The sequence below is a fragment of the Pteropus medius genome, unplaced genomic scaffold (assembly GCF_902729225.1).
Source record: "Pteropus medius unplaced genomic scaffold, Ma_sr-lr_union100, whole genome shotgun sequence".
NCBI classification, from domain to species: domain Eukaryota; kingdom Metazoa; phylum Chordata; class Mammalia; order Chiroptera; family Pteropodidae; genus Pteropus; species Pteropus medius.
Window position 1 is genome coordinate 12,611,245 of NW_024350926.1, and position 69,684 is coordinate 12,680,928.

Genomic DNA, 69,684 nt, shown 5'->3' on the forward strand with positions numbered 1-69,684 from the left:
TGTGTGTGTGTGTGTGTGTGTGTGTGTGCACGCGCATGCGTGCACGCGTGCGCTGTGCAGGCCACGGTGACATGGAGCGTGGATGGGAAGTGTGGCAGCACCCCACGGCACACCCTCCTCTCGCACCTGACCTGAGAGAGCCCACCACAAACAGCATCCAGCCCCTGAGGTGGCCTTTGCCCTCATAACTCACCCAAGGTCATTTGAAGGACACAAAGCACAGGTGTCCCACGACCACACTAGAATGTGCCTGCTGGGAGTATCGCTCGAAAGGTGGGGGACCGTCATCACTGCTGAAAGGCGCACGCGTGTGCTCCAGCTCCCTGGCCACTGACAGGGGTGGGTCCCCTTCCCCGAAGCGCTGGCTTAGGAGAGAAGCATCTCCCACTTGAAGCTGACGTGACCCAGTGGCTTTCACACTGAGCCGGGGAGCGGAGACCTGACAGCCGAGGAGAGAAAATGACCGACTGCCTCTGGTCACCCTTATCAGGACCCTTCCTTGCTGAGCATGTCCTGCCTGGTCTTTTCCTGTTTTAATTTTTAGCTCCTGAATCATTTATTCTCTCCACTGTCATGGTATTTCAGTGAGCAAAGAGAACTCTGTCAGTGGGCAGAGACCGAAGCTGGCATTCCAATCTCCCTTGGATCACAGGGCAGCCTTTCTTACCAGCAAGAGTGTCACAGTATATTGGTCAGTGATAGATTAGATGGATAGATGATGATGATAGATAGATAGGTAGATAGATAGGTAGATAGATAGATAGATAGATAGATAGGTAGATAGATAGATAGATAGATAGATAGATAGATAGATAGATAGATAGATAGATAGATGGATAGATGGATAGATGGATAGATGGATGGCAGATGATACACAGGTAGATGTGACACGCACTGAAAGATGGGAACTATGCCAGGATCCCCTCCCTGCGCATTTCAAGGTTGGAATCGTCCGAAAGAGGAGCCTGGGCCAGTTCCGGGAGGCCGGAGCGAGGTCTCCGCGGCCCTCGCAGCTGCAGACAGGCCCAGCAGGCCCCATTTTAGCCTTCACTGCACACCCAGTCCTGCTGGGTCCCTTTATTTTTCACTCACAGACATAGCCATTTATCTACATTACATCTGCGCCATGCAGCATGAGGTGAATTCTTAGAAGTCCCATTACTGGGCCAAAGCCCGAGCTCTTTACACCGGCCAGGTACTGCCCCATCGGCCCATGAAAAGCCCTCCCACCGCCTGCCAAGCAGCATCAGGTGCCGTGGTGGCTGCACGGTGGCCCCAGGACACCCAGGCACTGTTGTTCCCTGGAACCCTCGGGACTGCGTGTGCTGAGCACTGCAGGGCTGCAAAACCCACGGGCGAATACATCGCCCAGCTAAAGCCAACGGCGTCCTCAGGCCTCGGCCAGCCCTCTGCCTATAGAGAAGTCATGTGATGTTTTCAGGTTCTAGCTTCTTGGCAGAGACCCACACAGACCTCTATGACAAGCTGGGAACAGAGACAGCCCTGCCTCCCCCGTGTGAGACACGGGCCGAAATGACAGAGGGTGAGTTACGGCTCTCCCGTCTCACTTAACGGAGAGTGACAATTACTAAAACGCTTCTCTCTTGTCTGCCCTTCTTCTTCTAAGTGTGAGGGTTCCCGGGCCACCTCCTCCCGCCTTCTCCAGCTTCGATGCTGTGCTTCTGGGAAGTCCGCGGTCACGGAACCAGTGCTCTTGGGTGGAGTGAGAAAGTCGTGTTTGAGAACATCATGGGGACCCTCTTACCCGGACCATAAGCCAACTGACATCCAGAAACATCAGCTACGCAGAGACAGCACCTTCCTGTGATTAAACACAATTTAGAACATGAAAATTCAGTGTTCCGGTCAAATAAAAAATACGCGCACATAACACTTTTCCTACATAATTTTTTTAAAATCCTGGAACCATTTCTTTTCATTGGAAGAAAAAAATATTCTATTATCCTCCCTTCCACTTTCCAAGACGGTTTACTGAAAAGAATTGATCCAGGGCCGTCGCTAAGAATTTTCTGTGGATATTTAAAGCTCTTTGAGAAATGCTGTCATTTCAGAGCTTCTTCCCATTGTCAAGGTCAAGGCTGGCTCGGCGAACACGTTGAGACCGAACACCAGCTCCAAACCACGGGCTGCGAACGCTGAGGCTCTTTCTGGAGATCTGAAAGGTCAAAAATATTTTCATAAAACTACTCAGACATTATCGATCTTTTTCTCCGTGTTGACGTGTTGCCAGTTGCCTTCTGTGGGTGCAAAAAGCAGTGAGAATTCTGGTGCTTTGGCCTGAATCACAGCCGTGGCACAGGCTGGGCAAGTAACCAACCTTTTCCTCACCTCCATACAGTCTCGGTTAAAAAAAAAAAAAAAAAAAAGCTAGTTTCACAAAGCAGTAAAACAACTAATTTTATTAAATATCGAGAATTTGAGGAAACTTCGTCTGCCACCACGTGGCTCTCCCATAATGACTTTTCTGATGAACTCAGTTTCCATGGTGATATTAACGAAAGTGATTTTATATATATATATATATATTGTACGATGAAATGTGTCACCATTTGGAAGAGCTGCATAACTCAGGGAACCACTATGTTTCAAATGACCAAAAGATGATGTTACAAAATCACACGTGGGTAAAATATCACGAAGTATGACATAGTCTGTGGAACATGGTGTGAGAACAGGAGAGCTCACTAATACGGGTTTAAATTCTACTCTGCAGTAACCTTTAAGAACCTACCACGTGCTGAATTTTGGTGTAAAATCAAAAAATAGTCACAGTGATCCAAAATGACTATAAAAATACAGTCAGTTCTACGTTAACGCTTGTTTTAAGAAATCCAAATTGATTCCAGCGAGAACCACTCGTCGAATGAGGATGACTGTACCCAGCTGAAGGGAGCTGTGCAGGCTGCATACGACATCTCACAGGGACACCGAGACACCCTGCCCATGTCCGGTGTCACACGTTCCATCCCACGTGACATCACCGTCACACTACACACTGACCCGCAAGGGCCGATCCTTCCAACAGCCAAGGACACGTGGCTGCCAGCCGCCCCTCGCTTGAGTTTTCGCCACTTTTAATTCTTACATCTATTACGTAAGATACAGTTTGACTTAAGTAAAGGTGATAGATAGATGTATTCATAACAGCAAGCACTGGCTTGTGGGCAGACATTGTTCTTCTTTCTGCCTGAAGAAATCTTTTGCATGCTATTGGATTTATGCGATATCTAAAATTCAAGCTGAACCCTTCTCATAGCTGTTCAAAAGTTTCCTTGGTGCAGAATTGAGGAAAATATTTATAAAAATCAGTTTTACAAAGCCGCTTTCGTAAGCTAAGTTTTTGTTCCTTTGTTTTTTAAGCACCAAGGAGGTCCTGACCTAGCCAGCCTTTCTATGAAACTTAAACTACTAGAAGGCACATGAATTCCATCTTTATTCACCATACGTATGCTATCTTCATTATAAGCTCCTGTATGAGGCAGAGGAGGATCAGGTAATCTTTTCATACTATTAGCCCCCCTAGGTGGATACCAGAGTTTTCCATTTATCCACTAGGCCACGAAAGGAGGCCCTTCCATAGTAGGCACAGGCTTATGAGTAAATTTCTTATCCTTTACTAATTTTCCTACTAACTGCGTGGGAACAGGAGTATAAGATGGTTCTAGTAATTCAGCTTGTTGTAATTTATTCATAACATCTTTAAGAGGCGCGTCAAAAGGAATTTCTCTTAATAATTGTTCAAATAAAGGGTTTACGCATTCTGGACACGGCAGGGTGACTGGAGCTGATTCTATACGCGGGGAATTTACTATGTTTTCCTCAGAGCCAATTTTGAGGAAATCCACTTGTACAGCGTTTACGCTTACTAGAATTTGTGCTACCCAAATTCCCCCGATTAATAGGATCGTTCCTAAGAAACCAATTATCCCTAAACACATGCCACATCCTCGTTCTTGACGATGCATTCCTCGAAGCCTCTGTCCCCATCTCCGGACCTTGTCACGCAGTAGGGTGGAAAGAGGACGTGGCAAGCAAAAAATGCTTCTTCCATAAATACACCTGCAAAACCAAAACAGAAAAAAGGAAGAATAACATGTTGAAAGAATGTGTTGCATCTGTCTTATTAACGTGGAGTGGTCACATTTCTTACGGTGTAGATGTCACACTAGTGTGACTGTCTTTTTTAAAATATCAGAACTTGTATTTCCAAACAAGTGCTCGCCTTTCTCAAACCTTTTGGAAACGATGTCAGCTCGCCACACCATCCTGTCACCCTCCGCCGCTCGAGCTGCCTCTGTGCCCTTCAGAGCGGATTTCACGGTCTGTGGCACGTTGCTTTACGTGAATGTGGTGACAGCAAGCTCTCATCCTTTAGGCAGTCTTTCATATCTGGAACAATGAAAAAGTCATTTTTTATTAGTAAGTATGGGACATCTATCGAGTTATATTTAGAAGTCTATTTCTCAGAATAAAGGAATCTTAACTCGAGAGTTGAGAAAACTGTTTAAGTCTTCAACAGAATGCCAGTCCAGGCCTGACAGGCATGGGGGGAGGTTTTCTTGGGGGGGGCGTCTTTTTTGGAGGCATGAGAGGGGGAACGGGGAGGGGCGGGCGTGTTAGCAGTATGTCCTTCCCATCATCTTCTGTCCAGAGAGCAAATCCATTCAGATGTGCGGGCTTGTCGTGTCTTGAGTTTTGTTGTCAGGCTTGTAGGTTACAGCACAGGTATCATAGTGAACTCTGAGAGGCACCAGAGGACCTTCCTGGGACCGGTCACAGCGTTTCTCAGATAACAGTTCCAGAATTCACACACCTAAAAGCAGTACCACAATTTTCTGGTGACTCTTCCCTAAGACGCACCGGCGATAATTTAAAGTCATTTTGAATAATGTGATAGCCCAAGGTGAGCAAAACAGACAAAGAAAGAAACGAGCATCTCTGTGTACAACTTCATTTCACTTGGAAGTAAATCACCCGTTGGCTGTGTTAGCAGCAGGCGGAGAACGCCTCGTCTTGGCTCCTCAAACGGAAACTCTAGGTAAGACGGTCCTAATGAACCAAGATGCTTTTTTCTTTCTAAAAATGATGGTACTCTCTTGGTTGTTCATTCTCCATGGAAAGCTTCCAGGGCCTCATATGAGATTAGGTGAAGACTCTTCGCTCATTTCCAACTAGACCTCTGTACTACAGGCGGGGCCGAGAGCCGCCCCCAGCCTCGGTGGCCGGCCGGCCTCCAGCGGATCCTGGACACGGCTTTTCGTTCCACAGTGTTGGCCGGTGGCCCAGGATGCTGTATCTGTCATCTGAAGGGTAATTCCACGGAGTTGAGAAGAATAAAAATTTTAATCACGAAGGATGAAAATGAATGTCAATATATGAGAAAGAGCAAGATTTTAGTGAACAAGACAGAGACACTCAAGGTCAACGTTCCTCCAGACTAACAGACCCAGTGCCCATCTGGAACTTGCCACAGACAAAAGCGATACCCTGTTTCCAAGCACACAGACTTCAGCTTGCGCTGGGCGGCCGCACGCCCACCCGTAGCCCTGAACGATAATTTGAATGTACAAATGCGCATCAAGGAAGTATACTGTTTAGAGGTCGAAGGATTAAGTACTTAAACAGAATTAATTAGAACACAAGGGAAAGAATCATCTTTACTGGCAGGAACCGAATAAATACATTAGTTGAAAACAATGGAGGGATCACTGCCTGCCTTCTAATTAACTGAAACTCAGAAACAAAGCCTTGTGGGCCTTGATTATGCTCATTTCTTAGAATTGTTAAATGATTCTCATTGACCGCATGTAACTCACTACTCTGTACCATTCGAACGATTACAGAACTCCTAATACTAACAATTTCCCACTTATTGCGGTTAAAGTTGCATTATGAGATTTGAGCTGCGTCGATCAAGTGCCCGAAAGGGATCCAAGTTATTGAAAATATTACATGGCAGGTGGTATCGTCCAATCACTTTGAGCGGTGTTATGCCGAGTGTTGTAGTTCTTTTATACAGCTCAATGTCTAGATTTTTATTTCAGAAATAGTTACACTGAGGTTATGTAGAAATGACCCAGTCAACATAAAGCGATGAATGAATGATTTCAGAGCCTAGATTATTAACTGCCACTTTCTGGACAAAGTTTTGGGTTTCGGTAAGAGGAAGATCACCCAAAGCGGAGGTACTTAGGGACCAGGGCAGGTGGCAAGGAGACCGCGGGCGGTCGGGACAGCAAGCGTTGGCGAGAACACAGGAAGCCGGGTCACCAAATACGAGGGACAAGCATCCGAGGATCGTCCACACGCAGACGCCGCCTGCAGTGCCGATGCGTCTTGTGACTGCACGTTCTCTCTCGTCGGTAACTAGTCAAGAACTTCGCTTTCAAACGGCGCTGGCTGGGGAGAGCAGTCGCATGGCCGCACCGCGAACTGAGTGTGACGCCACCCTCGTCTGAGAAGGAGCGTATGCCGCGGGGTTGCTCTGTCTTACGCTAAGGTCTCCGGTTCTTGCTCTCATTAGGTAATCTTGGAGCCTTATGCATAAAATTCAAAAGTCGTATTGGTTTTTGAGGAGAAACAAAAGAAAGTTTTAAAAATATTCTTTTCATTTCTACGCTTTTTTAAAGTTTTGATTTTTCCATGACAGCAACTCCGTTTCTACCTTCTTTATGGAACTTATGTGAAGCATATAATCCTTAGCTATAATTGTTAAAAAAAAAAAAACCCTAATTTTTTTTTTTTTAGGGAAAATATATTTGAGTATGGTAAATAATTTTGCAAAAATAGAGATGAGTGGGCACAGAATGATATGCAAAGTAAGGTTTAATGCTGTTTTTGCCATTTAGAGAACGTAGTTTCAAGTGAAACAGATTTTGCCCCCTTTGAAGCCATTAATCATAAGACAAGCAGGAGAGGGGCAGAGCGGGGAAAGGTGTGGCAGGTTAATTTCTGTGTCCCAGGAAGCCACAGGGAGTTGCAGAGTACTTGTGAACCCAGCACGTTAAACAAAAGGCCCTTTTACACGAGTCTTCATTCTAAAATTTCTTCGGCAGTTTTGGAAACTTCACTGTCACTGACTAATTGAATGTCAGCATCGAAGGGCGCGTTTCGTAGAGAGTTCCTTTTACATACGATTTACGCCGTGGTTCCACGCAGCAAATCCTCACAAGCGCATATAGCAAATGGGTGGAAATCTGCTTCTCTCTCTTCTGAGTTCCCGTGGCTGCGTTCGACTTCCTCCGGGCTCCGCACAGACTCGCAGGCGAGGGGCCATCAGTGTGACTCCAGCTGGCGTCGGAGCTTGAAAGGGCTCGTTATCTCCCGCAGACAATGCCTGGAGGTGAAGGAGGCAGGGGTGCCACGGTGAAGACAGCGTGACAGAAGGCACAGGACGAGTTCAGGAAGGGGGAAGCGTGCTGCCTTGGTGTCCCCAGCGTGCTGATTTGTTAGCTATCTTAACCATTTCGCATGTCCACAAGGGCAAAGCAAATGTGCCTACATGCTGACACTCATTCGGGAAGGTGTGTGTGTGTGTGTGTGTGTGTGTGTGTGTAAAGGCGCCTTAAAATATATACATGTGTAACGGTATAAATGTGGACATCCTCAAGATACACACACACGTGCACAACACACACATATAATAGTGTGTGTGCAGGTCTCCGGTTCCCCACAAGGACACATTCATGGCGATGCCACATCCACAGACATCTTCCCAAGACGCAGGGAGCTGTGTGAGGCACAATCTGTTCCGGCTCAGCAGCCTCCTTCCCAAACTTCTCGACAATTTACTGCTCCATTCTGCGAATCTCCTCTTTCCAGTCCCAGATCCCCAGGACACATTCACTTATCCCTAATGCGCACCCAGAGCTTTACGCAGCCCTTTGAATGTCACGTGAAACTCCATTCCATGCTCGGTCTGCGTGGACATCCACATGAGACGTGGCCCGTGGATCATGGAGGAAGACAGCTTACCGCCGCACCTTTGAACAACGTCTTGGGCTCGGAGCCATATACTCAGTGACGAATATTTTTTTAAAGAAATAGAGGCTATAGAGTACCATGAAAATCCACCAGAATGACAAAAGGACCCAGAATCATGTTACATAAGGAGAAAATGGGGAAGGAAAAAAGTAATTGGAGCCAGAAAAATAAAAGATCCGGGCTGTCATTCGGAAAAGGAAAGAGAGGGGTGCAATGGGGTGGAAATCGCAGATACGGATCGGGACTCGCTGAGAGGAAGAAGTAACGAGGGCTGTGGAAACGAAACGTGATGTCTCGGGAGACAGCCACGGACCATCACCGCAGGGATGTGGGCGCAGAGGGACGAGCGTGTCCCTGGAAAGCCAGCAGCTATTCGTCTGGATGGCTCCTCCCGAGTCCCCGCCAGGTGCAAAGGCCCTGCCTCTCTCTTCCACTCTGAAGTCAAGCCAGAGCTCTCGACGGCCAGCAGTTCCGGCCAGGGCTTCCTTACCTCCGAACATGTCCTTGTGGCCGTAACCCCTCAAACGTAGGCCTGGCTTAATTCTTCTTTGTTAAAATCTCAAAAACATCTTTCATTCAAAGTTGTTGAATGCTTATTGTTTTCCTACATTTGTGGGATCGTCAGTAAAAGGCACTTCTGACACCTTAAAAGGTACACAGCTCCAACTCCCAAGTGTGTGTTCCATCCCAAGGATGTGCCACTCCTCCCCCAGGCCACTGCCGCCCCGGTGACGAGCGGGAAGGCTGGAAATGCTACCTCTGGCACTGAACAGACTCAGGTCCTCCCGAGGCCCCTGATGTAGCTACGTGTGACAGACGACCATCCTGGCTGAGCTGCCATTTATTCACCTGTAAATACAGGTAACATCCCTGCCTGGCTTGTATTATTATTGTAAATTAAATAAGATAATACACAATAAGCACCTGTCGTGCTCTGTGACATACGGTGACTATTCAATAATCTAGTCAATGACATAGCTATTATTGCTGCTGTCTTGTTGTCAGAGATTATTATGCCTGAGAACACGAAGTAAGTTGGGATTTTGGGGGGTGCTTTATTTTGGCTTTGGGATTTGGGGGGTTTCTTTTGGCTTTTGGGGATTTGTTTTTGGGGTGTTTTTTTGTGTGTTTGTTGTTTTATGTTTTCGGTGCATGAGTCTAACAATAAATACCTGCAAAAGAAAATTCAAATAATAGCCCGAGTTTAATGAACTTCTGACCACATATTTTATCTAATAGCTCATTCGCTTTTCTTATAATATGAATACTTCTTACAGAAGCTGAAATTGTCTAGGCTTTTGATCGAAACCAAAAAAAAAAAAAAATCTAAATTAACTCATTAAGTGTTATGCTTACAGTATTATTTTTCAATTCGGTAACTATTTTCCTGTTCAATGAGTCACGGACAAACATAAAAGAAATATTCATGGAAGACGAAGCACTCAAGCCAAAAACACAGCATGTAAAAGCTCAAACGAAATATTTGTAAAAACCCTAAAATTAACTCTGAATACGAAAATCTCACGTCGGGGAGAGAGAGAGAGAAAAGGTGCCCCTGAGGAAACAGCTTCATCTCTTCAAGCAAAAATGTAAGAAGGAGTCAGAGAAAAAGTCAAATTACTCTTGCAAGTCTCAGGAAGACAGACTGGGGTTCAACAGAACTGTGAGCGACGCAGGCTCACAGCCCTGGGTGACGGCAGAGCCCAGACACCAAGAGCCTGGACCTTGGACGTGGAAAGGCCTGGGTCGAACTTCAGCCCCATCGCGTTCTCGCTGCATGAAATCGGGTGACCCCTCACCATCCCTGACTCCTCGGTTCCTTTTCTACAAAATGAGGTTGACAATGTCCCTGCCTCATCGGGCCGTGATAATGCACGATAAATGCTTAGCCGAGTACCTGCCCATAGCGATTATTAGCAAAAAGATGATCAAAATGAAGATCTCAGTAGATGACCACCTTCCTTGCTTACTCAAGGATAAGCAAGAAACAATTCCTGCTTCAAAAGAGCTGGTCTCTGAGGGTGATTTGACAGTGCATAAAGCAAAGCAGAGGGAAGGGAAACCTCTGAGAAAGATTGCCTCGAGCTCAAAATGCCGAGTTCCAGCTCTGCCTTTTATTAACACGTTGGGAGAAATTTTAAAGAAATCTGGCAACATCGCTCTCAAATGGGATTTTTCCCACATCATTTCAACAGTACCTTTCAACACTCAAGTAAACATATCCACTTGGAACCTAGTCGACCACAAATGTAAAAATTATCGTTTTAGAGACAGTTATTCGAACAGTTTCACGCTGTTTGTCAGAATCAGGAATGAAGCGATTCTTCCAGAAAATCAGAGAATAAAATAAATGAGCTCGCTTCGCAGTTGGTGTGGAAGGGGGGAAGAGAGGTGATTCGTCCATAAGGTTCAGAGAACATCTAAAACTGCAAAATATCTTATAAATAAATGTCTCAGAGGCAGGAAGTGGTTTTTATCAAAAAGGCATTCTGTAAGCCAAGCACTTGATCTTTAGTTCGACCTTAGAGCCTGTCAACGCAGTAGCTTATGAGTTCGAGCGTGCGGAGGAAGGGAAGCCTCATCGGAAGCAGACGCCTGTCCCCCGAGACGCCCAGGCCAACTCGCGCGGATCCACGCTGGCCCTGGATCTGCCTTCCTCAGACAACACCCGTGATGCCACCAAATCTTTCCGCCTCTCTCGCGGGACGGCAGGAATTCGTGCAGCTGTAGGGAGCTCCGCTGACTGCTCATTTTCCTAAAAGACGTAAATGAGAACTCGGATCATCTTATCCACCGTTTCCGTTACCCCCTCGCCCCGCCTGGGGTCAACGCCCAGCCGCTCCTCGGTCCAGGGGGGTGTGCATTAGCCTGCTTCACCCTCTAAACGCCCATCCTTCATCCCGCCCCATCCTGCAGCCGCTGCTCGTGAGGAACACGCTGCACACAAGTCGCGACTTGGCCGCCTCCTCCGGCTACGCCTTCGGGGCAGCTCTCCGCAGGAGCCTGGCTAGAAGGAGTCTGTCTTCCAGAATGGCTCCTGGTAAAAAGATCAGTAGTTAACCAAGGAATAGAATGCAAATTTTCAAACTTACCACTTTGAGATAAAAAACAAGGCTCTGAGGTTGTGTCTCCAGGGACCCCCTCAAATCATTTAAAGATCCGGCACCCGGCACCGGTGCCCCATCCTTCGAGTCTGGGTTCGGTTTTGCATTAGGCCCCATGCTTCTCCTCTTTAAAGTTCAGTGGAATTTAACCAAATGCAGGCTGTGTTTTTAATAGGATTACATCAATATTTGGGGAAAAAAAATGTTTCGATTCTATCCGCTAAGCTCAGATGTGACAAATGAAAGCCAGACACACAGGATTCTCAAAGGTCAGTGTGGGGGGTGGGTGCGGGGGGGAGATGGATGGTTCGAGTCGATTCGCTACATCACGAAGCTGCACCCTCAGTCTTCGCCCCCAGGAGAATGCCTGTCGATGAGTCACCGATGGTCGCATCACGACTCTACAGACAGGGAACCATTACCCCAGGCCTACCTGCAAATATGTTGCCCGATGATGACTCCTCCGTAATGACGATGTGGCTGGTCGATTTTGGGTTCAAGGGACAGCAGAGAAGCCAGTGCTACTGGAGAAGCGGGGTGGGGTAAAGCAGGACACACGGAGCGAGGGATGACCAAGCAAGCTCCGGGGCCTCGCGACACCATGAGGAGCCTGACTCCGGCCCTGAGCGAGCTGGGAAGCCAGGCACAGGGGTGCACGGAGGGCTGAAGCGAACAACTCATAATTTTTAAGAGTTACTCTGTTGAGAGTGAACTGTGGCTACAAGAGCAAGAATGATGGCCTCTCTTTGAGTTAAGGGTATAAGACAATATTATTATAAAGCTGGCAGCAGATTTCCTCTTACGGAGAAAATACGTGGTTAGAAAAATAAAGCCCTCAGGATCATGGCCAAAATGGCCCAGACGGACTGAGAGAACAGAATGTCTGTGCCTGAGAGAGCTGCAGAAGCGCTGGGCTCTGTGGCCTGTGTGACAGGGGCCCGGTGAATAGGGAGCATCTGGAGAGGGTGGGCAGCCAAATCTGGGGAGATGCGGGGACACAGTCCACTTCCTGGAGCAAGAAGAGGGCACTCAGGAAAAAATGTGAAATGTTCGATTTCGGATCATCCAACACACGATCCCGGGACACAGGAAATCCTTCAGCATGTCGTCCAGCAGGCAAATGAAGAAAAAGGGTGGCGACTGTTTAGGGTTGACCGGAGTGGAGAGAAAAGGCCAGGGGTCCCGGACAAGATGTGAGGACGGACAACAGCTTGAGAAGTAAAAGCAGAAGAGAGAGAAGCCCTCGGGAATTGTTCCTGGGGGAGGTGCTGGGCGTCTCATCATTGTCGGAAGGATTCAAGACATTATTGTTAAAACAATAAAGGGAGGGGTCACTCCGACACCCACCTGGACAGAGGGGGCCGTCATCAGACGTAACACCGGGGTTACCTGAGCATGGCGATGAGAAATCAAGCAATGTCAAGGAAGGTCATTTCCTTAAGAAATGAATTTCGAAATAGCTAACTATATTTTTGGCTGCATAGTATGAATAGTATGCCTAATATGTATCCACATGAGCTTTACTGATCCATTCTGTGTTTACTTTGCAAGCTAACATTTATTTTGAGCTTACTGGGGCCCAAATCCTGTGCTAAGTGCTTCATAAGAACTCTGGGCCCCGGTATCATACTTCGCTTCAAGGACCAGAACCCTGACTCTCAGACAAAGGAAGCTGCTGAGGAGTAAAACCAGCGGGTTGGGGGTGGAGCCAGGATCGAGTTCGGGCTGGGATTCCAGAGCCCACACTCTTAATGTCGTCCCTGCATATTTCTGTTTCACTTGTCACACGTCCATTATCACGTTGCAGCCCACAAACATGCCATTAACTCAAAACACGGAAGACTCGAATCTATTTAGAGAAAAGTCTGTAATAGTTACCACATGTACAACTGGAAGATATTCAGATCCCGTTTAGAAATTCACAGGTGTTTACTTCCGAGGAAATCTAACTATCATAATACAGAAGAGAAATGGACAAAGTGACATTCTGTAGCATTAAAAACGAGGGAGGGAAAAACTACATGGAGTCATTAGAGCTTCGAAGAGTCATTTTCTAAGCATTGTGTGGAGCTCTGGGTCTTCAGTACAGCTGTTTGCCAGTCTCATCCAGGGGGCTCTGGGGACAAAGCAACCAGAGATTGTACAATTCATGGTACAAGTAAGAGGAGTTTAAACCAACATGTCTTGGCCGAGGATGTTTTTTTTTTCTTTTTCCTTCTTACAGCTGCTTCCGAGATAAATTCAAAATGATGGCTCAGCCGTCCTGGGCTGTGGAAGGTGCACAGTCGCTGTGTAACATGATTAGATAATCAGGGAAGGGACAAGCTCAGGAGAGATTAAGGAAGGAGAGTGACACATTGATAAGACTTAAACCTACACTGGCATTTTTCTTTTTTTACTGTAACTGGAAAAATGCGACAGCTTATAAAGTGAGTTTGGAGAAGTAATGAGTTTTTTGCCCTTGAAATACTTTTCTTGATGAAAAAAAGATAGAAATTTAAGTAGCTCAAGCGTCGTGATGTAACTGACTCTATAAGGCTGGACCATGGGTCACTGGAGATGAACACGTGCCCAGTGTCACAGGCACTTCTGTGACTTCTCGTGCCCAGGGTTGGAGCTTCCTTCCAAAAGCTAGGCTATGTGGGTATCTCTTCTCTCATTACGAGCTCATGCGACATGGCTACATGCACTGAGCCCCTGTGCCTGTCAAACACCGCGGAGGCTTACGCGCTCTGTGACACTCTCTCCAAACATACCATGGTGGTGTTTATGAAGAAACGCAGACTTTAAAGGACCCTAGAAATAAGCAAGACCAACCTCCTCGCCGTAAGACAGCAATGAAATCACGGAATACTTCGGTGACTTCTCACACTCACTCACCCAGTTACAGCCAGACATGCTTTTTAATCGACTAGGGTAGTTGATTGATTTCACTAGGCACTATGGCTGCTCTTCGGTCTGCGATCCCAGTGGAAAAGTGATGTGAGAGAAACTGAGGCCTTCGTTCCTGTTCTTGTGATGGATAAAAAGGATGTGGATAGCAGGTTGTTTGCTGGTGGTTTTTAAAAGAGGGTATAATTATGAATGTCACAGAAATATTAAATGAACATGTCTCAAAGGTATTATTGGCTCATTCATTCTTGAAGAAAACGGAGATGTTAAACCCTTTTAAAGGGTCATCTAAGAGCAGAGATAGATGGATGATTGACAGATAAATGATAGGTAGATAGAAGACAGATAGATGATAGATCATGGATAGATGGATACATGCATACGTGCAAACATACATACATACATACATAGATGTGTTAAAATAAGAGACTTCCTTAAAACATGAAAAATTGGCCAATATCAATAGGACAATAACCAATGGCATCTCCAGGGGATAAAATTTGCCTTCCTACGGGACAGAACTGTTCACATTGTTACCAGCATTCCACCATTTGTAAAGTCGTAAAATAGCATTAAATCTACAACATATAACCTGGCAGTGTGTGTTGGATGATGCCTAACTTTCCACTGAGCATATCTAATAATCGTTTTTGTCCATTTCTAAGCCTTTTACAATTATTTCCTAAAATATCACCCTAATGCATTGATATGTCAAAGTACTAGTGCATTTTCTATAGAAATATCGCTTCTATAGATTTAGCAACACATACTTTTCCTGGGTATCCTACTAAACATTCTGATTGTCCTTTAATACCGCCTTATAATGACATGCTCTGAAAAGCAGAACAGAGTCTCCCACATCTGTTCATAAGATTTAGTCAGGGGTGCTTCTTAACATTCGCACTTCTAGGTCTTTCCCTGGAAATTCTCATTCAGTACATATGAGAAGGGACCTGGATATAAATTTTTTTAATAAGCGCCGTACATGATTTTTCTGATTAGGCAAGTTGGAAAGTGTTTAATTAAAGTAAGACTGAAAATAATATAATAAGTAAATGTAGTTTTGAGTATTCTTAAATTAATTAAACAATTCTTAATTAACCTTTTATTTAACCAAAAAGTTTATCGTCTTTTTTTTTTGAGAATGTCTAAATTTATGCCCTCACATTGTCTCCCAGATTATCTATGTATTTTCCAGAGTTTAAATATTAATCGCATCTGAAGCCTCCTCCATTTAACTTCCTAAGGTCCCTGTGCAATCTCTATATTTTCTTCACCTTATGTCGTATAGTGTGATAGCATCCTTTGAGCCACCAAAATTATAGCAAAGTGATAACAAGCCACAAATTGAGGTCAGTCACCAGTAATAGCAGAGACAGCTGATCCACCAAAGCCTAAAATATTAGTAGATGTGGGGAGAGACAAAGATAAGATCATAAGTCATGTTAATATCTGAATCTGAAGAGCAAATCCAAGATCAGATTTGCACGAGTGCACAAATGGGCAAGAGGAGAGGGTTAAGAAACAAATACAGTAGATCCAGATACATTTTGAGCACAGCATTCTTCACAGAGACACTGTTCCCATAACAAAGGCTAAATCTTGGCCAGCACACACCAGTCCGTCGTAATATTTCTATACTACTCTGTGAATGGTTGCTATCCTAAGTCCCCCACCCCGTCCTCCTTGCCAGCCAGGCATCCAGTGACGGAAGGGATAATATCTGACACAGCAGAGGACCCCCAAATTCTGCTCCAGACCCGATGTCAGTTCTGACTGCTCCAAGCCCACTTCCTACCTGTGGTTACACACCGTGATTGATACTTATGCCCACGGGATGTCTACCCTGAGTCTTCACAGTGCTCTCGACCAGACTCTCGAGACTACCAAAAAGAAATCCACTCTCTCTTAGAAAAAAATGAGCATTTGTCCTGTTATCCCAAAATTTGAGCCTTTATGTCTCATTATCCTGAAAACGGCAGCCATGTCCTTATATTTGCATTGTGACTTTAAAATGAGATAGTGCACTAAATGGGGGTTGTAATTTTTTTTGTCAATTCTTAACTGAAAAATGTTTTACTACTTCTTTTCTATTAATTCCTTCTAAATACTTCTAAAAACAGCCGTAAAAAAAATTTTATTGGACATCTATTTATCTGTAAGAGCCTATGGTAAACGCTATTACATTTAAACATAGAGCTAAACAAAGCATAACTAAAATCAGAAAACTATCTTCTCACAAATAGGTATGATATTTTATCTTCCATGGGCCTTTTGTCAACTCATAACTAGTTTTCTCTGAGAACTCTGTTTCTTATTGAAGTGGCAGGGCTTTCACATGAAAACAACTCAGGCGAATTCATGTCACATCAGCACATCTGTGGGGCATGGAATTATGGGGGTGCTAACAGTAGGCATCTAGATGTCTACAGGTAAGTCTTGTTTCTTTCACGGGAACTTGGAAGAGCCCTTCACAACCGTGTCTCAGTGTCCTCCCTGAAAATGGGCGTACAGACAAGACAGGAGCTTCAACTGTGTAGCAGCATAAAGCTCTCTTCAAAGAAAATTTTGCACAAAAGGTCAACGGATAAGCAGGACTCTCTAGGGAAGGGGAGGGGAGGTAGAGCACCACCCGCTTGAACCATCATCTGCATCCCAGTCGACTTGGAGACACCTCAAGGAACGACTTAACAGTGTGCAATCTACAAAAAAATATGGTCGCCAGGATCTAGAAATCTAAAACTCTAAAAATCCTATGAAAATTCTGCAACGCGTTTCTACTGGTGGGTTGTTCTATTAGACCAAGAGAAGGCTCAAACAATAACAGCTAAACTAGTACAAAGTCATAGCAGAGGACAGTATTATGTTATCCACAATATAAGAGAAATGAGAAAAAGTAGGCAAAGCTATGCCGTTGTAACTCATTCTCAATCCCTTCACATCTCGTGATATAATCCAAACCAAATACCAACTGAATATGAAGGATTATCAGAAAAAAAATAAAATTATAATATAGGTCACATCGACCTTGAACATGTAGCTGTGATGCTTGAGATGTATATAAAAATGTGTACTCGTGCATTCAAACATTATGTGTTCACACATTCATACATACTCACGTATACAGTACATATTCACATATTCATATATATTATTCTTCCAAGATTTCCTTTGATTGTTTCATTTTGGGGCATCTCTGTCCCTCACTAGGTCTTAGACCCTCAAAGCCACTATTCCTATACACTGATTTCAATTATTCCTTGGTGACCATTATTAATCCAGGGATTTCGACAACTTGAGAAAAGGTGGAAACTTTAAAAAATCTAGTCCACACTGCAAGGGTGATATTTGAAACTGTTCGATTAGTCGTTCCTAATTATTGTTTCGTTTATGAATTCTTGTTGCCAGTGAATTGCTTGTGGACAGAGCCACATCTCTCTTGCTTATCCCGATGGCCCCAGCTCCGCTCACAGTACCTGGCACCTACCAGATATTCCGTACATATTTACTGACAACAAAGGACACTTGGAAAATTTACAAATTTCTGAATTCATTCCTTAATGACTCGTAGTGGTTTTAAACTCACTTTCTCATAACTAAACAAATATATAAAGTTTCTTTTGTTATAAAAGACATTATGATGCCTTCACATTCTTGAACTAAATGGAACATTCTGAATATAGATGCTTTCACAGAGCCACCTAGTGTCCACCTGTTTAGCGAGGCTAAAAAATGAAGTGGGGCCCACAAAATCCATAATATGCTTAACAGTGAGGAATGCATAATCTCCACATGGCAGTAGCAAATTAGTGCATCGACTGGTCACATGACTTTTTTTTTTCCTGAGCTTCCTCTGCCCTTCATCATATATACACTATATTAGTCATTCTAGAATTCTGTTAATGAAACATTTGACAAGAGCTAGCCGATTGATGTAGTATGCTGAATAAATGTGCTACCTGCTTCCTCCTGAAACCCCACTAACATGACTTGAAAAAAATCCAATAAGCATAGTGATCAAGAGAAACACTAGCGGATGAGATGTAATGAAATTTTGGAACTTAGAAATGAGAACCAATGGTAACTGAAATTGCCATGAGGAGTGGAAAGCCAAGGAAAGCTGTGGGGGAACCAGGAAGACGCACCTCAAACAAAACCTACAATTTTTGAACTCCACTGACTATAGGCAGGATTTTGATTATAGTGCCCATGATTTTGGAGGAAAGATCCGGTACATTTAATATCATTACATCAGTTACTTGTCTAAGGTAAGACTCTAATACTGATCCCCACTGAAAATCTCTATTTTAATTGACGTTCCGTTATAGTTAAGCCTACATAACACATCCCCTGCAGAATGTACTGGTTTAAAACAAAATCCTTTATTTAGTTCTTTCTGTTATTTGACAGTTTGGGCTGGGTTCGGCTAAGCACTTCTGGGCTCATGTGGGCATCTGTGTCCTGAGGTGGGTGATTTGCTCCTGCTCCATGTGATCTCATCCTCCAGTAGGCTAGCCCTTGCTTGTTCAAATAGCAGCTTAGATAGTCTCCCAAGCATAAACATGCAAGAAGATGTCTTGAGGCTCAGCACTAGACGTCTTGGGACTAGCACTAGAATTTCAATTCCATTGGTTAAAAAAAAAAAAAATCACCAGCAAGCCCAGAATCAAGAAGCCGGTTTCTAAGTTCATCTCTTGTTTGGAAGGCGCTGAAGACACATGGCAAAGCATGTGCTATAGGAAACAGTACTGTGGCTACAAGTTTTAGAACACGATATGCAGAGCTAAACACTAGACCGATGACAGGTAAGCCTGGAAATACCTCCGATATTCGATTAGAAAGTTAGGCCTTTATTTGATTACTGATGGGAGGGCACATTAGATTTTAGCTCAATAGTGACAGGTTCAGAGTTGAGCTATACATTTTGTCTCCATTTTTAAATATTCCCGTAACTCAAAGAGCAATCTAATCAGGAGGTTCTTTGACTTCATGCGGTGGCGTTTTCCTTCTGGGTGCCATTCATGCCCCGAGCGCCCCTGGACCCAGCGAGGCTGCTCAGCCGCCACTAACTTCCCGACAGGACCCGTCCCCGACGGGACACAGCGGGCTCAGATGCCCCGGCGCCGGAAGCGGGCTCCGCACTGCAGGATGCGCGCGGGCGGGGCGAGGCCGGGCCCAGGTGAGGCTCCGGGCGCGGCCGAACAGTCGCCGAGGCGGCGAGGGAGCGGCTGCGCGAGTGCGCGTGCGCGCGACCTGCCGCCTCCAATGCGAGCACGCACGGCGCGGCCCGCCACGGCCCGGCACCTCGCGCCGGAAACGGCTTCGCTTTACGGCCAGCGCCCAGGGCGCCGGGGCTGCCGCGAAAGGGGGCGGGGCCTGCCGCCGAGCGCCCAGCTTCCGGTTTGGCGGCGCGGCCGGGCGGGAAGCGGCCGCCGGCGGTTGGAGGAGCCGGGCCCCGCCCCCCGGCCGCACTTCCGCCCGCCGGGAGGCGTGTTCCGGGCCCTCGGATCCAGCGCCGGGCGCCGGTTGGGACCCCCGCTTCCGGCCGCCGGTGCCATGGAGGCGCCGGTGGAGGCGGAAGGCGAGAATGAAGACGGCGACAGCAGCTGCGGGGACCTGTGCTTCATGGACAAAGGCTTGCGGAGGTGCCGGCGCTTCGCGGCTGGGGCCCGCGCATCCCGGGAGGGGCGGGGCGCGGGGGTCCCGGGGAGGGCGCGCCCCCTGGCCTCCGCCCGCCGGGCCGCGACAGTGCCCGCCGAGGTGGCAGCGCCGGCCCCGCGCTCCCTCCCCCCCGCGCGTCCGGGAGCCTGCGGGCTGGTCCTCCCTGCTCTCCTTTCCCGCCTGCGAGTCCTTTGCTTGCCCCCGCCGCGCGTCCCTCCTGTCCCCGCTCCCGCCCTGGCACGACGCGGCGGCCGTGCAGGAGGGTTTGCCGCACCCGTGGGTTCTGCCTCGGCGCTCTCTGCCCCCGTCCTCATTCCTCCTCCGCGGGGCGCTGCGATGCACGTATTCGTAGACTTTTTGAAAGTTTTAAACGTAACCCTATTTAGTTCGTGCAACCCAAGCTTACGCATGGCACAGGGGGCCCTGGGTTCCGCGTCCCCCATCGGCCCCTGCCCGCCCTCATCGGCGCTTCTCCACCTGTGCCGGGCTCCGGGTGGGCCATCCTAGGCTTCTCCGTGCCTTTACACGCGCTGTTCCCTTGTGGCGCGCCTTCCTCTACGCGAACCTTGCTGCTGGTTATTAAAGCATCGTGTTCTAGATCCTGCTGTAAAATCTGTCAGGAGACCCCAGGGGGATGTTTTCAAAGGAATATGTACAGTTTAACTTAGTCGTAGCTGTCATTTACAGAGCAGTCTGTGTGTGTACATCACATATGTCATCACTTATCCTCACAGCAGTTCTGCAGGGTAGTAATTTTACAGATTACAAGTCTGAGGCTCAGCATCTAAATAATTTACCAACTTCAGGCACCTGATGAAAGACTGTTGAAATTCAAACCCATTTCGGTCTAAATTCGCTGTCTACTTTTTCTACTGTGCCACGTTATCTGCACCATATTAATTTCTGTAAGCCAGAATATATCAGAAAATGAATGTCATGAAGAGCAGTTGTTAATAGCATAAGGTGTGGACTAAATAATGGTTCAGGAAATGACAGAAGCTAGATAGTAGGAAAGTATTGCAGACAGTCACATTTAGAGATTGCTCGTTTGAAGTTTAGAAATGCGTTATCTTTTTCTGTCAGAAGTACACAGAACGTGGAACAGATGCTGGGGACACTGTGTCCCGGTTCCTGACTGTGCCTCCATCCAGCTCCTCTGAACTCTGTGTGCTGTGAGGCGTTTTCCTGGAGCTTCTGTCTTCAGAAGAGGTTCAGTTTAAGTGGCAGCAATTGAGAGAATGAAGATGGGAGTGCTTTTCAGAGGCGGTGCATTCTAGATTTCGAGGAGGGAGGGCAGGCAGGCACTGTTGCACTAGAAATACCAATGCCCAGTGCTTTGTTTTGAAATCAGCAGACGGTGAAGGAAGTAAGGTTATAAACTCCAGTGCCAGATCCAGATTTATACCAGCTCAGTCAGGTAATAACTATAAGAACCTGGGCAAGTAATTTAATTCTGATAATCTTCAGTATCTGTGATACCTACAGCTTAGAGAGGTGAGGATTAAATGAGAAGAAACTGGGCCTCAGAAACGTTAACCCATTTACTCAGCACAGCAAAAACGTGGAAGAGTGCGGACTTGAACCCGCGTCTTAGGGTTCCAGGCCCGTCTCAGTACTGCCTTCACTGTGTGCTGATGGCCGTTTGCATATAGCAGCTGGAAACACCCAGAGTAGGGTCACTTGCCTGTCTCGAGTGAGTTCCTTGTTTGTACAAATGGTCCAAAATGCTGGTCAGTGGTAAGGAGCACTGTTCCCTACGAGACATTTCCAGGCCACCGAGTGGGCATGGCGTTGTAATGGAATGAGTAGGGCCCATACTCGTTATCTGCGTGCTGTTGGGGTACTGTTAACTGTCTGGTCATGATTTCAAAGTCCATCTTTTACTTGTTTGTGATAATATATATTTTATTTTATAGCATATCAGAGTTATCCTTAGATTCAACCCTTCATGCCATCAACCTTCATTGCAATAACATCTCGAAGATCGAAGCCATTGGTCACGTTTGGAATTTACAACATTTAGATCTGTCATCTAATCAAATAAGTCAAATCGAAGGGCTTAGCACACTCACAAAACTATGCACTTTAAATTTGTCCTGCAATTTGATCACAAGAGTAGAAGGTTTGTAAGTGATTTTTGTGTAATACTTGGACAAGGAAGATGATTTAAATCCATCTTTCTTCTTCCCGAAAGAATGGAATAAATAGTATAAACTTTTGAAAACTGACCTAAAATTTATCATGTAAAATTTTTTCTAGAAAAGTTATCAGTCTTTTTAAAGTATTTTGCAAAATGCCAATAAAATTGATTTTACAGTTACCAGACTGTAGATTTGCTTCCAAACAGTCTGAATTAGTAGTATAATACTATATGACCAATTAATTGTTTATTCGAATCCTATAAAAGCTTTATTTTATTTTATCTTATTTTATTTTAGGACTCGATGCACTAATTAATTTGACTAGACTGAATTTATCTTATAACCACATAAACGATCTTAGTGGTAAGTAGATGTGCTTAATTCTTCTGTAATGCTGAATATTTGCCACGTGTGATGAGTTAGACTGAGCTCAACATGTTGAAAAACAGTTTTAATTTTTTAAAGCTTTTTGGAAGATGCGAAAGGGTTAGAATTGAGTGTTAACTGTAGGTCTGTCACTGCCGGATGCTGTTGAGCAAAGTATATGCTTTTGTGGATGAAGTTTATCTGAAAAATGTGTGTCTTGGATAAGATAGATCATTTATTTACTCAAGTGTTTACTGAAGATCGCTGTATCAAACACTTCTATAGTTATGACAAGGAACAACAAACAGGTAAGGTTCATGTTGTCACAGGGCTTACATTGTCGGGGCGGGGAACAGATGAGATCAGGTCACCCTCCAAAAAATAAGCAAAGATTTGAGCAGACACTGCCCGAGAACATACCCAGATGGCAAACAAACACATGAAAAAGAGACGTCTGTCATCCTTAGTGACTAAGCCAATGCCCAGGAAAAACCACAGAGAGACCTACATCACACCTGCTGGAACAGACAGCTTTAGAGACTACAGCACACAGTGCAGGTGAGGCTGTGGAGCAGGTAGGGCTTGCAGACATTGCTGGTAGAATGCAAAATGGTACACCTGCTGCGGACATAGCTCTTCGCTGCTGGTCTCTTGAACGCTGCTCCGTCGCCTCTCAAAACAGAGCTATAAAAACCTTTATTACGCTGTTGGAGAAATTGCCATGGCATCAAAAAGGATTTTTTCGTTTTGCAGGTTTTATACCCCTTCACGGCATCAGACATAAGCTTCGGTATGTCGACCTGCACAGCAACTGCATAGACAGCATCCATCACCTGCTCCAGTGCGTGGTGGGCCTGCACTTCCTGACCAACCTTATTTTGGAGAAGGATGGAGAGGACAATCCCGTCTGTCGGGTACCAGGTAGGAACAGTTAGTGCTTTTTGTAACAGCTCATGTTTAGATCTTTATTTCCTTTGACTGGCTGGCGTTTATTTGTCTTAAACTTTGTAACTTTTTATTATGTATCTGAAAAAACGTAATTGCAAATTATTTTATCAGACAAACTGAATTGTTAAAAGAACACAGAGTGAACAGATAAACAATTCTCTTTACACAGTTTTACATTTGATAAGTGAATGCCTCAAAATTAAATTACGTCGCGATAGTCTCATAGCATAACACTATGCAGCCACGATGGAAGAATAGAATCTCTTAGCTGCGTGATCTCTAAGATACACTGTTAAGAGAAGAAAAGCAACCAAATTGCAAAACCATTTCATATAACAGGCTACCGCTTCTGTGCAAAGGGCAATGTGTGTGTGTGTGTGTTTGCTGGGTATACACACGCAACAGCAAGAATGCCCAAAACGGATAATAATGGCTACCTCCAGTGCCAGCTAGCCGGGGATCAGGAAATGCCCTGGGGGCGGAAAGGGAGCCGGCCATTAGGAAATGTTAGCGAAACTGTTCACTGTGCACTCTTCAAATTTACAGCACGTGCCTGTATTGTTATTTTTTAATAAATGAATTTTTCAAGAAAACTTAATACGATACATAGGAGATGCTGCTGACATGTCACTGGACTTAGTCCAGCATCATCGAGGTTGGCAGGGCCAAGGCCGACCAGCCCGCCCTCCCTGGAACCCACTCCATGAGCTGACAGCTCGCACGGCGGCGAGGCACAGTGGGCCGAGCGCGGTGCCGGCCGCAGACCTGCGCGGGCTCCTCGCGGCCCCGAGACGGCTCGCCCCAAGTGGAGACCCGTCCGTCCAACCGCTAGGTCCGCGGAGCCCCGTGGGCCTGACAGTGAGAGTCGCCCTCAGAGTCAGCGCAGATTTCAGTCTTCCGGGCTAACCCTTTTCTTGGAAGAAGATCTTGTTTCTAAAACAGCTTAATGTTTTCTCTACGATCCCACAGTTGGATTTTTTTCCTAACAATCTTGTCTCGAGAGCCTCTGCTTCCTGCCGTCTGGTCCTTTGTCCTCCACTTTTCCCCAGCGCAGTCCCCCTCCGCCCAGAACTGGAGGGCCGCTTACTACCAAAATGATGCTTCTCTCCTCGACATTTCCAATGTTAATTTGCCAGACCTTCTTTCTGTTGGAGTTCTTCATTGGTCTTTTTATTTCTAACTACTTGGTCTTAAAACTAAAGTTAAACAAAAAATGTTTCAAGCCTAAATACCAAATTAACGTTAACTTGCCAGATTTGTCATATTTAGTTGCACTTACGGAAAATAAAGACATCCTTGAACGCTCGGTGGGCTGCCTGTCAAAATCGCAGTCTCCTGTGATTTAGGGAAATGGGGATCTATCTCCTCAGCAGCAGAATGCTCTGGCCCCCACCCGTCGCGTGGCACGTGACGATGGCATGTCAGGCTTCCTGGCCATAGTGCACACACGTTTACTCTAAAGCACTTTCACGAAAGCTGAATCCCACGGCGATGACTTTAAGTAGCTGGCCTTCCTCAGGAGGGTTTGGAGTGGAGCTTGTGTTCGTTTTCTAGTTACCGACTACCTACTGGGAGAGGCCTGGTAGCTTTCATGTCATACCACTTAGCCGTGTTCCAGGACATTTGTCATTCAGGCGATATATCCGTTAGCCGATAAATTTAGTTTACTTAAGAAATAATTAACCTTATTTTTTTTTAAATGTGCATATTCATCTGAAATGATTTGTTTCCCAGGGTACAGAGCAGTTATGCTCCAGACTTTGCCACAGCTTCGAATCCTAGATTGCAAGAACATATTTGGTGAGCCAGTGAATCTGTCAGAAGTAAATTCATCGCGTCTACAGTGCTTTGAAGGCCTCTTGGATAATTTAGTTTCTTCTGATTCTCCCCTAAACATAAGTGAAGATGAGGTACAGTAATGTGTTTTTTTCTAGTCTGTTAAGTTTTTGCTTCGAATTTAATTAGTAAGTACATTGTAAGGATTTTGGTTTGTGTCTGTGTCACAGGTCATTGACAATATTCCAGTAGTGACACCACCCATCAGTGACATGGTACCCTTGGAACAGTTTGCAAACACACCAGCAGATAATGATTTGACGTCCTTTACATCTGTGTGTCCGTCTGCTCAGCAAGAGAAAGTTAATCATGAAACCGATTTTGAGAATGAGATGAAACTTCAGAAATTAGATGATCAATTTATACAGCTTCTAAATGAAGTAACTATTTTTTCCATTTTTCTAAGTAATTTGTTTGTTGAAGAAAAAGTAGTTAAGAAAATTTCAAGTAAAAATCGCACACAGACTGACCAACCAGAAACCACCCGTATCTAACGCGCCGGCGGGCTGTGCGTGTGCTTCCATCTTCCAGACGTCGGCTTCTGCTGTAGGAGCAGCGGTAGAGAAGGGAACGTGCCTGTCACTCATTTTCCTTGTTCTTCAGATCCGTATAGTGTGACTTCTTCCGTTGTGCTTCATACTCCTGCTTTGGGCTTCTCTGAGCGACTGAAATCCGTAAATGTGCGTCCTTACCCACCTGGGGACGTTTTGGGCATCATTTCTTCAAACGTGTTTCTGCCCCGTTCTCTCTCCTTTCTCTTCAGGCTCCACTTGGACCTTCTGATCTTGTCCCGCAGTTCTCTGAGGCTCTGTGCATCTTACCGGCTTTTTCCTCTGTCTTCTACACATCGAATCATTTCTACTCAATTGTCTTCGCGTTCACTTATTCTTTCTTTTATCACTCACTCTTCTGTTAAGCCCAGCCAATCAGTTTTTACTTCAGATGTGTTGTTCAGTTGTAAAAATTTTTTTTTTAATAAGTTCTATTTTTCAGCTGAGTTTTCTTGTCTCTATTCACGCTAAGCATATCTTTTTATGTCATGGAGCACAGCTGCGATCGCTGTTTTGAAGTTCTTGCCTTTTTGCTTGAACACTTGGCCCCTGTCAGGTTGGTTCCCATGGACCCCCTTTTCTCTTGAGAGTTGGTCATATTTTCCTGGCTCTTCCTGTCGTGAGCATTTTATATTTTATTCTGGACATTGTGACTGTCGTGGAGACTCAAGGTGCTGTTATGGGCCTCCTAGGAGTGTTGACGTTTCTGTTGTATCAAGCACTGAACTTGCTCTGACTTTCCCTGTCACTTTGTCCCTTGGGCAGCGCTCCATTCTTTTGTTCTTTACTGGGCTTCTTCATCTACCCTGTGCTGTCCTCTGATTCCTCGGGCCCAAAAGCCCAGGTTCTCTTCGTGAGTTCTGAGGCTCCCTGCACAGTGCTCAGTGTGATAGCTCTCAGGCTGGGACTGTAATTACCAGATCACCCACCTGGTTCTCTTCCCAGGTGTCAGCGCCCCTCTGCAACAAGCCTCCTTTTCTCTTGTCAGGCCCTCCAAATAGTGTTTGTCATTTTGTTTGTATTTTGTCCAGAGTTTATAATTGTTATCTTGAGAGAGTCAGCCACATAGGAGCTTAATTCCAAACATACCTGGTTTATAAACCCTTAATCTTGTAAAAGTTACAGTACTTTGAGAAATTTCAAATTTTAATCTTATATACTGAATCGAACTTTTAACAAACTTTGTTCGTTTTTTTTATTCTAGACTTCTAGTTCTTTAATAGATACTGTTCCCGAGAAAGATCTCAGACCTAAAAGAGACACAGATGTGACTTCTGAAAGTGACTATGGACACAGAAAAGAGTGTAATAGAAAAATTCCTCGAAGATCAAAAATCCCATATTATTCCAAAACTATTCAGACTATTAAGCACCACAATAAGAACAGCAATCCCTTTATAAGGTACTTGTTTCCGTTTTGGAAGTTCAGATGAGGCACCAGACAAGCCAGCAGTGCTGGCTTCCTGCTCAGAGCTAGCTCGTGGTGGCGGTGTCCTCCTAACGTCAGCATGTGACTTCTCAGCCTCGGTCAGCGCGGTCAGCCAAGTGCATGCAGGAGGGGCCCTGTCTCTGTGACAGATTGTGAGTGCCTGAGCGCGAGAATTAGAGACGCTGTGCATCTCTGGGTGATTTCCTGTGTTTTATTCTTTGCAGTGGTAACCGTAAAATGAAACAACCTATTTTTAAAGAATTATACGTACGGTCATCGTTAGCGAACTATGATGTGTCAGAAGAACCGGAAGAGCAGAAGACAGAACTAATTAAAGTGGACAAAAGTAGCTCAGAAGACAACACCTACCGGGTAGGATGGACGAGATTAAGGAAAAAATGATTGCAATAGTCTTAGTTTTTACACACGTAGTGAGTTTCAGAAAAATAATGCATATTTTTATGCATATTTTTATATTGTGTGTATTTTTATTGGAGTGACGAGATAGTTCATTTTTCCCTTCCTGGCTTCTAGATGTTTTGGAATGTTATAATTTTTGTACTTTTTAGAGGAATGGAAATTATACATTTATTTGAGATCAGATTTCTGTGAAATCACGTGTGACGTGCTTTTGGAGGAGGAAACAGGTCTAAATTTTCAAACTTACTCTCTAAAGCAGTGGCTCCTCACGTCTCAGACCCTTTCAGATGTGTAAGGAGGTCTGTGCCCTCAGAAGAGTAATCGTGACATGCACACACGCACGCACGCACGCCGTGGACTGTCCTGAAACCGGTGTGGGCCCCTGGATTTCAGAGTAGGAGGCGTTCGAGAGTTTAAGAGTTCCTCGCCATTTGCCATAACCGTCCCACGTCAGTAAGAATTTGTGATGCGCGTTGTTTGATGTGTGCGTTTTGTGACGCCCCATGCGCTTCGTGGGGACGGGTTTCGATCGCAGTGTGCGCTGCTCTTCCAGGGCCGCGACTGCTTTTTAAACATTTCGCACTGGTGGTTTCCTCCTCGCATTCTCAAGCAGAGGCTTTCATCTTGAACAGGTAGTGGCGATGGTCACTGACAGTCGTGACAGCTAACCCTTACCGAGCAGTGGTCACGTGCCCGCGCGGCGGCGTGCTCCGCGTCCGGCATTTCGTTTGCTTCTCACGTGGCCTTTGGCGTGAGAGACTGTCGTCTCCCTGCTCTGAGTGAGAAGTCGGGGCAGCGAGAGGACGTGTCCAAGGCCGCCTGACGCCGTTGTCGTCTCGTAGGTACTAGTTGAACAGCTGGACCAGGAGAGAGAGAAGAGGTGGAAAGCCGAGCAGGCTGAAAAGAAGCTCATGGACTATGTCGACGAGCTGCACAAACAGGCGAACGAGAAGAACGACATCCAGTGCCTGGCCCTGCTCACCACGGACAGGTGAGGGGCCAGTCTCCTGGAGCTGCCGCCGCATGCGGGGTGCCGGCCTAGGAGGCCTCCTCCTGAACCGGCTGGCGTGGGGTCACAGTGCGTGCGGCTGTCGTTCAGCTTGAAGTGATCTCATCTCAAGATGAGCTTGCTGCGTGAGCAGAGCTCCTGCTGCGTCGGCGTGGGCCGTCAGGCCGGGCACGGTCAGCCGGGTGCGCAGGGGGGGCCCGGGCTGTGCCTGAGCCAGGGCCCTGTTGCATAGTGAAGGTCACGTGGAGTGACACTTCGGCGATCTAGGTAGATCCTTCTTGCTCCTCACCATCAGTGTCAGGGATGGGGAGGCACGTCCTGTGTCTCAGCCATTTCTTAATCCAATGCGCGTTTGAAACATACTTCAGATCTTCCTCTCGACTGTAACCTTGGATGTTGACTACAGTTTTTATCCTTTTTGGTGGGTAATGTGCTTTAAAGCCACATTTGCTTTCTGCTTTAGGCTGAAGGACATTATTTTTAAAGAGAGAAGTTCCAAAGTACAGCTGGAAGTTATGGTTCACAAACTTCAAAGTGAAATTAAAAAGCTAACGATTGAGTTGATTAAAGCAAGAGATCAGCAAGAGGACCACATTCGGCACCTGCGAACCCTGGAAAAGGCGCTGGAGAAAGTGGAGAGGCAGAAGGGGCAGCAGCAGGCGGCACAGGTACCTCCGCTCTCACGGGTCAGTCGCGCGCACACACACGCACACACAGCCGCAGCTTCTGTCCTGAAACTGCGTCGTTACGCGGTAAACGCAAAAGGTGTTAGGCTCTGTGCAGAAATAGTTTCGTTGGTAACTAATGTGACCCGTGGGATTCTTTCTGAGTGAGGGCCGCCGGCACCCACAGAGCAGCATAAGAATTGGGGGGACACCGAGGGCAATCGGCTTGTGTTCCGGAGAGGCCACCTCCAAAGGCCCCCAGGCACCGGTGGCATCTCGTTTTCGTACTTTCTGGGTGGGACTCGCCCTCGAGTCTGCGATGCCGGTAGGCCGCCAGCGCTGCGGTTTCTCCGCCACAGTGTCGTGGTGACGTAAGGTCTGAAAGTGAACAGAGTCACTAGACTCTTCCATAGAAGGCACGTTTCTCCGGGGAACCGCGAGATGGTGGCCTGAACCCTGACTGTGTGTGTGTGTGTGCGCCCAGATGCGGCTCATCCAGGAGGTAGAGCTCAAAGCCGCCGCCGCCGACCGGGAGATCAGCCTGCTGCGGACGTCCCTTCACCAGGAAAAGGAGCAGGTGCAGCAGCTTCATGACCTGCTGTCGCTGAAGGAAGAGGAGCACAGGTAAGTGAGCACCACGTCCGGAGGCTGCTCCCCACTCCCCTCCCCAGAAAAGCTGGTGGGCACCTGGCAGGGCGGAGCCTGGTGGCTGTGGCTCTAGGGAGAGCACAGGCCCGTGGGCGCCTCCGCCTCGCCCGCAGAGCGCCGGGAGCTCCCAGACGAACAGGCGACCCCGCGGACGGGCGGGCTTGTAACGATGAAGCCAGTTTGCATTTCCCCAAACCCGATCGAAATTGGTTGTGCGAGATACAGAAAACTGTTCCTGGACCTCCAGGTGACCGTTAATCAGGATTCTTCATTCCTCTGAAGCGGGGGTCAGCACGGCTTTTTCCGCGAAGGGCCGGGCTTCAGAATTTGAGGCTTCGCAGGCCGTGCCTGGCTGGGCCTTCGCAGCACCAGCGTGGCATAGATAGCACGCAAACCAGCAGGCGAGCCTGCGTCCCAACGAAGGGGTCTTCCCAGTAAAAGGCAGCGGCCAGACTGGCCTGTGAGTCCGCGGGGAGGCGGACACGCGGGGCGGCGTCTCCCCTGCCTGCCCTGCCCGTCCAGCGGGGTGATGGCCGTGGGCCAGTCGTGTTTGTTTCCAGACCTGTTGCGTTCGTGTTCTTACAGAATTAAAATCGTAAAGTATAAATTAAATTTTGATACTCCGGGGAAAGTTGTCATACATGTAGGCAGGACAGCTATAAAATCAGGGAAAATTAATCACAGAGCTCTAAAGTGTTATACTTCGTGCTCTTTATATGTTTTGTAACTTCTTCTACTAGTTTCAAGAAACCAAAACTGGAAATGATGGATTTCCTATCACGGGCTTGATTTATTCCAGAAAAATAGTGGAGAGCTCTAAGGAATGCAGGCACACATGAAAAGCGGCCCTGTGTCAGATCGCCGCCTCATTCCACACGGTCACTGAGTTTTTTCTATGAACCAACCACCAGTACCAACTCAGACTGTGTGTGGGAGACTCAGCCAGAGTGGGAGGTGCAGTGAAGCAGAACTGCAGGTGGCCTGAGCCAGGTGACCCCCGAGCCGCCCAGGGCTAAGCCGCGGCCTGCCTCTCCAGCCCCCGTCGGCCCCCCATCCGCCCCCATCGTGCGGAGCAGTCAGGTCAAGCCCGTGTCTTTTTCTGTCCTGTCCCCAGCAGTGAGGCGCTCGCTTTAAATTAAAATTAGAGAATATATAGTAGTTAATGATTATTTAAAGACCTTGAAGTTTTTTCTTTGTGGGTGAACAGAGTTCTGTGATTTTTATTTGCTTTTCACTCCAGGAAAGAACTTGAAACAAGGGAGTTTTTTAGTGATGCTGAGTTCCAGGAAGCCGTGGCCAAGGAAGTAGCTAAGGAGGAGGCGCGGCACGAGGAGGAGATAAAGGAGTACCAAGGGAAGGTGGAGGCGCTGAGCCAGCAGTACCTGGACTTGGAGAACGAGTTCCGCTTCGCGCTCACCGTCGAAGCCAAAAGGTTTAGAGATGTAAGACGTAAGGGTGTGCGCGTAGCTGTTTGTCAAAAACAGTCCGCGAGGTGGGGGACGGCAGAGACGTGCGTTTGACGGTTCCGGCTCTGTCTGTGCTGCACAGTGTCTGTGCTGCAGGTCGCTTAAGCCTCGGAGCCGCACTTCCCTCAGGCGGTCACGGCCACCGTCCAGGGCCGCCGCAGAAGCTGAGCAGCCGGCGAGGTGGCGCCGGGGCGGGGGCTGGGGGTCCGGCCCAGTCCTGTCACCACGCAGTGTGCCGCGGGGACTGGCACCTTTGGCCCTCAGCCGGGTTTTGTAGTTTTATCGGAACACAGCCACGCTCGTGTTTACTCTTCTCGGGGGTTTCTTTCGTGTCACCACAGCAGAGTCGAGTGCTCGCAGCACAGACCACGCGACCTGGCCTGCAGAGCCGTTACCTGTGCATGTTATGCTTTGGCTAAACTCTGATTCTAAAAATGAGACGTGAGCTGTTTCCAGAAATGCTTTCTACGTTTTTAGAGAAGTGCTATTTATAATGCAATTTTGAAATGTAGGTTAAAGACGGTTTTGAAAACGTTGCCACCGAGTTAGCAAAGAGCAAGTACGCTCTTGTTTGGGCTCAGCGGAAAGAAAATGAGTCTTCCTCTCTGATCAAAGACCTCACCTGTATAGTGAAGGAACAGAAAACAAAACTCGCCGAAGTTTCCAAACTGAAACAGGAAACCACAGCAAATTTACAGGTGAGACATCGTGACAAAGCGCATCGTCATGATTTTAGGAAATAGCATTTGAATTGCTGATATTAATTTTTTGGTAATGGGGGTTTCTATAGATGTATCTATCCATTGTGATTTTTAAATTAATTTCTTTATTGCTGTTGTGTCCATTTTAAACATGAGTGATATTTTGCCCAAGAGAACCTACTTCCCACAGGTGAGCTTCAGATGCCGGTGAGGATGCTTGGTAAGGAGATGTGAGTGTCCCAGGCGCAGACGTTCAGAGTGTTTACGGAGCGGCCTCGCACACTTTGACTTTTCATTTCCTGGCCCACGTGTACCTTTAGTTACTAAAATTAAAACTTTTTCTGATGTGAGACTGAGAAACATTTACTTTGTATTTGTTTAACACTTTTCTCATAAAATGAAAAACTAGAAAATAAAGCACTTTAATAATTATTTCACATTTTTTCAATGTTTTCGGGGAGTAAACAGAATCAAATCAACACCCTTGAAATTTTGATCGAAGATGACAAGCAGAAGAGCATCCAGATAGAGCTGCTCAAGCATGAAAAGGTCCAGCTGATTTCGGAGCTCGCAGCCAAGGAGTCGCTAATCTACGGTTTAAGGACAGAAAGAAAAGTGTGGGGCCACGAGCTGGCACAACAAGGTAAAATCCTCACATTCTCAACGGGAAAGTAGCCCGTTTTTCTAAATGTTGGAGAGAAAGGGAAGGGCTCGGCCCTCGGGCCACCCCGAGACGCGGTGACACCACGCGAGCCGGCAGGAGGGAGCCGCCCCCACATCAGCCGCGCAGCTGTGGCTCCGCCGCTTCCGCCACCGTCTCCTCCCTGTGCGACCCGGTTCCCTTCTGAAACGCGCTTTCACGGCGCTGCAGCCAAACAGGGTGTTGAGCACAGTTCCGTCCCGTGCAGCAGCGGCAAACGGCGCCCGGGCCTTGCCGGCCAATGCTGGCAGCTCCCCTCACTACCTGTGGAGAAACGCGGAGGGAGGGAGCTCCGTCTGTTCCGGTCACCGTTCCCGTCACCGCGAAGCAAGAGGCGAACTCCGATCTGTGGCCGCGACAGACGCTTTCCGGTCGCGAGCAGTGGGCTGTGGTCTCGTGCGGCGCGGCCGCGGTCCGTACGGTTTCGCTGGGTGCCCGGGCCTGCCCGGCGGCGCAGCCCGTGCCTGCGTTGCTTGCTCCTGGTCTGCGGTGTCAGTGTCCAGACAGCCGTGGCGTTTGCAAGGCCTGTTCTCGTCCCCTCCTCTCACGTGGCGCCATTACGCATTTCATTTCTTCAGTCTCTGTTTCTGTGTTTACTATATTGTTAAATGAGATCATCTTCAAGTACAAATCCTCCGTGGTCTTTCAAAGTTCGTTACTGGTGATTTTTGTTTCTTAGGATCCTGTCTGGCTCAAAATCGTGGGAAACTAGAGGCTCAAATTGAAAGTTTATGCAGAGAGAACGAATGTCTGCGGAAGACGAATGACCGTGACAGTGACACGTTAAGGATTAAGTGCAAAATCATAGAAGACCAAACTGAGACCATCACGAAGTTAAAAGTCGTAAGTGCGACATTTTATTTTGGGAAAAGGACATGTAGCAGGTTCGAAAATCTGGATGGAAGCATCCAATAAACATTTCTCACGATGGTTCTCAACTGCCGTGGAATTTGGGACAGGTTGTCATGGGCTTTTACGATAGTCACCCCTTCGCCTTTAACATTCGTTTATTATCTTGAAATTACTTTCACTTGAATATTTTATGGGGCACATTATTATGACCTTTTGGAATAACTGGAAATAGTGTTGATGAAGGGTTAAGAATTGCAAGAAAGTTAACATTTTCTATGTTAAAATACCCCTCTTTAAGCACCGTATCTCCCAATGTTACTAAATCACTTCTCAAAATGATGCAAAACCTACTCTACTGTGCCTGAAGGTTTGTGAGTGGATTGTAAGAGACGCATTGCACGCTCGTTCCCAGGGGACACCATTTTGACCCTCTTCTTCAGTTTGGCATGTCCCAGAGGGAACTCACAGGGTCACTTGTTTCAAAGCATCTTACCTAAAAATTCTCCAGAGAGATTTTCTGACAATTGAACACTGAATCAAATTTAAATTTCAAAATTTTCCTATAGGGATTATCTCTTAAAAAAAAAAAAGGTCAAGAAGCTTCTAAATGTGATTGTCACGCATAAAGTTAGGAACGCATTCTTTAGAGGAATTGTAACTACTAAGGTTTGATTTTTTTTTTCTTTAGTCACTTTTAAGAAACTCTTTGAGAGCTTAACTTCGTCAGGTTCAGAAGATAAACAGGTTTCAGCCGCTGCTGCATCTGTAGCCGGGTTTGGGCTGGAGCCTGAGCTCCGTGACCCGGCTCAATGATACCGGTGTTGACTCCATTGAAAATTTGGTTTCATCGTATCCAAAATTTCAAACATATCATACATGCCACACAGCATTAAAAATTAGTGAAATTTTTTAGCAGTAAACCTTTTTTCTCCATTTAAAAATCTAGTCAAGTTCATTTTCTTTTGAGTTAAGGTAAATATGAAACAGACTAGTTATCTGCATTTAAATTTCAGAAGGCAGAGCAGGTGGTCCATTAGTACAATGCATTGTGTGTGGCATAGCTCCTTGCACAGTGAGACTGCTGCCTTGTCAATCTGAGCAGAGTTGGGGGGAAGTGACCATTAATGAATGACATGATGGAGCCAAAAATCAGATTTTAGTTTTAGATTTTTGCTAAAAAATAAGTTTTTAGATTTTCAACGCAGCATTGTCTTCCCACAATTTAATGTGTTAAGGAGCATCGTGTCGGCCGTGAAGACACGAGCATTAATGGTGCTTTCCCGCCAACCACACAAAACACAACGGCGGCTAGACAGAGCCTCCAGTGGTGAATTCCGCACAGCTGACAGCTTAAGGAGATAACGACGCTTTAATCTACAAAATTTGGAATTTAATGTCTTCGGTTAAGTAGATTCTATGCTTAGCTTCTGACTGTGGAATTCAGAAACAAATTTTTTGAAAATCTCTTTTCCTCCCCGCGTATTATTTTGACTTTTCAGTACGTGTGGGTCACAAGACTCCGAAGCTACAGTGTTGTTCTTTTTATTAATAGGGTTCTTTCATAAGATTCTCTTACAGCTTTTGTGGATTCCCGATAATATGAGTCAAGTATTTCAGAGAGACCTACAAATAAATAATTTATGACTTTTATGCAAATGTCGGTCAAGATTAAAAGACTGTCTTTGCTTAGAATTTTTAGATCTAAACACACTGAGGAATTGAACCACATCCTGTGTAATACTCAAGAATCCGAACTTAAGTTAGATTTCTCTAGTATTTGCCTCCACCTTCTTCCCAAAAGGAAAAAAGCACGGGGACGAACCCGGGCACAAACAAAGACCGCCACCTCCCTCTTTCCTGACCTGCAGCCTGATGCCGGTGTGCACGGGGCTGTCCCAGACGTCCCCACGGCGCCCGAGAGCACACCAGCCAGCACACCGGCCGGGCGTGCCGTGGGATGAGCCAGCCATGCGAGGCCGCGAACCTGCAGGCGTTCACAGCGCCGCCGGGGGCCTTGATCTCTGCTGTGCAGGACGCAAATGTCGGACAGTCAGGCGCAGCACAGAAGACAGTGAAAGGAAGTTCGAGGACTGGAAAGCCTGTTTGCACGTGACCTTTTAACAGAGGAGAATCAGACTGTAAAGTATTTTCTCGCTCTGATGCAGAAAACACTTGTGCCTCCCACAGTAGAGATAGTTCGATTCCTGCCATTATATCCGCAGGCAGCATCGGTCTTCACTGTGTTGCTCTCAGCCCCTTAGAGTTTGGTTTGTTTTGTCATGAAAACATCGATCCTTCTCAGAGCAAAGTTAGGTTATTGGAACTTTGCATCGTGCTGCTGTCTTTTCCTTCCCTCCGACTCCCTCTGTGCGACTAACAATTACTAACTCACTGACGTGACGTGTAAGTGGGACAGTTTTTTTTTCTTACCAGCACTTAACGTAGTAGCGATGTTTCTATCGGCTGCAATAAACGACGTGCTGTAAATCCGTTCTAAGACGCTCATTGAACATGTGATTTTTAATTCGTAGTTCTTATAATACTTTTAAACTATAATTAGGAAATGAGGCATTTAGAATTAATAAACTACTGATGATTTTTTCAAAGTGTTTACAGGAAAGAGAGGAACAAATCAAAACGTTACAGGAAAAGATCACCGAAATTCAGAAGTGCACTCAAGAACAGCTTGAAGAAAAGTCTTCGCAACTGGATGACATCATCGAGAAACTGGAAAGACACAACGAGAGAAAAGAAAAGCTGAAACAGCAGTTGCGAGCAAAGGAGCTGGAACTCGAAGAGATTAGAGAAGCCTACAGGTACCGCGCGGCCCTTCGCGTCGAGAAGTGAAACGTGGCTGCCTCTTGTGGTGCACTTCTGAGACCATGCCTTCTCCTGCTAGTGCCCTGAACCAGAAGTGGCGCGATAAGGGGGAGCTTCTGAGTAACCTTGAGATGCAAGTGAAGGAAGCGAAAGAAAAATTCGACAACAAGGAACGGACACTGAAGGCGGAAAGGGACAAAAGCATCGAACTACAGAAGTAAGCACGAGGCTGCCGCACGCGGGCCTCTGGAGGGGCCGGGCCTGGGCGCTGGGGTGTGGAGGGGGCAGGGGGAGGCTGGAAACGTGTCGGGCGTCGTCATTCGCCAGGTGTTTGCTTTCCATTCCTTCATTCAGTCCACAAAATGAAGACCGTGGTTCCGCCGTCGGCGTTTGACGGGTTCCGAGTTGTGCGTATTTACGTATGAGCGCAGCGCCTGACAGCAGGTGCTGCGTGACGCTCGCTCATCGCCGTGCTTACCGAAGCGGCTGCTGGTATTGGGGCTGCCGCCTGTGACTTAAGGAGGGACACGGGCCCCCGGAGACACAGCCGACCTGACACGCTGACTGACGGCAAGAGCCGATTTTAAAGAAAGGGAAGAAAATGTGTTAACGTAAAGGAAATGGCGTTTTGCCTCTAAGAAACTTCTAGCACTAAAATTTTGCAGATACTGTTAAATGTTTATTAACGTAGGGTTTTTATCTGTTAAGCATTAACATGGGGAAGTCAGACCTACCTGTTCATAAACAAGTTACTGTCACACTTCACCTACTCGGAGAAAAAGATGCTGACGGCAGTCAGCTGTGGAGGTGCTTGTAAGACAAACCTTAGGCTCAGAATAAATGGAATCAGAGTACTTGAACTTTCAGAGGGCGAAAATGTACCAAACTTCCGTGGACGTCATCCCCCTGTCCTACGAGACTGCTGGCTGATGGACCCGCCTGCGTCCAGTCACCCCACACAGCCTTTTGCTGCTTCATGGCGTTATGCCGCCACTGAAGTGTGAATGTGAGAACTGCCATCTAAACCTAAAAGACCCCTGAGTTTTATGCACACAGTCACATGGTTTTGTTCTCTTTTTTTAAGGGATACGCTAGAGAAGCTTCATAGTATGGACGATGCCTTTAAAAAACAAGTCGACGCAATTGTCGAAGCTCACCAAGCTGAAATCATAAAAATGGCAAGTGAAAAGCAGAAATATATCGATTCTGCAAACCTAAAGGTACTGTAAGTAAAATGTATTTATCAGCACTGAATTGTTACAGCTAAATAAATTGAGAATTATTACTATGAAAGGCAGCATGATTTAATGGCCAGGTAGATACGAAGACGTTGCCGAGGCGGCCGTGAAGCCAGGCCAGACGGCGGTGGTGCTCAGGTTGCTGGCAGGATGTAATTCTGCTAAACGCAGAATTGTAACTTCGAGGCCAGTGTGCGCCCGCGCCGCCACCTCCGGATCAGCATTCCCGTCTCGGCCGCATCTCGGCCGCGAGCCCGTCGGCTGCACACAGGCAGGGCGCGCGTGTGAACACGGTCGGCGCGGTCGACACTGCCGCGGAGCAGTTCCCAGGGCGCGGTGCTTTATTATAATTCGGGTTCAGGGCTATCGAGTGTGTCACTTTAACATCACTGACGGAGGAACGAGTGTAGAGCGATGCCGAGTGGGGGGCAGAACTCAGAATCACCCGTGCAGCTTTCTAACAGTACACGTGCATGCAGCCCCCTGAAGTTTCCATTCAGAGTTTGGGGTCAGAGCAGATATTTTGAAAACTCAGCAAGTGGTTAAGTTTTCAGTCGCGCGCCATTCTGAGTGTGTGGGAACCCCTGCCACCCCGTCCTGCCCCGGACGCCAGTCACCCTCCGTCCAGCGTCTCCACACTCCGTGCTCCCCGCCTGGTAGTCACTGTCCCCGTGGTCAGAGGGACTGTCTCGGTATCACAGGCCTTGTGTTCAACTAACGTTGATGCGAGTGCTGGCCCCAAAGCGCAAGAATAGAGATGCTGGCAGAGAGCCGGACGGTGCCCCTCTAAGTGCACAGGTGAGCGATCTGGACTTAATAAAGGAGACCACGCGCTGAGGCCGCCGAGGTCTGCGGTCAGAGCGAATCCGCTGCCGTGAAATCGGGAAGGAGGAGAAAGGTTCGTGCTGGTTTTGCTGTCACACCTCAGGCTGCGAAGGTCACGGCCACAGTGCGTGATACGTGCTTGGTGAAGATGGAAAAGGCGTTAAATTGGTGGGCAGAAGACACGAACAGAAAACACGTTTTGACTGACGGCAGCGCGTTGCAGCACAAAGCATCGAGCCTGTGCCAGGGCTGCAGCGAGGGACCCGACCCCCCGAGACCAGCGACACCAAGCCACGCGCTGCCCGTGAGGGGCGCGCAGACTCGGGAGTAGGTTTGGCGTTGTATCGTCCCTCGTCGTGACAAGAGCGAGAAGGGTGAGCACAGCACAGTGAGACGAGAAGGAGCGAGAGGCCGCGCGCCGAGCTGCCAGCGTGGTCGTCCGGCGCGCCGTGGGTGGCCTCTGCCGAACTCGCAGGTGTCACCGTGGGGAGCTGCGCACAGGAAAAGGCGTAACGCGCAGGGTTCGCTGGTGTCTGCGGTTTCAGGGGACCGCATCCCCCGCGGAGAAGGGGGGCTGCCTGCCCCCTGCAAGACGGGTCAGAGCAGCAGCCGGGAGCGAGTTCAGCGGCAGAAGGGAACCAGCGCTCCTCGCCCCGACTGCCACGGGCCTGTGACCGCGCGACACCGCCCTTGGGAGGCCGCCTGCCCCGGAGGGCGGCGGGCTGGGGCTGGGGCTGGGCAGCAGTCACAGTGGAGGAGGAAGCGTGACTCGTCCCAATTCAGCTCTTTGTTTGAAGTCCACAGAGGTTTCAGATGTTTTATCTAAAATCTCCCGCGTGTTCTCCAGGCCCCGCGGGGACCACTAACTAAAGTGTGATGATGGGCCCTGAGCTGGAAGGACGTCCTGGGTTCCATGGCGGACCTGCTGCCAGTCCAGTGTGACATCGCAGGGACATGTCTGTCGGGAGCAAGAGAAATGGCACCAGAGCTTAAACGTGATAACAAGGGAAGAAATCGCGAGGCATCGTGTAGCGATGGTCATTTAAATCAGGAGAGATATCAGCCTTCTGAGAGAGAGTCTAGTCTGTCCTAGAGAGTTGGCAGAGGGGAGTGAGCAGAAAGGGACGGTCAGATTGCTGGTGCCGTCAGGACTGTCGCGTCACCGGACAGAGGGTGTCAAGCAGGAGGTGACAGTATCAGACACAGAGACTCCGAGGAGGACGGAGGACTGAAGATACAGTGGTCGCTCAGAGGCGGTCGTCCCTAGCCAGCACCGCGACCTGAGAATGCAGTAGGGTCCCCAGGAGGGGATCGGGGGCGGGGGGAGGCTGCTGCAGGCTGGAGGGTCTGGAAGGGACCATGTGGAAGGTGACCGTGGCGGCACAGGGCAGTGGGAGGGTGGAGTCAGAGGCTGGGCTTCTGTCCAGATGTGCCGCTGAGAAGCTACACAACCTCGAACAAATTTTCTAAGCTCTAAAGCAGTGTCAGGAAATCGCCGTGTGTTTATCACAGGAACCTGTGGGGAGAGGTAATACGCGCGTAAGTTCTCTGTATGCTGCGTGGCCATCATTTCCCCCGATAGTATCTGAACTAGTTACATTGCAGTAACCTCATGGCTTTAAATAAATGTCACAGATTGCAAAATGCATAAAAAAAGAACTTTTTTCAGAATGCATTTTTTAAATTTAAGAAATTTTTATTTAGGTTCATCAGGTTGAAGAAGAAATGCGTGAACTTCTGCAAGAAACATGCAAGAACAAAAAAGCAATGGAAGCGAAAATCAAGCGACTTGCTTTTGCTCTGAATGAAATTCAGCGAGATTGTGATAGTTCTGAGACAGGACTTAATTGAAATGGACCGGCCGACATTGTAAAAATGATTAAATATTGTAACAGTAGTAACTGCTATGACTTGGAAATGTCTCTTTCTACACATTTCATTCTGATTCTATTTTAAAAGACTTTTGATAAAGTATTTAATTGTATATGTAGGTTTTTATAATAAATTGTTGATAATTATGTATATTAGAAAAACCTATCAAAATAACTAGACTTAAGACATTTTTTCTTGTTTCTGTGCTGTGCATTGTTTGGGAGTTAAACATTTGCCAATGAATGTAAATGAAAATTAAGGTCATCATTCAACTATATTAGGAAAGTACTTGACTGATTGTTGTTGCTTATTGTGTTAATGAAGAACTAATTATATTTATTGGTTGTCCTTTAGTCGATGTAGTGCCATTCTTTTTAAATGCTCATATGTTCAAAAGTATAGCCAAAAAAGCATTTGAAATCCGTATGAGATCTGGCACCCTTAGACAGCCTCTGATGCTGTCTCCACGTCACTCATCATGACCCCTGTTGATAGTGCGTTTGGCTTTTCATCAAAGATCACATTTCAGGTTTTACAGACATTATTTGTTTCTCAGGAGGAAAACTATTCCCCTCTTACTTCCTCATTTTCCCCTTTAGTCACTATATATGAAGAGAGGTCTTGCAACTAGAAGTGATTTCATTTCACATCAGGACATTTATTACTGTTTCACTTTATCGTCATCTCTTATGTTCCTACGTGTGCAGAACAAAAAACTATTCTTAATGTTTCTAAAAGAATATAATACCATGTATTTAACTCGTAGCCAGTGAGCTAAGGTGTAAAAATTAAATGGAATCGGGGGGAAGAAATGTAAATGCTTCTAAAAGAGAAGGCCACATTTCATTGTCAGCAAGCTTCATTTTGAACTCTGCCATTCAGCTCTGAGCATACCAGCACGTGTAATGAGAGTCGGGGGGGAGGGGGAGGGCATATATAATTTGGGAAAATAATAGCTGGAAACTTACTAAATTTGACCCCCCAAAAAAAGGTCCACCTACAGATCCAAGAACTTCGGTAAAATCTAGGATAAACAAAGAGAACCACACTTAGATGTTTTACAGTCAAACCTGGGAAAATCTTGAAAGCAATAAGAAAATGGTTTATCTCATATAGAAGAGCAATATAATTTATAGTTCACTTACCAGAAACCGTGAGGCCAGAAGGCAGAGGATGACATATTTGAAGTATGGGAAGAACAGTATCTGTCAGTCAAGGATTCCACATCCAGCAAAACTATCCTGCAAAATAAAGGCAATCCCCGACAAAGTTTATTGCTGGCCTCTTACCTGAAAAGAGTTAAAAGACAGCCCTAGAGGCTGAAAGGAAATGGTATCAGTAACTCAAATCCACTGGAAGAAATAAATAATGGAAACAACAAACGGTCGATTTTTATGAGGAACCATATAAATGTATATTCTATTAGACATAAAGCAATTACACATGTTGAATTTATATATGATATGTGCGACAAAAATTGTATGAAGTTGGGGCAGGGAAATATGATATCGTAGCTTTACCAAATTAATATTAATCCAAAGGCTGGTAATTTAAAATGTGTATTATAATCTGTAGAACAGCCAGTAAGAAAATAACCCAAAGTTATAGTTCAGAAAAGAGTAGGTTCCACGTGGCAGCATAAAAGCACCAAAATGGACAAGTATTTTAAAACACCCGGTTAAGGTCTGAAAATTGTCCTAAGCGCATAGAGTGAATGAAACATTCAAGGCAATGTGCTAGAAGCGGGTGGCACCGAGCCATCTCCCCTCGCCTTCGGCTCAGCGGGATGGAAGTCCCAGTGGGCGGCAGGGTGGGTGGGCTGTCAGCCTTTCTCAGCTGTGTCGCAGGGGCAAGGTTTAACCTTGAGCTCCACTCGCCAAGAAGATTCCAATTAGTAAAACCGGGAACGAAAGCAAGGACATGATGGGGCTAAGGAGACTCCAGGAGGTGATAACTGTGTTTATGGCCTCAGTGGTGATGAACTTGAGGGGTGTATACTTATTCCCACTCGTCGAGTCGTATAAGTATGTACATCTTTTACATGTGAATTATACCTCAAGAAAATAGTTTTTTAAAAAAAATCCTTTGGCATTAGCATCAAAGACACATTCTCGGGTTTAATTTGACAAAAGAAGTGCTAATGACGAGCGCAAAAGGATAAGAGAAAACAAAAAGACCCAGTGTTCGCGGACTGCAGGACTCCGCCCCACGGAGACGGCGACTCTCCCCAACTTCTGTGCAGCTCGAGCGCCGTGGCCGGGACGGCCCGGCCGGGAAGACCCTCCGGTCGCCGATCCAAGGGACCTGAAGTGGCCAGCGCAGCGCGGGGCCGGGAGGACGGAGCGGGAGGCGTGGGGCCCCCGGCCCCGGGCACGCGGCGGCCGCGGGGGGCCGCGGCGAGTGGGGGGCGCGCGCCCGGCGCCCCGCCCCCCGCGGGCGCGCGTCTCCCGGCAACGGCGGCCGCGGCGTCACTTCCGGCCATTTAAACCCGGGTCCCCGCCGGCGTCGCCGCGTCCGCCGTCCCGCCGCGGGCTCGTTGGCGCTCGGGCTGGGCCGGGCCGCGGCTCCGCCCGCTGCAGGCCGGACGCGGGGCGATGGCGGCGGCCGAGCCCGCGGGCGCGGGGCCGCCGCAGCTCGGGGCCGCGGCGGGCGGCAGCAGCCGGCACGAGAAGAGCCTGGGGCTGCTGACCACCCGCTTCGTGTCGCTGCTGCAGGAGGCCGAGGACGGCGTGCTGGACCTGAAGGCGGTGAGCGCGGGGACGCGCGGCCCGCGCCGGCGGCGGGACATGCGCGGTGCGCTCGCGGGGGGCGCTGCGCGGCTGCGCGGTGGCCCGAGCGCGGGGCGGCCTGGGGGTTGGGGGGGCCGCCGCTCCAACGGGGGTCGCCCCGCGCGCCACGCGGGCGCGAGCGCCACCGCCACCGCCACCGCCCGCCACGCAGCGACCGCGCAGGGGTCACCGCAGACGCCGGCGGCGGCGCCCTTGGCCCGGGGCTCGCCGAGGCCCGGCCGCGGGGTGCGGGGGGCAGGACGGGCCCCGAAGCTCACCCGCTGCACGCGGTGGCCGCAGAGCACCGGAGCATCCTCCTGGACCCCTGAGCGCCGCTCCCAGGCCCTGCGCCCCCGGCGCCCTGAGCGCCCGGCGACTGACCGCTGGGGTCGGGGCCGCTCTGCGTCCCGCGCGCCAGGCACCGATGCTGCTTTTCCGGAAGCAGTTTCGCCACCTTTTTGAAGAGTTATTCCTAGAACTTCCCCGGCCTTTGAACCTCCTGCGCTCTTTCCCACAGCCCCTTCTTCCGAAGCCCCCCAGACTGCTCTATGGCACATACAGTGTAGCATCCAAGTCGTCGTGAACTTAATGGATTCTGTTTATAGAATGTCGCAGGGAGTCAGCAGGTCATCAGAGAAAGCGGCATTGCAGGCGGCTTGTGCACTGCTGTGCAGAGGCTGGAAAGCCACCTGTAGCCTGTGACATCAGTAAAAGCAATCAGGCGAGTTTGGGGTTTTCCAGATGAAACAACTCTGAGGTGTGACTGGGAGGCTCCCCGCCCTCCCCGCGCCCCCAGCCTGCCTGGGACAGGGCGAGCTGCGCCCTTGCTGGCCCTTGCTGGCCCTATGCTCTCTGGCCTCCTCCTGGGTGGTGTGGCCGGACCCTGGCTGCAGAGGCCAGTGAGCGCGGAGTGGGTTCACTGCTTGCTGCCAGCTTTGCTCCTCCGTCCCGGCGGGTTCCTACACGTGCAGAAGCGTCTGTCCTAACGCTGGTCTCACTGTATCGATGGGGCTTTTACTCCTAGAAAACAGCTTATCATTCTTTTTTACATATATGTGAAAATTTTTTTCATTTTTTTACATATAGTTTTTACTTATTCGCATGTATACGATAAAAATCTTGCATTCCCATCTTTCCGACAATGTTTCTTCTGTGCACTGTAGTATAAGGTCGTTAAGACTGACAGCATGTGTGGAAGACGGACTAAACCTGACAATTATAAATTTCCTCTAGTGTAAAATTATAAAATCCCATTTTTTCTTATGTCCTTACTTTGGTGGGAGTGTTATTTCAGCATAAGTCAGTTATCCACTTGATAACCTTTTAAGAAGCAGTGAATGAGACATCATTTTTGTGAACATCGTGAACATAAAAAATGATCTCTCCCTTGGTGACCCGTCAACTGTCAGGGACCACACGGAAGCGTAAGAACGCAGTGCGTATCGTCGTGAGGCCTGTCTTAAGACGGTGAAAGCGAAGTTCCATTTTAAAAGCTTATGCAGTTTATCAAAAAGCAAATAGTAAAACTTAGAACTAGCATAAAACGTGGCTGTTAGGGGCAGCGAGGCGCTGGGGGTGTTTGGGACAGGGTCCTGTGAGCAGAGGGCTGAGCGGGGTCGAAGCACCCATGCTGCTTCAGGAGGGGGCCGGCCCTTCGCATCCTTGAGGAAAGGTATTTACGCCTCGGGTTTCGATTTCTGTATTGATTTAATGCCCCCTGCAGACCCTTTGAGAGCACACAGCGGCCCCTCCCGGAACCTGTCGGCCGCCACTTAAGCAATCTCTGTCTTTGATCACTTTCTCTCCCCATGAGACTTGCATTTTTTAAAACTCTTTTCAGATGTGTCAGCCGCGGCCCCAAAGCCTTAGATATGTAGACAGCGTTTTTGTAACTGTTTATGTTTCGCATAACTATTTGAATGGAAGTGAGGACCGCCCTTTCCGACCACACGCTCCCTCCCGATGGAGCCACCGGCACCGTGCCACCCGAGGGGCTTGTCCGGTGCAGCCAGGCACTTGGGCACTTCTGACTCTGCCCCATGCACCTAAGCCCCTTGAATTATGGGAGCCTGTTCTAAAACGTTTTGCCGCAAAGTTATTTCGTGAATGTGTCGTAAGTGCGAAATTCCACCCGATTGTCCATTAGCTTTCAGAATCCGTCCCCTGTGGGACAGGGCACGTGGCACCTGCCGTGCAGTGTGGCTGTGAGCTTTACTCTGGACGACAGCTGTGGAAGGCCCGGTGACACAGCTGTCCCGTGACGGCTTGTAAAAGGCCCTCTGACCCGTGGGTGGGAAATCAAACGCTCTGCATTTTTATTATCTTTACCAGTGTTTGAAATAGCTAAGATCAGTCTAAACCTTATCGTGAACTTGACTGACAGCTCGTCGTGGGCACCCTTGAGAGCGGGTTCATGCTGCTCTTTTTAATTCTCGCAGGAACATTCTGTAGAGGATCTTGCCGTGTCACTGGGGGTCACTTGGGACCCTTCTGCCTTATTTTTAGGACTGGGCAGTGCACGCGTGCGCATGTCTGTGACCGACGCGTGCAGCCCGTCGTGGCATTCAGTTTCCGAAGCCCAGTGGCTCTGTCGCTGGGAGCACAGGGGCTGGCAGCTGTGGCCCTGGCCGGGGCGGGGGGCGGGGGAGAAGCCGCCTGCCCTGCACAAGGAGAACCCGGCAGGCGGACCGGTGTTCCCCGTCCTCACTGCTTGGTGGTCGCGCTTTTGAGTGCGGCCTCACGCGGCCTCACGCGGGCTCGGAAGCTCTTCCTCAGGCAGATGAGCCGCCGCTGACCTTGACCGAACACAGCTCGGCCCAGGCCCTGCGGGGCTCATGTCGGCCCTCTCGGCGGTCCACGGAGCTCGGCCAGGTCAGAGGGCGGGTCAGAGGGCGGGTCAGCGTGCCTGGGTGCCTGGGAACGGGACTCCATGTCCCAACGGTCTGGCCCAGTCCGCTCTGGGGGGGCCGCCTCTTCCCGGCGGCTCTCTCTGTTCTTTGGGGCGTGCAGTCAGGAGCACGTTGGGGTGCTGTCCTCGTCCCTGCGGTGGCCTGAAGCGCTGCCCTCGGGCCTCCCGAGGGTGAGTGGTGCGTTTGTGCGGGGCTGGCCGGCTCCTTCCTGTCCTCTCTGCGTTCGTGTCTCGGGGTTTCCCAGTGTGCTTGCCACTCGGAACTTCCCCCAAGTTTCTTGACTCTGCTAGTTTAGAAATTGCTGAGACACAGCTTTTCAGAGTTTCAGAAAATAACCGAGGCTGTCTGGAGACCGGACCGCCGATGAACAGCGATCGGATAGGAAGTGACCCGGCACACGATCAGCAGCCCCTCTGGGTTCTCTCGCTCCTTTTTTTATGGGCTGTGTGTCGCGACCCCTTCATTTTTCTCCCCATCGCGGGGTGACCGCGGTGCGGCAGCCGCTGAGCCGCCCGGATGCTGCGTCCGGCAGCGGGCGGGGGCGGGGGCGCGGCCGAGCCTCACGACCCACGCGGCTGTCAGATGCGAGCTGTAACGCGTGTCCTTGTTCTCTGTCCCCCACCCCCTTTTTAAAACAGGCTGCAGATACTTTGGCCGTGAGGCAAAAAAGAAGAATTTATGATATCACCAATGTCTTGGAAGGAATTGACTTGATTGAAAAAAAGTCAAAAAACAGCATCCAGTGGAAGTAAGTGGCGCAGCGGTCCTCGCTCCGAAGCCTTTGCTTCTCTTCCCGACGCTCTGCTCTGTGACCCGGCCTCCCCCCGCCTCCCTGTGCGGAGTCCCCCTGCCCTTCCCCTGCCCGCCGCGCTGGCCTTCCGCGTGTGTCCCTGTATGTCACCCCCGTCTTAGGGCATTTCATTGCTCTCTCTGCCGTTTCACTCAGACTCTTAAAATTCAAATCCGAGGCTCCCTCAGGCTAGTCACGTGCACACCCACACACTGCCCTCCGCTCCATCCATCCCTCTCTGCCCAAGTGTTTACCGGCCGGTTAACCGATACAGACTCGGCAAGAACAGACGCTCGGCCTCACACACAGGAACGTGCACCTTCTGAGTCGCTGACTGAAACGCACGTTGTCCTTCGTGGACTGTTGTGTGGTCATGCGTTGGAATGTGACAAGTACCTTCCGTTCTTCAGCTTTTTCCTCTTGGGCCTGGGGTGTTTTTTGTTTTGTTTGTTCATTTGTTTGTTTAGCTCAAATCCCACCAAAGTATTTAAAAGTTTCTATTTTACTTGCATCTCGGTCGACACATGCGACTTCCAGATGTGACTGTTTGGCTGTGACAGCTTTTCAGTGCCTCAGTCACCAGCCTTACCTTCCAGAAACTACTCTAAAACACATTGAAAATTTTGCAATTTGATTGTTCTTACGAAAAGTTTTCTAAGCAAGCCTGTTCAGAGGTATGGCGTTAAAATGTTGTAGGGATGTTAATCCTTGGTTTTAGAAGTGTAAAGATTGTTATTACATACATAACAATCAAGCACTGTCGGGCTGGTCTGAAGCCGCGGGTGTTCATTCTCGTCTGGCTGAAGAGGCGTAGGTGCTGGCTGCAACACCACGGAAGTCGTGGACAGATTGAGGTGTCTCAAAGCCGAGATCAAAGACCTGGAGCTGAAGGAGCGAGAACTCGACCAGCACAAGCTGTGGCTGCAGCAGAGCATCAGAAACGTGATGAGCGACGCCATTAACAACAGATATCCTTGAGTGGCCGCCGTGCGGCGCCGGCGCGTGTGTGCCCGCATGGCGTGGTCTCCGGGCGGGGTCAGCTGCTTGGTCCTACTGCTTCCAGAGATTGAAGTTTTAGGAGAGAATGTCACGTTTCAATTTTGTAATGTTTCTAATGGTCTTTACAAATATTTAAATTCTTCACCCTTTTGAGTTACACAGCACATCCGTTAACGTCGTTCCCGCCCGGCACTGAGGTCCCGTCTGCCCGCCAACAGGACGTAGCGTGCCGGCCGGTGTGCTCTGGTCTCGCAGCAAATGTCGGAAGGCGTCATGCAGTTCAGGGGCGTACGGAATCATTACGCCCCGTGTTCTGAGTGGTAAAAAGCCAATCTCGGAGTTTTGAAAAGTGAATTCTGGTTTAAAAATGAAAGCGCATGGGCCCGCAGTCAGTCCAGGGTGCTTCTGCCTGATGTTCGTCCAAGGATGATGCCCGCCAGCGGGGCCCGGGGCCGTGCACCGACCACACAGTACTGGGGGAACCCGCGGCCCGCTCCGCGTTTCGGACGGCACTGTGCCTTCCCTGATGTCCCTGACGCCCTTGGCTCGTGAGCGTCCCGCCGTCCGACGGCACGTTTAAGCCCCTGCCGCCCGCCCTGCGCCCTCCCGTGAGCTCCTGACTGTCGCAGACGGTTCGCCTCCATGCCGTCTCGGTGCCTGGGTCCCTGATGCCCTTCGTTATTTCCTTCCTGCGGACCGGGGCTCCTTAAGTTTGATAACACGGGGGGTCCAGACTGTGCTGTGGGCCCCGAGTCAGGAACCGCTGAGCTGGCTGAGCATGGACTTGGCGGCTCCAGCCGCCCGCACCGTCCTCGCCGTGCGGGCTCGTGTGGTGGCGCAGCCTCTCCCCCGCCACCGCCCGTCGCCCGTCTCATTGAGGGATGCTTTCTGTCTTCCCCCAGGGGCCCTGAGACGCCACAGAAGTCAGAAGTGGCGTCTCAGCGAAGGACGGACCCTGCTCTTAGGGCCCTTTATCCAGCTCCCTCTGCCGATCGGGCTACAGACTTCTGTCCCTTTTTATCTGACCGCGCATGGTGGTTTTGTCTGCTTTGGCCTCGGACTTATTAACTTAGTGGAATTGCCTAGACCTTGATAAATGTCGTTCCTTAACTCTCGCGACAGCACGTTCTCCTACGTGACTCACGAAGACATCTGCGATTGCTTTAACGGTGAGTGCCGAGAGCAGACGCTTCCTTACGTCCTTTCTCTGCTCAAGTCGTCGAAGGTAGACGCAGAGTGACGCGGAAGCCGTGTGCTCGCCCTGTGCCACCGTCATCAGGAGTGGGGACGTCCTGTGTCACTGCAGTGCGGGGTGTGGGCAGGCTGCTTTTCTGTCTCATGACAGTCACTGCCTGCATCGGTGGGTGGAAACTGGGTGCGTGGGCCAGCTGACTCTGTGGTATTAAGCGACGGTCTCAAAGTCACAGTTTCAGAGTCAGTGACGAAACTTGAGCGAGAGATTGGTTCTCATCGCACCGTTTTTGAAACTATACAGCAGATGTGCTGCTCACAGGTGGAACCATTAGAGGAGCCATTTTATAGCCAGGAAAATTATTTCTAATCCCATTCCATCCCCTGCTTCCGTGTTCCGCCCTTGAAATGACAGCATGCTGTGTTAATAACTACAGGGTTAGGGGCCGTGTTCCCATAACGATACATAACACAAGTGAGATGAAATGGAGCACGTGCATTTGTATTTAATCATGCGCAGCCTGTGTGTTACGCATGCACGGGAAAATCTGCAGACGGAGTCTGGCTTTGCACCTGAGGCTGTGGCGGGGCGTGTGGCTGTCGCTCTGCTTTGCTGCCATGTCTCGCACCTCCCAAGGAAGCTGGGGAAAGTACTCTTAATTTCAGCAGAAAGCACTATAGAATTTGGCTTCACAAGGAAGCTCACTTTAGCTGCAGATTTCCATGCATCTTAACCAGTCTCCAATGTCCCCAGTCATTTAAGTAGTTGAAGTATTTCAAGTAAACATCGTTGTTTTAATTGTGGCTAAAATGTTTGAAGAATCTCAGACTTTACGTGAGACTGAGTGAAAGCAAAATAAACTTGAGCCGAATGTGTCCACGATAATAAGTCTGACACTGAGCGCTGACACAGCCCTCACCGCGTCTGCCCCCTGAGCAGCCCCCTGCAGCACGTCACTTCACCCCATTCTCAGAAGTCAGGGCCGGAATCCACGGGCACCAGGCCTGGGGTCATAGCAAGCACCCAGCTCCCAAGCCCACACTCGCCTCCAGGCCAGGATCAGTCGTGTGTTCTGAAATTTAAAAATCTTTTATTTCTTTGACCAGGTGATACACTTTTGGCCATTCAAGCACCTTCTGGAACACAGCTGGAGGTGCCCATTCCGGAAATGGTATGTGGGACAGCGTCCGTTTAAACGGATCTGCTCTCAGGAGGGACAGGTGCATTTTCCTTAACTGAACACGAGCTACTTGTGTGTGAACACTTTTGAGTTGTCTGTTTAAGAGAGTTGGTCCCGGACTGGGGTGTGTTTAGTGCTTTGGTAAAATTGTGGGTGTCACCAAATGGGTCCTTCTAAGTTTAACTTTGATTGGATTTAATTGGTGCTCCAGGATATCAAGGAATGAGTCATGGTGACGCCAACAGTTTGAAAAAGTCAATTTGACTGTATCTATAACCAGTATAACAACCTGAGAAAAAATTTCTATGTAAGTATCAATAATAATATAATGCTTCACATTAGGTCTTTTTCAAAAACATTTTCTGGCTCATCGCGTCAAATATATTTGACTCTGTGCCATGTGAACGTATCATGATTTTAGTTTTCGGATGCAGAGTTCCTGAAACCAACCGATTGGACAAACGGGAGTGGGAAGTGACTACTGCTGCCATCCGCTCCCTGCCCCCAGCGCCGCTCGAAGCGTGTGCGTGGGTCCCGGAGCGTCAGGGTCCCGGGAACCTCTGAAATGCAGGGGCTTCACATCGGTCATTCCCGTGCGTGCCGGGTGGAGAAAGAGTATTCACTTGTGAAACAGTTGCCGTTTAAGACAGCTTTTGGGGATGGCCACATCCACGGTGGCCTGTGCCCAGGGGTGGCGCCCACGCGTGGAGAATGCGTGCCACGCCGACACGTACGACCCCATTAAAAACGGAAGGTTCATAAGGAATTCCACGCCTGGGAGTTCTGACGATCAGTGTTTGGGAAAAGCTTGCTTTTAGCGGCATGGGGCTTGGCCCCCTCCGCACCCCGCTCCACTCCCGGCCCTCACCGCGGTGCGTGGACTCGGGCCGTCCCTGGCAGCCCTGTCGTGGTCCTGACGTAGCCCCTGTCCATCCATTCGTCCCAGGGCCAGAATGGACAGAAGAAATACCAGATCAACCTGAAGAGCCACTCGGGCCCCATCCACGTGCTGCTCATCAACAAGGAGGCCAGCTCATCCAAGCCCGTGGCGTTCCCCGTGCCCCCGCCGACGACCTCCCGCAGCCCCCCGCCCCGACCCCGACCCCCACGCCGCCACAGAAGCCCCACGCGGCCACGCCGAGCCCGCCCGGGCCGCCCGCCTGTGAGAGGAGCCAGAGCCTCCAGCAGACAGTGGCCACAGAGCTGCCCTCAGGTGGGTCCAGAGCCTCGTTTGACAGCCATCCGGGAGGGGTGAGAACAGAATGGACAAGTCGCGGGGCTTCTCTGAATTCGTTGGTTGTGACGTGACTGTCAGCTAAGGCAGGAGGCAAAAACGGTCCCTTGGTTTAATCAACCTGTGTTGGTGTGTGCCCGGCACTGGGGCAGGGTTCGTGAGGGGAATTTACAAACACCCTGTCTTTCCGCTGCTCACTGAGCCACGTTCGCTCCTTTGCCCCTTCGCTACCTGCCCATCAGCCTGTCGTCCGCGGTTTCCTTCGTAAGGTTGCCTCTTAGAAACTCCAGGGCAGACTCGAAGGCCAGTCACCCGCGGGTGGCGTGCAGTGACGCGTGCCCCTCTCTGCCTGGCCCTCGCTGCCTGCTTTTTATTTGGACAGTGCCGTTGTAGAGAGTTGGTAAATAGTCTCCACTCCAATTCAAGAAACTGTGCCATCCCTAATGGTGAAATAGCTAAAAGTCTAGAAACGGGTCTGGAGCGGGGGCGAGGGTGCACCCGCCTGTGTGGGATGCCCCGGCTCCGGTCTCCCTCACTGGGCAGACCGAGGGGCAGCTCTGCGCGGTTTGGCCCAGACCCGCACGGCCACCGGCTCCCACCGGCCACAGCCTGAGCAGTTAGAGTGTGTGGTCTCGTATCTGGAGACATAAAGGTGACTTGGGGCCAGCTCAGGGGGCGTGACCAAGATAGGACTGAGCAGACAGTCGGTGAGAACCGTGACAGGGCCGTGGCGCGGGCAGGGCTGGGAGACGGGGCCTGGGAAGCGGAAGGCAGGGGGCGTGGAGCCTGCAGCTACACAGCCCAGGAAGATCAAGGCCAAAGCCAGGGGGGAACGGGGTTAGAAAGAGAACACGTGAGGAATGCTGTTCAGGCCAAGTCAGTAGTACTTCACGTGAGACCTGGGGATGAAGGGCATAGGAGGAGCGGCAGGTGACGTCGAGGTGTCAGGCGCGGCGGTCATTCTGGGAGGCGGTCAGCTCGGTCGCCCCCTTGGGTTTGAGGCTCAGGAGCCGCGCCCAGCGGAGCGGGTGCTCGTGGAACTCTTCCCCCCGAGGTCCAGTGCTGTGAGCCACTCTGCCATTCGGCCACTGCTGTTCGCTGTGTGCCATTTAAACAGCCACCCTGTGCTGCTGAAGCAGAGACAGACCTGTAACACATGTCACGTTTCTGTCCCCAGCCGGGTCTGTGAGTGCAGACATCATTGACGAGTTAATGTCTTCTGACGGTGAGTGGTTTAGAACTTTACTACCTACTTCTTAGTTCTAGAAAAGCATTACTGATGTGTAAGTGCTGCATGATTCTAAAAAAATGAAGCACTTGTGTTTTTTAACTGCTTAATGTACTGTACTACGACCATTCATGAAAAGTGCCCTTTAATAATACTTTATAGTAAATCCTAGTCACCCGTCAGCATTTTCCTTTGCCCGCATTGAGGGAAGACTCCGTAAAGGACACGCACCTGCACCGAATAAACTCCTCAGTGGGCACAGTTGCCCTTTTCACTCCTGAAAATCTGGCCCACAAGAGTGCAGTAACGTATCCCAGTGAACAGGCGATGCGCAAACCCGGCTGTGTGACTTACCCCGTGCTGAGGTCACCGTGCCGTGACCCACATCAGCCAAGTCATCACCTAACCTGACCCACTTCAGAATCCATAGCTACAGTACTGCAGTTACCTTAGTGAAAACTCTCCTGGCCTTGCCTTTCTGCAAGTTCCAGGATGCAGGGCCCTGGCTCCTGACGAACCCAGCCGAGACCTGGCAAGTGGCAGCTTTAAATTAGGACACGGTGCAGTGACCACTCAGACCTCTGAGCAGCAGAGAACATGGACAAGTGTATTAGCCGGAGTCTGCTCCCTACTCTTTTCAAAGTATTAGCTTATTACCAGATCACATACTCTGACCCAAAGTTCTGAATCACATATTTCAGTGACAAGTTCAACCAGTAAAAATTTTAACCCCTATTTCTAAAGCCAATATCTGTAATCAATCTTCAATACATAAACTGTCTTTAAACAAGAACCTTAAAATGCACACTGGCCTCGAGTCATTTTCGTTATTACTTTTCCTGTTGTCTACTTAATTTCTTGAATAGCGCGGGAAGCAGTTTAACTGGATGGGCGTATCTAGGGTGTTTTTCGAGAAGCATCATTACCTGGAGGCGGAAGCCGCCGCTGATGCTGAGTCTGTTTCGCTTGCAGTGTTCCCTCTCCTACGGCTCTCCCCGACCCCGGCCGACGACTACAGCTTCAACTTAGATGAGAACGAAGGAGTCTGTGACCTGTTCGATGTCCAGATACTAAATTATTAGATTCCAAGGGAACCTGGGACTGTTATCTACCTCCGCCTGTGTAACGTCTTAGACTTCTTAATAACCTAAGTATTTAAAATAATGAATGTAACGCCTTCTAGTTCACTGATTCTGAAGTGTTCTTCTCTAACACTCCTTTTTACTTCACAAAATTTCAACCACAAAAGCAAAGGGCTCTACAGCTTCGGGGGGAAGTGACGTAGTACCCACCCCACCCTCAGCTAACTGCCTTCCGGCTTCCGACTTCCCTTCCGACTCCGAATCTTTCTGATTTTTCCCCTTACGAGAGGAAAATTAAAGTAGACTTAAGGTCATCAAAAACAAAAGCAATGGCCAAGGACTCGTCACTTGTCTTATGTTTTTACTGCCACAAAACTGTCCAGAATTCTGTGTCCTCCAATCCAGAGGACGTTCACTGCCACTTCAAAGTGAAGGAGGGAGATGAGGCTGTGTCACCTTCCAGCGAGCAGTCTGCGAAGTGCCTTCTGTGTTAGCACTTTAAGCTCCTCACATTCGGTTGACTTCTGACATTCCACTTTCCTGGCCCAGAGGAAAGATCTGTTTGTGTAGTTTGTTTCTAAAATGTGCCAATTCCTGTACATTAACCAGATTTTTAAAAATAAAACTGTATAAAACATTGAATTTCTTGGTCGCTGCGGGGGGATCGGATGCATCGCCCGTGTCTTACAGCTGAGCCATTAACCGTGTAGCTTCGTCCACGTTAACTGGTTTGTGTTCATGACTCTGCTGAGGAACCTGGAGAGAGAGCAGCATTATACAGTGTCGGAAAAGTTAGATCATGACGGCGGACAAAAATGACACACATCACCTATTACCCAAGTCAACTTCACTAGTCACACCTTGGGAGACCGAACAGTAAATTCTCATATTTAGACTGTTTTCGCGTCTGCATGTGACTGCGTGTGCTGTCCACACCACACAGTCAAGCACAGCGGGCGCCAAGGACCCAGGCCACGCGCACATGGCGGGCTCCCATACTGTGCTGTTTCTCTTACTGGCCAGGACAAAAGGAAGCGGTTTCCACTCACCAGCTGTTTCTGCGCAGGTTCAAGGGAAAGGCCTTTTGCGAAGTTTGCAAGCTCCTTTTGTATATCTACAAAAGCCTTATTCACTCTATTAACTTTTTCAGCATTCACAATGTTTATCTTTAAAAACAAAACAAAACAAAAAAAACCTTAATCCATGATCTCACAGCCATTAAAGATAAAATACATTCAACCTTAATATAACCTTATTAAACCTAAAAATACTTAAACATACTAATTTGTGGGGCTGATTCACACTAAAACTTACAGCCCTTCTGGGCAACTTAGGCAAAAGCTCTGGTTTTTAAAAATTTAAAAGATAAGAGTTCGGTGGTGCTGCCCTCACCGGGACTTTGCTAGTCGAGCAGGCCCAGGCATGCACGGCAGGCGTTCCAGCCGACAGTGCTGTCACCGCACGTGTCAAACGCGGGGCCGATCAGATGCCGCCAGTGTCCTCTAACTGCGTCTCTGGGCTCTTCCTCAGCCCTGCCTCAATGGGGGTCCCCGGCCACCTCTGAGGCCCGCCACCCGGCCGCCCCCGTGGGGTGGTGGTGGTTCCTCATGGCTGTCACCGCCTGCCGACCCCGTGACCACCTGCTCCTTCAGGAGTCCTCTCAAACCTCAGCTCACGGACCTCTTGTGCCTGGAGTCACTGCAGGGTCTCTAATCCTATGGCCTCGGAATGGCCTCAGGCCTCCCTCGCCTGTCACTGCAGCCCCCTCCCGCCCCTTCCCCCAGCTCGCTCACACTTACACCTCACTGCGACCTCCAAGCCACTACTTTCCAGACCTTCCACGCCTTCCACACCTTCACATCAGAGCCCACGACTCTACCCTTCCTTCCCTTCCTGAGTCAGACTCAACGATCAGCCTTTCCCGAGCCTGAAACAAGCTGCAGGAATCCTAACTGGCTGACCGGCTCCACCTCACGTCCATGTCCTTGAACCGTTTACACTGCCCGGCCACCTCTGCCCTCCCCGTCAGCCATCACTGTCTGAGAGCGCTGCCCCCACGCTGCCGTCCACAGACCGCCTCTCATAGTTTCCAGTCGTGTGCGGGAAGCTTCTAGCCCTCTGTCTAATGGACTAGCACGCGCCTTCCCCGCCTGGGGCCTTGCACTCGCCACTGCCCGGAGCTTCCCAGCTCTGTGCGTCACCGGCACCTTATCATTCAGCTCTGGCTCCGATGTCAACTCGGAAGACAGTTCTGTGTAGGACTGTCAGCCCCGACCCCTCATTGTAGCACCCAGCTTTATTACCTTTAAAGCGTTTCCAAAGTCATAAAACTACTCGATCAAAAACTTAGCTAGTTCACGAAAACTGAAAAATGTTACTTTCCTGTGGACTATGATGATAATACTAAGTCCTGGAGAGCTGACTCCACCTACTACATAATCTTAAAAACATTTTCTTGAAGAATTAATCTAAATGAAGAAATTTCCCATTTCCCAAATATTCTGCAATAAAAACCAAGAAAATGAACTCCTTTCTTTTCAAATTTTGCATTTTAAGAAAAAGCATTTTATCTTCACTTTACAGGTTTCTGAGTCGCCCATTTTCAGACAACTAAGAATTACTGAGGATAAAAACGGGTATGGACTCAGTTAAGAGGTTCTTGAATAGATCTGAGCTCAGAGATAGGGAGTGGTTCCCATATCGTGTTTTTATGATTTCTATGCTCTGATAAAGCTATTAAACTGTGAAGAGCCTCACACGTTTGCCGTTAATTTTTCTTTTCAGACACTTGGATTCGAGAAAGGGTTGTGATTTTTCACCAGTTTTTAAAACAAATGTCTAAAACCCTCTTGCCTGTGCAGGAAAGGCTACGAACTCGTTTTAAATAACGGCATTCGGTTTTTCAGTAGCTTTACCACATGCTTCGCTTGTAAGATATAAAGTCGGAGTGTTTAAGTAATTAATACTCACCTTCCTGAGTTTAGTGGTTACCGGTTTTGCTTTACTCTTAACCTTGAAGCTTTTCTGGCTGGCTATGTGAAACACATTCCTGGACTTCGGCCCTCTTACTTTGTTTCTGGCCATTGTCTAGGAAGGAAAGGAAAGGAGCTCAATGAAGCGGCACACGTTCACGAACTGTAAATCCATTTGAATTTTTAAAGGTACCACTTATATCTAAACAATTGCATCCTACTGCCGGTTATTTTTAAAGCTGCTGCACGTATTAAATCATCTCCGTGTCTTTTGCCCCGTCTGGATTTCCTGCTGTTGGACTGCAGGGGATGTCATTCTCTTCCGCATCGCCAGCACCTGGCCCACAGGAGGTGCCACATCAGTTCTGCGGGCTGAACTCAGGAATATTATCAACACAAGTGTTCTTCAGCTCTCTGCAGCAGCTGACAGTGGGGACCGCCACCACGCGCCCTCCTGCTAGCTCACATGCTACTGCACCATCCCGGTTCCTGTCACACTCTAGAGCTGACCCCTGTCTCCTCTTCCATGTCTTCACTTGCTTCACTCCCTCTCCTGTGAGCACCTCCTCAAAGGCAGAGTCCTGAACCCTGCACCTCCTGCCTCCCCCACCCCGGAAGTCACTTCACGACTTTCCTATCACCTCTTTTAGAATGTCTCGTCTTGAAACTAGATATTCTTTGTTTTATAGCTAAGAATTTATGCTAAGCCTGTAAATTCTACCTTAGACATATCTCTCAGATCTGTCTTTAAGTGCCTCTGAGGAATAATTTTCAAAATATTAATAGAAGATTTATTGAGCTTTTACTATGGGTACAAGTACTGCTAACATTTTATGTGCTTTAATTTACTCCTCACAACAATATCTCCCCATTTTACAGATTTAAAAAAAAAAACTGATGCAAAGAGAAGTTAATTTGCCCACTGTCACACTGTTAGTATTCAGGGAATGGCAGGATTCAAAGCCAAGCAGTCTAGATGCAGATCTAGATCTAGTTAGGTGATCCATAAATCTCTCATCTGTAAAAATGCAATACGAAAACAATGTGGCACTGTCTAGCTCGGGACTGGATTACCAGTACAGTCCCTAGGTCTATTTGGTTAGACCGTGGGTTGGGCAAACTACACCCATGGACCAAATCAGGTCATGCACCTGTCTTTGTAAATAAAGTTTTATTAGAACACAGCTATGTTCATTTGATTGTATTCCATGTGTATGGATGCTTTCCTGCAACAACTGTGGCCAGCGAAGCCTGAAATATTTAATATCTAGTTCTTTACAGAAAGATGGCAAGCCCTGGCTTGAGCCATCCAGTCTATACGGCATAGTGCTATGTAATGAACCTTCCCAATGATAAGTACTCCTACTTAAAAAAGAACCCAGTAGAAAATACATGATTATTACAGAAGCAGAAAATACACATAGGAACCCCTCCCAAATTAAATAATCTAAAATTCTCCCAATAGTAATCCAAATCCAACCACTCATCTAGTACACATTAATCAATTAAGACGCGCCAGGTACGCTAAAGAAGTTACATACACACATATGAAATATACACGAGACACGCAGTGACAGGTACTGTTACGGGCAGCATACAGCAGGGACTTGAGGAAGGCTCGTGAAGAAGGTAACACCGTAGTGGGGAGTGGGCAGGAAATTTCCCTGGCAATCACGTGGAAACTGATACAACAGACACGACCAGAAACTGGTCCCACGGGCCCGGGGTGTCGGCCTGGCCGGCCGGCCGCCGAGGCACCGTGCGGGGTAACCGAGCCCCGGGGCCGCTGCGGCGCGAGAACTGCCCATCCCGCCCCAGCCCCCGAAGCCCCCCGCCAGGCCGCCGGGAAGCTCCCCACCAACCTCTCGCCACACCTCCGACGCGCTCGTGCGGCCGCCGCGACACCTGGTGACGCCAGCGCCACGCGCAGGATCTCGGAAGTTCCGGGGGAGGTGGCCAATAAAACTTCCGCTCCCAGCTCGTGGTCCCGCCCACCAAGCGGAGCCCCGCCCACCGAGCCCGCGCAGTGACGCCCCGCCCCCGAGCCGAGCCCCGCCCCCGCGTCCCTGGCCTCCGCCGCGTCCCTGGCCTCCGCGGCGTCCGCGAGCCGGGAGTCCGAACGTCTTCTCTGTGGCTTCCTCGCTCCGAAAGGAGGGTTCCTGACGACACTGCGGGACGAGGGAATGTGTAAAAATGTCAAACAACCTTAAAAACAGAACAAACGTGTTGGCCTTCCAGTCTCGTGTCTGTGTGCGTTTCCCAAGACGTTCTGGGTTGAGTTTTCTAGAAAGTGGGCTCAATCCAAGAGGATTTCTGCATTAAAATCGTGGTCACGTGTATCTCCACGTCTTCTGTCGCAGTCATAGGAGAAGCCAGGTTTCAAACAAATGTGGAAGTACTGACAGTTATATGTCATTTTACATAGTAAGCGAAGATGCTTGCGCCTTTAGAGTAAGGAAAAACGACCCACTTCCACAGGACGTCGTAGGTCCCAGGCTTTGGCAGTTCACTGTATTTTCCATAATTCAGATGTCACGTGCCTTGTATATGTGCTTGTCTCTCAGCCAGGCCATGAACTCTTCAGCAGCCTGTCCCTTAGTCACCGTTGTATTTCCCACCCACGATTCCATATTTCCGATGTGACACAAACATTTGCTTAATGGCATAAAATTCCCCCCCCGCCCCGCCCCCGTCCACTGAAAATGACTTCAAAGCTCCATCATCATGAGCGCGGCTGAAACATACTCAGAGGAGCCCTTCCTTTTATCTTCCCATAGCTCTGCTCCTTGAAGAGACCGGTGCTGACAAATATGTTTTCAATTTAAGGAAGAGATTTTATCCAGCGTAGTCTCCTGGCCAAATGCCTGGAAATCCTGAACCTGAACTAATGACAGTCACAAAGGAGGGCTTGCATATGAAATAGTCGAAGGGTAAGAACGGTCAGATGATAACACAAAGGCCATAAAAATATTCAAAGGGTACACGAAGTCCTTTCACATTTTTTGCGATGCTTGGTTAAAATGCAAGTGATGGTTAAATGTACAGAAGTTGTGAAATATTCAGCAGGTGCATGTTTAAAACTCACACTCTGCAAAGGCGAAGAAGGCAGTGTGTTCCTAAGCTAGTAACAAATCTCACCAGTGTTTAAAGCAAAAAATGAAAGCATGCTGGGCTGTGTAATTATCAAGTTTAATTGATAAGTAATCACTCAAGCTGTTTAAAGCTTAACAACGATTTTCAGATTCTAAACAGACCAAACAGAGAGTTTCTGACTCTCTTCTTTGCATTGTTTTATAACCACCCTGTCATGCTGAAATTTTGTTAAGACTTACATAGGCATCTATATTTATGAGAAATACAACCAAAAATATTGAGGACTCTAAATCCTCACAAACATTTGGCTCCTTAGAAGCTTTTTTTTTTTCCTTTTGGATTAGAACGTCATGAAGAATCATTGTAGAAAATTGGAAAATCCAGAAAAGCATAAAGAAGAAAATGAACAAACAATTTTTGCATCGTGACCTAATGCACGGACCATCTTTTTCTCGTTTGGATTATTGTAATAGCTTCCTAACTGGTTCTCCTGCTTTAATCTCTACCTAGCCCGACAGCCAGAGGAATCCTGCTGAAATGCTGATCAGATCATGTCATTCCTCAGCTCCGAACTTTCAATGTCCCCGTATCACTGAAAATAAAAGCCAAAGAATTTACAATGGCCCGCAAAGCCCTGTGAGCCCTCTAAAGCAGAGTGTTTAGCTGTTTTTGTTTGCTGCTGTATTCATTTTCTAAAGTGTAACAGATCGCCCCCAAATTTAGTTGCTCAAAACAACAATCATTTATTATCTCGCGATTTCAGTGGGGATGGAATTTGGGCGGGGCTTGGCTCAGACTTTCGGTTATCTGTTGGCTGGAAGGCTTGGCTGGGGCTGGGGGATCTGCTTATAAAGCACCTGGCTCACGTGGCTGTGGCTGATGCTGGCCACCACCAGGTGGCCAAATCCTCTGCAGGAGGATGTCTGCCCAGGGCTGTTTGCGTATCCTCAGTGGAAGCGGACCGCCCCCAGACTGAGGAATCCAAGAGAGTCAGGGAGATCTTGTCATGTCTTTTGTGACCTGGGCTCAGAATTCACTCACTATCGCTGCCACTGTGTTTTCCTAATCGTGCCGGTCCAATTCCGTGAGGAAGGAGATGCCCCAAGAGGCTGGCTGGTGCAGCTGCTCTGTCCCCTATGCCTGAAACAGTGCAGGCACGTAAAGGAAACCCAACCAGTATTTTGAACACTGAATAAATTCCACTGCTTAGATTTTTAAAAATATATTTCTTTGCAGCCTTTTTTTCAAGGCAAATATGCTATGTTGTTTATTAAAAATCAATATCTTTCTAGGTAAAAAGTACAATCTATAAATATAAACACGCTTAATTGTTCATAAGTATATTTTAAAATATATTTAATGTTTTTCTAAAATTACATCTTTTAAATACACAAGTTATTGCAACCGTCTTAGCATTTCTGTTTCTAGATTTTTTTTTTTCTGTTATAAAAACATTGTGGTGAACATCCTTTGAGGACATCTCCTACTATTTTCTTGGGGAGCATGCCTAGAAATAAGAACTAAGGTTATAACATTTACCATACAGCAATAGAGTGACATTGGCTTATTTATTCCAAGCCAAGAAACGATGAACTAAATTCTTTGATGACTGAATGATTTTGAATTGCCTGGACTTTTCAACATGAACCTGATGTCTATGCAACTTCACTTCCTTTTAAATAATCTTCGCTCTCTCCTTTTACACTTTCATAATGCGCTCGACTAAGATATGGAACACGAAAAACAGGATGTGGATAAATTACTAGGAAACTTATGAGAGTAAACAGAAGAACAAAAATGTCGGATGCAGGGTCTTGGCAACGTGTTCTCGTCTGACAGAAATGGTGAAGTGTTTGGCTCCAGTTTCTGAAGCTGCCATCTGAAAAGTGACTTCACAGGCGACTCGTTGGTGCCACCCTTTCAGTTTTGGGTCTGGAATTCTCCAGGCCTGACCTGCGGGCCCTCCAGCGAGTCCGTCAGCTTGCAAAGCTCGTGGGGCGACTCTCCTGGGCAGGTTGCATCATGCCGTCCCCACCTTAGGGGAACCTTCGGAACAGGAAGGTAAAGCAATCGAAACTCCATATGTTGTCAGCTCCATAAAGTCAACACTCCCCACGAGATATCGGATGATAAGACATTCCTGTGGTTAATAAGTCCCAGCCGGGCAAACCACAGGACGTCCTGCGGGAAGGAAACGGGGCACAGCTGGAGAGCACCTTGGCCTTGGGACTCTGCAGGCTGGGGCTCCGTGCCCCCTGCGTGGCTTGCCTCTCCCCAAAAGGTTTCCTGCTCGGTAAAAGTCAGAGGAAACATGCCTGTTGGGTTCACAGTTAGACTTCCTAAAAAGAACACTCGGGAAAATGTGCACCTCAGAGTCTGTGCGTACACTCTAATAACACGGCATCAACTACTTTGATTTTTCCTTAATACGTCATGACACAACGATTTTTCTGGCTAGCCTTGTAACTCACAAGTGCTGCTCCCAGCACACAGAGTCCGGATGATGAGTGACGTGGCGACGACATCCGTACCCTTGGTCGGGATTCCTGGCTTGTCCAGTCAGTATCAATCATTTTTTCCTTGTCCGTACGGGGCGGTTGGCAGCCTGAAGACAGAGACTCTTTGTTAAGAGGGCCACCCACAAAAAGGAGAACTTAGCGAGTGAAGCGATTCGTTGATTTGAGGAAGTAGATTTTTGTCACTCCAAAATTTGAAAAATGTAAAATGTAAAGAAAATTTGTAACGCGGGTACCGTGAGCAGCCAAACATCCTTCAGCTGGACCCACCAGTTACCGACCGAGGCGTCTGAGTCCGCGCAGGCGCTGAGGGTGGCTTCGGCGCCAGGGCCCCCAGCGCAGCGGCCCAGCCGCGAATTAACGCCCTGCGCTAAGGCCGCCAGCGCTGTCCCGCTCAGCCTTCCGGGGACTCAGAGCGCCCGCCCCGGCATTTCTTAATCCTAAACTCTCTGAGTATCCTGTCCCCCAATAACCTTTCACCCAGGAGTTCTCACTTCCATTTCTATGCTCACCTTAGATGTTACATTGGCCTTGCAAAAACGGTTGCTTAAAAATTCTATCAATTTATCTGCATTCGGTAGCTGTTATCCTCTCATAAAGAAGCAAAGAAGCGTTCTCTCTCTCTCTCTCTCTCTCTCTCTCTCTCTCTCTCGACTCATGAATATTTGGGAGTAAGGAGGTTATAATCTATTATCATTATTATTCTTTCTGATCACCAAATTGTCCCAAATTCGGTATGAGACCTCCTGCAAGCTAGCTCCTGAGAATGTGGCTCGACATTCCCGCAGGCTCTTGGTGTCATGGGTGTCCCGGATTTCCGCCTTTCTGATAAGTGGGCAGTGGTGTCTCGGCAATGCTTTGGACATGTGATGGGGAGCATCTTTTCACATGCTTATCTGCTGTCTTTACATCTCATTTGGTGTCTGTTAAGGTCTTTGGCCCGTTTTTTAATCAGGTTCTTGTCTTATAGAGTTGTAAGAGTTTTTGTATATTTTGGATAACAGTCCTGTATTGTATGTGCACATTTAAATATAAATATATGTATGTACGTTGTCTTCTGTGACGAATGTGAATGTAGATCAGATCTTAGTCTTAAAAGTTCGGCTCATATTATATTGGCATAAATGAACCCAAATGTGCCAGAGACGGTGGATGACGGGAGCCTCGATGCCAGAGCGAAACGTTTGCGGTACTTAATGCCGCGGGGACACTGCTGAGTCGCTGCTCCTTAAGAACTGCAGAAGCCGAGGGAGGCACAGGCTGCACTGTCGGATCTACGGAAGATGAGTTCAAGTTGATCCTTATTTAGGGGTCCCTAACAATGCAGTGGTTAGGAAAGAGGCATGCCTGGGACGTGCAGGTACCACATCCTGCAGCCGCCCTGTGGATGGCGGGGGACACTGAAAGCCGGCATGGAAACAGCCACGGTTCCCTCCTTGACTGGGTTCGCGCGCGTTAAGAAGTTCTCTTCTAGTTTGTTCATAAATAACACTGCACAGCTCAGTGTGGAATTTCTGATTGATCCGACTCACAGCCTTCGGCAGCTGGAACGGTACCGGTGGTCCTGGCGGGCCACACGGGTCTCTGTGCTTCACCGGAGCCCAGCACGCCCACTCCTCCGGGGCAGGACGCCAAGGCCCTGAGCCGGTCAGTGCAAGACGGCCACTCCCCGGGCGTCAGGCAGAGGCCCGGACGCCTCCTCCCCGCCAGGCGCCAAGGGCGGCCCAACCTGGGGACCCAGGATCAGTCCCCAGGCTTGGTCCCCTCACTCCCGGCCACAGCCTGCGGAGGGTGTCAGAGAGCGAGCAGGACGAGGGCGGGGACCCCCAGGGCCCGCTCCGTGCGCCCCGGGCGGTCCCTCAGCCGCCCTGAAGCGTCGTCCGCCTCCTGAGCGCGCAGGAGGACCTGACGGGAAACAGGCCACAGCCCTCCGCGCGTCGCGGCTCAGGCCCCTCTGCGGCTCAGCCGCTGTCCTGGCGGTTCGGGGTTCGCGATCACTGGCTCCCGCCCGGCCGGACCCCAGGCCGTGACTCCCCAGTTCCCGGGCCAGACCTCCCGGGGGGCCCCGTCCGGGGGCGGGGGGCCCCGAACCTCTGTCCGCCTTCGGTCCTCGCCGCGCCACCCCCTCCCGGGCCTTCGCGGGCGGTCCCCGTGCGCGCCCCCTGCAGGCCCGCGAGCGCCCCGCGGGCTGCGAGCCGGGCCGGTGCCGCCGCGGTCCCGCCCGCCGCCGCCCTGTCGCCTCCCGCCGCCGCCCGCCACCGCCCTGTCGCCGCCCGACGCCGTCCCGCCGCCCGACCCCGTCCCGCCGCCCGGGCCATGTTGCGGCTCAGCTGGGGCTACGCCGAGCACAACGGTGAGCGGGGCGCACGCGGGGTGAGCCGGGTCCCCGCGCCCCAGCGCCCGGGAACTTTCCGTGGTGACAGCACTTCGCGGTTCCAGGCCGGCCGGGGACACACGTCAGGGAGCCGGGGGCGACCTCCCTTCCGGTCTTCCAAGCCCACTCTTCACTTAGCGGGGGCCGGTCCTGGAAAAGGTTTGAAAATCCGTCCACGACATTTGCCTGACTTGGACCCAGCTCCGAAGGCGCGGGGCGCCTTCCCCGCAGCCAGCAGCGACACGTGCCACCGCGGCGTGCCCTGTGCCACGGCTGCTGTCGCTTTAGGTGCTTTCTGGAAAATGAAGCGGATCTGGGTCCGTCTCCACAGTCTCCCTCCCTTCCCCTCTCGTCCCGGCGGGCGCGGAGCGCTGGCCCAGGGCGATGGAAATTACATGTTGCCAAAATGTCTTTATTGATGGAGCAACAGTAATGAGATACATACTTTTCTTCTCGTATTTTCTAAATTATTGAAAGTAAACCATGTTCATGTTTTTTCTTTTACATTAAACTGTACAGATTATTTCAAATCCTGATTATTTTGAACTGATTGCAGTGACGCCAAGAAAGCCTTATAGTGAATCACTGCCCAAATTAAGTCTGTGAATGATGATGATAATGATAATCATACTTTCGGATTAACGTGTATATTATTGAACAGTACTGTACAGTCGGATTTTATAGAAAGTTTACTTTCACAAAGAAACAGGAAGTTTCATTTCTAATCGTAGCCTTCCAAGCTTTTGATTAACTCGACAGTTTAAAAATGGCAGTGGATGATATTTAGAATTTTCATAATGAAAGGTATAGTTTAGGAGGATTTCCTTTTGACTGAGACTCTAATTATAATCTTACATTTTCTAAATTCCAATTTATGTTTGGGAAAGAGACCCGCAAAAGAAATTTCTTTTTAAAACAATGCTGTTATATATATATAAAAAAATAGATAGATAGATGATAGATAATTTAAAAAACTTGTTTCCTCTCTGCCGGAATAGTTTTTATTATTGCTAATTAATCGTTACGGCATGTCGATAATACCTGAACTATGGTGAGGAAGAAGGATGTTTTTGATCAATGAGTACTGACGACTCTTTAATATGTTAGGGTACATTGAAGCTCATCTTCAGAACTTAAAACACCCGTCTTAGGAAAACCATTGACAAGGAGTGAGTTCATAGTTTCACTAAGAATTGCGGGGCCATCCCCTGCTCTTAGAAGCGATGACAATCTGGGGGCCACACCTGCCAGCGGATCAGCTGGCAAAAAAGCCTACCGGAAGGGTGGTGTCCTGAGGGGCCAAGTCTGTTGCTCACATCCTGGCAAAAGCAGTGAGTGGACAGATAAAGGCCTTGGAGGGGGCTGCCACCTCATAAAATATGTGGAACCGCTTCCACGAACTGCTGAGAGGTTTTTGGTTTGGTTTAGGGAACGTGACAATCACTGAAACTGCATATCACTATGGATAGTCAAAAGTTCTTCGATCGGTGGAACGCCATATATCTCTACTTAAGAACTGAGTTTAAATGGGTTTAAAGCTGGATGTTTTAGAAAATTTAAAGAGAGGGGCCTCTTAAGAGGCAGGGAACTGGATCTACCACAATGGTTAATATGTAATATTGAGTATTTGATGTAAAGTGGTGTCATTTATATTTTACTTTGGTTCGCCTCTGCTTTTAAAAATCGTTCTGGTTAGAAAGAACTGGAAATAGGAGGGTAAAGGAATTAGGAGAAAGAAACCGGTTCCTGATTGGAAAACGTCAACTACATGTTGTGACCTGCACTGCGTGTTTGAAATCTGATTCTCTGTAAGCTAATTCATACTTGGTGGCAGTGAAACAAAACTTCTTTCACATAAAAAAAATGGACTAGAAAGATAAGTGAGAATATGTAATAAGTAAGGAAATGTAATGCTTTTTTCTATAACGAGTCGTAAGCAAGGACTCGTGCTTTGAAATCCAAAGTGTCAGATTCACAGAACGACTTGGACGTGTGCACGTGGTGAGGTCCCCGCGCCGTGACTTTTTGTACCTCGGCATATGTGAAGGAAGAAATGTGTGCTTTCTCCTACACAGAAATGAAGAGTAAAACGGGCCATGAGATTTAGAGCTCGAAGCCGTTGCCGAATGCGATGTGTTTGCATTTCCTGAAATTTCATTCTAAATCTTACCTTTTAAAAATGCTCGTTGCCGTTTATCTCATTAATCTTTGGTTTCTCTTCCATCTCAAGCACAATCCGCTGCTCTCGACAAGTATTTGTTGGGTGAAATAACTTCAGTTCTTTGCTTTTGGTCCCGTGCATTCCAGGTCCCATTCACTGGAAGGAGTTTTTCCCTATTGCTGAGGGGGATCGGCAGTCTCCGATTGAGATTAAAACCGAGGAAGCGAGGTACGACTCTTCCCTCCAGCCTCTCAGCATCCAGTACGACCCGCGCTCGGCCAGAATCATCAGCAACAATGGCCATTCCTTCAGCGTCGACTTCGACGACACGGAGGACAAATCGGGTTGGTGTCCTTTCTACTTTTTCTTTTTTTTCTGGCATGGGGTGAGGGGCTTGGAGGGTCGAGTGGCACTTTCTAGTCTCTGATGTTTGAAACGCCTATGCGTTGTATGTTTTCGATAGTCCTTTGCTGGAACTCATAATGAAGGTTTTTTGGGGGGGGTTACTTTATGGGATAGTGTCTTTCAGGCTGTCAATAAATAACGGAACCAGCGAATCAAACTTTAGTACCATTTATATATAATAAACTAAATGAAAAAGAAAAGAGTATTTCCTTCAAATGAGCATTTAATCCTTCTTCAAGCATACCGACAGTCCTATTTAATATATGGCATCAAGTTTAAAAGTAAAATGAGAAAGAAGATTAGACAGAATCATATTTTAAGCCTTCTGAAATTTTTAAAAAATTTTTGCCTAATATTAGGATGATGCCGTATTTGTTCTATTAATGATAAAGATTTAAAATTTAAAAGCTCCTAATTGGAAGAAAGTTTTCACTTATTCATTAAGCTCAGCTTTAGTCTAGTAATAATTTCCCGTATTTATATAAGGCTATGATTTTAGCAAAAGTTATAAGCCCGTAAAATTTCTTCCTCATATTTATCAAATTTATAAAAGCGATACATATTATTCATAGCATTGTGAACAACGTACAAAGAAAGATTCTGACATGGTATTTTCAACCTTTCGGCGGGGGAGGGATCCCCTTATTACGCGCATCCTGTTGCCTTGGCTCTGCGTGCTCTGTTTTGTGAGTCCGCGTTGATAGATGTGGGTGAAGTCACGGGCGGGCGAGGCCGTGGCCCAAGGCTTCCGAGTGTGAGGTTTACAACCCCTGCAGTCACAGCGGGATGCTGTTTTCAACGTCTCGAATGCAAAAAACTGAGGCTTACGCTCCGAGTTCTAGAATAAGAGGTCAATATCCTTCCCCTCGGCCTTCAGTGTTTTCCTTGTAATGTGGTACCCTGAGTCATAACCAGTTCCTACTCGGATGTGCCGGGGACGGGCCAGGTGTCCCGTCTCCTCCCTCTGCCCGTCTCTCTCTCTCGTCATTGCAGACTTGGCATCGAGCAGGGTCATGAGCCCACAGTAAGTGCTCGAGGCTTGTGGAATGAATGAGTAACCCAGTGTGCGCCTACGAGGAGCCAGGCTTCGGGAAGCTTCTCCTGGCCCTGCGCCTGCGTGATTTACTCCGCGTCTTCAGTCTCCCCTCAGGGCAACTTTGTCCGCTTTGCTTCCTGTTCTCTGCTCACTCACCGCTCACCGCTCCTCGGAATAGGCTCTGTAGCCATTCCGGGTCCCTTCGGGAGTGACCCTGTGCCCCGAAGTTTGTGGAGGAGTGCTTCTCCAGGCGAGGTCTCTTTCTCTTACGTTAGCATGTGTACTGATCCAGGCCCTGTCCTAGGTGCTGGGGACACAAGGGAACAAGCTAGATCTGCCTTAAAAGGGTTTGTGTCTTCGCGGGATGGACAGTGAGTGCCTGAACAGACAAACGTGGTGATTTTTAAATCAATTTCTTTTCTCATTTTGTCGCCAGCCTTGCTTATTATTAAGAGCAGCTGACTACAGTGTCGTTTTGGCAAATGAGCAAGGTTAGCCAATCACTAGTAATGTCACAGGTCAAATGCAATAGAGTGACATATCTTTCTACTGTCACAGCGCTGCCGGGCTTTGCGGCACATGGCGGGTGACATACACCCTTTCACTAACACATCTCACTGTCCCCAGCTCCGTGTCATTTATTTCTGGTTTCTTAACCTCTGTAGACCTCGTCTGTGAGCGCATTATTTGGAATCAATTTTTATATAATTCCGAATAAACGGACTCTATATGCATGTCAAGTGCGGCTTATTGAGCTGATTTTGGGAGCTAAGGTGGGGACTGCGACATCTGTTTACTCGACGAGGCCGGAAGATAAGGTGAATGACCGGACACTTGAGAACTCGAAACATTTCTCATTAAAAAGGATTTTGCCACCCTTATTCATTTTATACCATAATTGACTGTGATTTTCTCTCAAAGTTAGTGAGTGCTCTGTTGACCTTGACATTTCTGGAGCACTCTCCCACCCTGTGGAGAGTCCTCGCAGTCAGAGGTTTGCGGCCCGTGGTCCCGGGTGGGGTATTTCAGTGGAAACACCCAGATGTGGAGCCAACGTGTGACGTGCAAGGGGACACTGGCCGCTGAATGAGGCTGGGACTCTGAGGGGACTGTGCTAGGGGGCGGGGACTGTGCTAATCCGCCACAAGCCCTGTGTCCCACAGGTTTGCAGGACTCCGCGTGGTCCGCGGGCTTTCTCCTGCGTTTTTCTGGTACCTTTTTCTGGTCTTTCTCCTGAACCAGCCCGTGTGTGTCTCCTCCCAAAGCCGACCCCTCACTGATCGCTCGAGCTCGCCAGTCTGCTTCTTAGCTGTGACAGGATGACTTTGTGGCTCAGCTCGGGTCTTTCGTGCAACAGCAGGAAAAAAACACGGGCGGCAGAGGCGTCGATGTCGTGCGGAGCACGGCTGCGTCCAGATCACGTGGCGTCGCCCAGGGGAGTGTGCCTTTTCAGTTGATTTACCTGCGAAACATCTCCGAAACCGTTTGTTTAGAGACGAATCGGACATTTTCTTCATTCGTTCATCGAATATCTACCGTGCATCTCCTCCGTGACGGTGCCGTGCTAGGCGTCGGCACAGCCGGGCCCGAGCAGAGAG

At 48.6% G+C, this 69,684-nt stretch overlaps 4 protein-coding genes and 1 long non-coding RNA gene across 13 annotated transcripts in view; 3 read left to right on the top strand and 2 right to left on the bottom strand.

The window, feature by feature from the left end:
• The first annotated feature begins 19,474 nt into the window (after positions 1-19,474).
• LRRCC1 (leucine rich repeat and coiled-coil centrosomal protein 1) lies at positions 19,475-40,500 on the top strand. Of its 2 annotated transcripts, none has more exons than XM_039841952.1 (18): positions 19,475-19,645; positions 22,100-22,165; positions 22,922-23,089; positions 24,851-25,026; positions 25,123-25,332; positions 26,708-26,904; positions 27,156-27,303; positions 28,194-28,342; positions 28,824-29,028; positions 29,510-29,649; positions 30,914-31,115; positions 31,652-31,837; positions 32,309-32,483; positions 33,220-33,383; positions 36,000-36,208; positions 36,292-36,429; positions 37,297-37,432; positions 39,980-40,500. In XM_039841952.1, exons 1-18 carry the CDS (start codon positions 19,588-19,590, stop codon positions 40,124-40,126), a joined length of 2,874 nt encoding a protein of 957 aa, XP_039697886.1. In that variant the 5' UTR covers positions 19,475-19,587; the 3' UTR covers positions 40,127-40,500. The 2 variants fall into 2 exon arrangements, with proteins under 2 accessions (XP_039697886.1, XP_039697885.1); XM_039841951.1 differs by lacking the exon at positions 19,475-19,645 and adding an exon at positions 20,197-21,783.
• On the bottom strand, positions 37,972-42,527 carry LOC120585560 (uncharacterized). 2 transcript variants are annotated; one of them, XR_005648434.1, is made up of 3 exons: positions 42,325-42,527; positions 41,293-41,388; positions 37,972-39,791 (listed from the first exon to the last, which is right to left on the bottom strand). It is a non-coding gene; the product is annotated as an uncharacterized LOC120585560 (long non-coding RNA). The 2 variants fall into 2 exon arrangements; XR_005648433.1 differs by lacking the exon at positions 42,325-42,527 and having other exon boundaries at positions 41,293-42,308.
• A 109-nt stretch (positions 42,528-42,636) lies between these two features.
• On the top strand, positions 42,637-54,171 carry E2F5 (E2F transcription factor 5). Its single transcript, XM_039841953.1, is given in 9 exon segments — positions 42,637-42,894; positions 46,463-46,572; positions 47,421-47,582; positions 48,739-48,782; positions 49,912-49,976; positions 50,932-51,052; positions 51,055-51,198; positions 52,397-52,444; positions 53,420-54,171. Coding segments are annotated over 9 exon segments (957 nt in total). The 5' UTR covers positions 42,637-42,741; the 3' UTR covers positions 53,530-54,171.
• On the bottom strand, positions 53,876-58,480 carry RBIS (ribosomal biogenesis factor). 2 transcript variants are annotated; one of them, XM_039841955.1, is made up of 4 exons: positions 58,364-58,480; positions 56,500-56,616; positions 54,579-54,695; positions 53,876-54,285 (listed from the first exon to the last, which is right to left on the bottom strand). In XM_039841955.1, the coding sequence occupies exons 2-4, from the start codon at positions 56,611-56,613 to the stop codon at positions 54,214-54,216; spliced, it is 303 nt and encodes a 100-aa protein (XP_039697889.1). In that variant the 5' UTR covers positions 56,614-56,616; positions 58,364-58,480; the 3' UTR covers positions 53,876-54,213. The 2 variants fall into 2 exon arrangements, with proteins under 2 accessions (XP_039697889.1, XP_039697888.1); XM_039841954.1 differs by lacking the exon at positions 58,364-58,480 and adding an exon at positions 58,043-58,201.
• A 5,889-nt stretch (positions 58,481-64,369) lies between these two features.
• LOC120585561 (carbonic anhydrase 13) overlaps positions 64,370-69,684 on the top strand; it is an 18,667-nt gene continuing 13,352 nt past the window's right edge. For all 6 annotated transcript variants that reach the window (XM_039841957.1, XM_039841961.1, XM_039841960.1 and 3 more), the window contains exons 1-2: positions 64,370-64,463; positions 66,792-66,989. In XM_039841957.1, the coding sequence (XP_039697891.1) occupies positions 64,427-64,463; positions 66,792-66,989 (235 nt within the window). In that variant the 5' untranslated portion in view covers positions 64,370-64,426. The remainder of the gene's footprint in view (positions 64,464-66,791; positions 66,990-69,684) is intronic.

Coding starts and splice junctions, on each gene's coding strand:
- LRRCC1 (XM_039841951.1), top strand. CDS start 21,522: ATGATTTCAAAGTCCATCTTTTACTTGTTTGTGATAATATATATTTTA. Junction 23,090..24,850: donor TCCCGTCTGTCGGGTACCAG/GTAGGAACAGTT, acceptor TTTGTTTCCCAG/GGTACAGAGCAGTTATGCTC. Junction 37,433..39,979: donor TCGATTCTGCAAACCTAAAG/GTACTGTAAGTA, acceptor ATTTTTATTTAG/GTTCATCAGGTTGAAGAAGA.
- RBIS (XM_039841954.1), bottom strand. Junction 54,696..56,499: donor TAACCACTAAACTCAGGAAG/GTGAGTATTAAT, acceptor TTGTTTTTAAAG/ATAAACATTGTGAATGCTGA. Junction 54,286..54,578: donor AACCTGCGCAGAAACAGCTG/GTGAGTGGAAAC, acceptor CTCTCTCTCCAG/GTTCCTCAGCAGAGTCATGA.